The following is a 65599-nucleotide window of genomic DNA, read 5'->3' as shown; positions in this document are numbered from 1 at the left end:
GGTGAGAGGAAGCTGCCTCGGCCCCTAAGAGAGGTTCTTCCACATTCCCCTAATCACTGAGCTATAAAGTCATTCTCACGCTCTCCGACCCAATTCATGTTTATTTAGCTATAGCTACAAAGTGGCACAGCTTCAAGAGGAGAGTTTGAGAAAGGCCTACCCTGAAGTTCCTCTTAACCCACTGGGTAGGGAACTCATCTCAGAGGGAGAGACCTGCATTCAAGTCCCTTCTCTGATGCAGGCGTTAGCCCGCTAGTCTAACCACTGGGCTATGGAGTGTAAGAAGGGCATCTCCTCCTCCCCCTGCGTTTTGTGAGGAGCCTGATCTGCTAGATGTGCTCAATAGTGGCCTCTGAGCATGCCCGTCTCTGTGCCACCATTCCCCATCTGTGCAATGAGGATAATAGCACTTCCCAGGGAGGTTGTGAGGATACAGACATTAAAAGGGTGAGGTGCTTGTCACGATGCCTTTGATAGGTGACCCGAGGCACCATCAAGATGATGGCAAATTTCAGTTTATAAAGTAACTTGTTGATATCCTGCTGTCAGTTAGGTTCCAGGAGAAAATGCCATTGGGAATACCAGGCTGAAGGCATTTAGATCTTTCATGTTCAAATATAATCTCAGCACAAGCCCATGCTATGCCTGGTGCTGGGTTTGTTTCCCAGGTGACTTCACCACTGGTGTATTTTCACTGATGTGTAGTCATCTTGCTTAGCACACTTCTGGAAGGTGCTCAGATGCTACAGTGTGAGCGTGGTATAAGAACCTGTATACAGAACTGATGAAAGGTGCTAGTGACTGTCTCAGTGACTGTGGAGTCCTTTGTTTATCCAGAGAACAGGTCCAGGAAGGGCAGCAGCAGGGCAAGCTTCCCTAATTTCCCCACACCCTGAACCCTCTCTCCCTGTTCTGGAAGGACTGTGAGCGAGAAGTTGCTCATATTACGTGGCCTGCTCAATCCATGTCATCTTTGCTGAATCTACAAAAGAGTGAACTAGGTTGTAAGCTCTTTGAGGCCGTTCTGTGTTTGTACAGCACCTAGCACAACGGGGACCTGATCCATGACTGGCCCCTAGGTGCTATGGCAATGCAGATAATAATATGTCTCCCTTTACTGCAATGTCTGAGCAGTTCACAATCTTTAATATATTTATCTGCATGATATCAGTGTGAGATGGGGTTATTATCCACCTTTCGCAGTTGGACAACTGAGGCACAGAGAGATTAAATGACTGGCCCAAGGTCACACGGAGATTCTTTAGCTGGCCCAGGCTAGCCCCCAAACTCTTAAACTATGTAAGTGTGAGGGGAGCAGTTCTCACCTGCTGGGGTGCTGGTTGTGCAATGTGGACACCTGTCATCCTGGGGATATACAGAGACCCACCAACCTCATTTCACGTATGCCACCAAACCTGTAATTTAAAATTAGTTGAAATTCCCTGATGAGCCGGGAGGTGGCACAGAAGGAAAATGAGCCTGTTCAGTAAAGAGACTGTTAGTGTGAGTCTGAGGCGGCTGTCAAAGTATCACAGAGGAAAACTGGAACTGACTCCCCAAGTCAGCAACCACTGGAACATCCTTTCTCCTCATGCCTCCACATGACCGGCTCTCGGCCTGCCCATAATCAGCCATTTTCATGTGAGCATCATGAAATCAGTGGGCCTTGAAAGATTGGCTTTGTGGATCAGCTCAGGGAGGGTATTTCTGGCATGTGGGCAGAGTAGAGGGAGGTGAGAAGAGGGCTGTGGGAGAAGCGGATGAGTAAGGGATCAAGGTGAGCACAGTTAGGATTAGTGATGTCTTTGCTCCCCTGAAGTGTATCTGATCCCATGGAGAGGGAGAGACACAGGAGCATGACGGGAAGAGACATTGACCCATAACTGGTTAAAGGAGTGTAACAGACTAACCAAATCCTATGGTGATGTTTAGATGTAAGAATATTAGGCCTGATTCGCCCAGGAGCACGTGGGAAGTAGGGTGTTAAGGTGGCTTTAAGACATCATTGCTCTCAGCTTATTCTGGCCCGGCCCAGTCCTGATGTAAGTCAGAGCAGTCCTAGGGTTGCTCTAACATACACGCCACTCCCCTGGAAAGCAGAAATTAGCCACAGTGCATTGAGCTCTGGCTATGCCACAATTCATGCCCTTCCTGGAGGCTAGTGCAGGACCCTTGTGCCGGCTGACACCAGCTGGAGAGGCCCCCTGCGTTGGGGAGGGATTCTTAGGCTTCTGTTTCCATCCTCTTTTAGGCTTCATTATGTTGCTAGAGTGGCGTAAGCACCAGAAAGATTTTTACAGTGGAAATTCTGACGCTTGCAATTACAGCAGTGCTCAGCGTGAACCAGATACAGTTTTGGATGAAGATCTGAGACGTCTCCTTGTTTTTCACCCAGACACACATGCCTCCAGGCACTTTGGATGGCAAAGATTCGGAATTTCCCTGGTTTTTTTGCTCCCTTCAGTTTGGCCACCTTCATTTCATTAGGTACCATTAGTAACGCCTAGCGAGGACATGTCAGATGATGGGCGGGACAGTGGGTCATGGGCCAACTGTGGTTTTTCTGCATTCAGATCATAATTGTGATTTCCAATGTCCAGGCAGCAGTTGGGTGTTTGTGTGCTTTTCTGGTTGTGCCTTTCCACCTCCCCAGCACCCATGAAAGAGTTTGCTTAGCTCCTAATTATTGTGAAAAAATCAAAATCTTTCTCTTTCCAGCAAAACAAAGAACAAGAACAGTAAGACGCAGCTGCTCCTTTGCTAAGGAAATTTGGATTCAGGAGGTGGGTAAGCAGGGCTTAAATTCTCATAGATTAATTCCCAGAGCCCTCTGGTACCGCTGCCCAACATGCTATAAAAACTGCAGAGCCCAGTGGAGGGGACTCGGGGCTCCGGGCTTCAGCTGCTGGGTTTGTGAGAAGTAGAACTCATTCTGCCCTACGGCAGGGTCGTGGCATAGAGGCATCCGCCCTGTGGGGCAGCAGGGCTCTGGTCTTCAGCTGCATGGAGTAGGGTCTTGGGGCTTCAGTCCCATGAGAGGCACCAGGTCTCCCCGCTCGGAACAGTTGCAGCTGAATTTAAGCCCTGAGGGTAAGTAAGTAAGCCACCCACCCCCCAGCTAAGAAAACAACGGCTCAGCTATGCTATCAAGGCGCTAACTGACTTGAAACATCATGGCTGCTTTTGACCTTTGCAACTCACAAGTTGCAGATTATGATATGAATTACTCTGGCAACGCAGACACATAAGGAGAGACAGTTCCTGCCCCAAAGAGCTCACAGTCTGAATAGATGAGCGGCAAAGAGTGGGAGGGGAAATGGAGGCCCAGATCCTCACAGGTGTTGAAAACCCACTGAAATACCTTTGTGGATCTGGGTTCAAGTGGCTCGCCCAAGGTCACAGGACAAGGCAGACCTAAGATCAGAGCCCCTTTTAAACGCCAAGACCAGAGCTTTAGCCATCAGAGCTCCCAGACTGAGATGGCTGAGACTATGAGGACTAATGCCCTGGCATGCCTAGTGAATTTAATTTCAATGAGTTTGCTTCAGCTTGGTTCATCTTGATTTCACACTGTAATGCAGTTGTATGTGCAGGCTGGTTAGGATTTTCAAAAGCTGTCAGAGTTGGCTGCTCCCTGTTCCGAAAGCACCCGACATTGGCCTATCTCGGCTCCTTTGTCTTTAATAAGAACAGTGTTAGGACAATACCGAGGGCATGTCTACACTACAGCAACTCAGCTGTGCCACTGTAGCGTAGATGCTTCCTACATTGCCGGAAGGGGATTTTCCATCAATAGAGGTAATCCACCTCTCCGAGAGGTAGTATCTTCCGTTGACTTCGCACATCTACAGGGGGGGTTAGGTTGACCTAACTACATTGCACAGGGAAATTTTTCACAGCCCTGAGCGATGTAACTAAGCTGCAGTTTTTTGACAATCATCCCGCAATTCAACTAGGGCCTTGACGATCGTGCAGTTCTGTGCTACCAGAATATGTGATGTAACAAGAACATGGCATGAGTTATCTCAGTCTGGCAGCCGCTATGCAAATATAAGAGGTTAATTTTAAAAAAGAGTCACTTTCCATAGCAGAACGATTTTTAACAATTCATCACAGAGCTCTCCACAAAACAGACTGTGAACGTTCACAGCGTAATCTTAGATCCGGTCTGCACTAGAAAGAGTTTGCCAATATAGCTGTAAACTAGTAGAGCTAGCCCATCAAACCCTCTTAGTGGAGATAGTTTGTACAGGCAAGAGAGTTCTTTTGCGGATATATCTTATGCCAGTTCCCTGAACAAAATAAGCTATGCTGCCAAAAGTACTTTTTTGACTGTATAACTGTATACACCAGGGTTTTTGCCAGCACTGCTGTGGCATTTGGACTGTGATTTATTTATTTTTTCCCCACACTCCTGACAAAGCTATGCTGGTAAAACTTTTAAGTGTAGACCAGGCCTCACTTACTTTGACGGCTGATTAAATGTGTTGCTATGGGGCTTTGTGTATCAATTCTGAGTAGTGCTCTACGGGACAGCGTTACAGTTCTGCACTGATCAGCAAGTTGTTTTAGAGACTGTCACTCTGTGGGCCCCCAAATTTGGGCTGAATAAGAAAAACGGAGTCTTCAGTTTGTTTTAAATTCTAGTCTGAACACAGAAGGTTTAATTAATTAATTAATTAATTAATTATTAAACAATTTGGTGAAAACACACACACAAACCAAATCTTCTCCGTTAGTGCTGGAAAAGAAAGCAGCTTCTGGCTAACCAGAAAGTGAAATGGAGTAGAAACAGAAAGTGAAACTAAGCAGCCTCCTTTCATTGTCCAAGGTGAGTAAATGTGCGCAAAAAAAAAAAAAGCGTAAACAAGCAGCATTGATGGTGGAAACTAAATAAGAATTTAAAAATTCTTAACCATCCATCTGTCATTGGAAGATAGATAGATGGGTGTGTGTGGGGACAGACGGCTAGATCTGTGTGTGTGTAAATACATTACATCACGTGCACTAGATCTAATTTGAGCACAGTTATAGACAACATAAGAAATAGCATGTAAAGAAATAGAATCCACAGAAAGTTACACACTGTATAAAGATTTTTCTAAGTGTAATTTAACATTGGCCACCCGTTACCTTCCCACATGTCTGGATTTTATTGACCTCTGGACATTCCTTACCTACCCCAAAGAATCTTTCAACAGCTCCCATCCTCGGGCCGGGGTGCGATGCTTTCGTTACCCTAGGCAGTCTGGCTGGGGCTGGGGCTCTGTAGCTCTCCCCAACTCCTTACTGTGTTTGCTGTTACAGAAGCTTCATAAATACTTCAGAAATGTGGCAGCATCGAGTTTCAGGCACTCCCAGTAATGAGAGCAAAATGATCCCTCACAGATGAAATTATAGCCCAGGTCATCAAGAAAATATTTCCACAACTATCTTTCAACAGCGTAATGAAAACTGTCCTCGGCGCAGAGCACATGGCTCAGCTTGGAGGGGCTACCTTTCAAACCAGCTTCTCACTAGTGGGTGGGTGTCTTTCCAGATTGGCCAGGAGGAGGTGCTGTCATATTGTTATATCCCCCACCGAAGCCTGTAAATACAGCCACAGCCTTGTATCCCGCACAAAGTAAACACAGCCACAACTGTGTGCAGGGAATAACTGTTTGCAGGATTGGGCCTTACGGCCTGGATCCTATGTGGTGCTGAGAGCCCTTGACTGCCACTGATCTCAATGGAGCTGAAGGTGCTCAAGTGCCATGTAGGAGTGGGCCATGGGTGTGTGTGTCAGAATTATTGCATCACTGGATCAGTGAACAGCACAAGGCCTACACACCACTTCAGTCTCACTTAGGCCATCAGAACAAGACTTAAGTGGTACCTGAATCCTCAGTTTACCCTCTGCATGGGGCATATTTCACCCTTAGGGCCCAGTCATGCAGCCACTTACATATGTGCTTAACTTTAAGTTAGCAACCCTAGGTCCCAGATGGGCTGGTCGCCTGAGTACAAGCCCATACCACCATGTCTTTACTACTATTGTTACCCATGCATTAGAGAAAAGTTTATTTTAAAATAACAAACAGCTCACATATTGACTCTCATTTAATTCAGACCTGACAAAAGGAGATACTTTTTCACTCCTGTGATTAGACTGTGGAACTCATTGCCACAGGAAGCCATTGAGGCCCAAACGTTCACACGATTCAACAAGGGATTGGACATTTAGATGGCTAACTAGAATAGCCAGAATTAGAATTTATGCTGACAATAATTTTGGAGGAGATATTACACTATAGACTTCATGGCTTAAGAATGTGGTGTATTGAAAACTAAGTTAAAATTACAAGTTGTCTTTTGACTCATAAGGGTTTCCTGGTTCCGCTGACAGGCTAGCAGGCTCTGTAGGGAAGCGGAGATCAGAGTCTGTCTGCACCCAGCTAGCCTAGAGTAAGGCGGGTTGAGTTGTCTCTCTTGGTTTTTTGGGGATCTTGTGTGTTATCGTTCTGAATTCTAAGTAAAAAATGTTACATTGCAAGTGTCCAGCAAGAGTACTTTATGTGTTTCTTTAACTTCTGTGTGCGTGTGCCATGAACATAACAAAGACAATCTCTAGCAACTAGGGATTAGGAAATTCCTTGCACCTTTCTCTGAAGCAGCCGATTCTGGAGATAGGATACTGTGCTAGATGAGCCTTGAGTCAGATCTCGTCTGGTGACTCTAGTGTGTATAGTGTTTCATTTTCCCCTTTGCCATGTGGTAACTTTATCAACATGGAGGAAGTCTGAACAAGTTACAGGGTGAAAAAAAGAAATAAGAAAAAAAAAAAAAGGAGAGAAGCGTATAGGGAAAACGCTAGACTTCAGTCATGGTGTTGTACTGTGTGGCAAAAAGGAGGAAAAAACAAAAATTCCCAATTTTTGAAGACTTTACAAAAACTGAAATGAAATTTGCCTTAAAAAAACGACATTTTCCAGTGAAAAAATTCATTTTTGATTTAAATCCATTTTTCAATGGGAACTTTTTTTTTCTTTTCTTTTCTTTTTTTTTTGGCAAAACATTTTGACCATTTCTAGTTTATCAGGGGGGAAAAAAGGACGTGGTACTCGTGGGAACGAGAATGGCAACTGCAATGATGACAGCTAGGATGAAAATGACAAGGCAGCCTCATGCTTCAGGGCATTAGCTGATCCCCAGTTGTGCTGCCAGAAAGAAATGCCCTTCATTCCACACACCCCAGTCAGGGGACGTCCGTTTTAAAGTTCTGCAGCAGAAGCCATGGAAAAGGCAGATTTAGCACCAACTTTCAGAACAGGCTCCCATGAGTCTCCCCTTTCCTGGTCCAGATTAAAAAAGGATTTAGGGGCCCAACTCTGAGAGGTGAGGAGCACTTCTGGACAGAGGCTTTGTTGAGAGCACTGAGACCCTTCTCAAGCCAGCTCCCTGACCAGGGATCCCATTGTATGAACTCTGCAGATTACATAAACCTTACTGGATAAGCAGAAGCAAAGGTCACCGTATCAACAGGGACAAACGCCCTCCTGAGGGGCAGGGGAATTGTTACTTGCTCCTTTGAAGCATTCAGAGCATGGGCAATGCCAGTCCCCGGAGAGCTGAGCTCACTGTTCATTGTGCTGGCATGAACCGAACAGCTCCCCATCCTTCTCTGCTCTGACTTGTGTTTCAAGACGTGCCCGTTAGAGAGCAGAGAAAAGCAGCAGCAAGAAAATCACAGGATGGTTCAGAAGCACCTGGAGATCCCAACCAAAATCAGAGCTCCAATGTGCCACGCATTGTACATCCTCATAATGAGAGGCAAGGCGGCCTCTGCCCCAAAGAGCTTACAGCCTGACTAGACAAAGGAGACCCAAAAGCACAGAAAGGGAAGTGACTTGCTCCAGGTCACACACCAGAGCTGGGACTAGAACCCAAATCGGTGCTCTGACCACTGGACCACAGCAGATTAAATCTCCACAGCTGATACTCATGCCCTACATAGGAATTGCCACAACAGATCAAACCAGTTGCCTACCTCAGCCTGTATCCTACCTCCAACAATGGTCAGTACCAGCTGCTTCATAGAAGGGCGCAAGAATCCCCCTAATGGACAATTTCTGGGTCTGATCCAACATCCATTGATGTCCATATAAAGAGGCCCATTGACCTGAATGGGCATTGGATCTGGCCCAGGGAGATTGAGCCCTAAATATCTTGGTCCCAGTCCTGCCTCCCTTGAAGTCAACAGGGGTTTTGCCATGGACTAATGGAAGCAGGGCTGGCTCCATTATGTAGCAAAGTAAGGACGCCACACCAGAATAGATGATCTGATCTGATATGACAATACCCAATGTTTTGGAGGAAGGCAAACAAAACCCGAAGGAGGCACCTAGCCCACTGGGCAAGTCTTTACTCTGCTGAGGGAGAAGTTTTCATGGCCATGACTGGAGATCCGCACAAGCCGGCTTGTCAGCTTGAGAGCACATAGAAAGGACCCTCAATGCATGGATCGCCCCATCCTCTGGGGCAGGGACATCAGCCACCTGCAAGGCACTGTCCCACTGTTCCTGGACCCACACAGCATCTGCACATGGGAAGGGTTGGCGAGAAGGTGGAGAAAGTCTGAGACAAGGTGAAGGGGAGCTGATGCATCAGGCTGCTGGCGGTACATCTGCCATAAAGTAAACGCTGCCTGAATGGGGCATTGGTGTATGCAGGAAGCCTTGAAGCCATGCTGTCTGTGAGCTGGAAAGATCATGAGCTCTGGAGCTGATGTAGCGGCAGAGGGTCACTGCATGGGTCTGGCCTTCTTGGATTTGCAGGGTTTCTGTGTGTGAGTGCATGTGTTTTTACACATCACTGCAAAGAACTGTGTTTGCTGCAAATGTCTCATCCATCTTGCACTTGCCTTCTTTTGTGTCTCAAAGATTTTAATTTTCCAGGGGAGGTGAACATCTAAAAAATGTTCCTGACAAGTATTCCATGCAACGGTTCCCAAATTTCCTCGGCCCCCAGGGCTTTTGATGCTGGCAGCCCTCACTCTGCCCTCAAAGCTTATTCTAGTGCTGTCTTCCTTCAAAGACGTCCCTTGTCTGGGGCTGGCTCTCCCCAGTCAGTCTGCCACTCTTTGAAGACTTGCACCATTCAAGACTTTTCATGCTGAGGGGCAGGGTCATTCTCAGAAAGGACATGAAAACTTTCTCCACTGGCCACTAGCCACATATCTGCATTGCCTCTGGCTCAGTCACAGCAGCTTCACGTTCAAGTGCATGCCGTGCCTCACAGAAGGCCAGAGAAATGAGGCACGTTTCAGGTGGAAAACAGACTATCCCAGGGCATTAAAAGATCTCCCCTCACTTTTCAAAGCAATAGGACCTTTAACCCCCGAGTCCTGGCTAAAGCCCAACATGGGCAATCACATTGCGCTCTTGACAAAATCTCCTTATTTCCCCATGTTGTTGTTTTTCACTTTCTGTCCTTAACTGTTTTGCAGTGTTGCAATCATTTGCCTAGAAGCTGAAACTCCATGGCTTTAAGAGCTGTACACACGGTCCTTGCCCCAATGATCTTACAGTGAGATAGGTGACAACAGGATGATGCAAGGAATAGAAGGAGAGGTAGCACCAGGTAACAATGAGACAATTATGATCAGCATGATAAATACAATTTAATTGTTGTTCAGTTTTTTTTTTTGCAGGCATCCCAGCAGAAGGAAAGGGTAAGGGGAAAGCTGAAGGAAGACAAAGTAGCGGCTTTGTGGATTTTTATGGGGAACTCCTTCCACACAGGTGGGAACTGTGGGAGAAAGCACAAAGAATGTGAAATTGCTGCTACGCTCCACCCCAGAAGTGGCTGCATTTTAGTAGCTGATTAAGTGAATTGCCATTTACATCCATAGGATTCAATCCTGCAAGGTGCTGAGCACTCTAGCCTGATCCAGCAAAGCATTTAAGCACATGCTTCAAGTGAAGTCATTTAGACTATGCTCATACTTGAAGTTAAGCACCTGCTTTAAGTACTTTGCAGGATCAGGCCGGAGGGCTGAGCTCTTTGCAGGGTTGAGGCCATAGCCTGTACAGTGCTGTGGAAGTGCAGAAGATGCTACAGAAACGGAAGGTTTCTTTCTTTCCTACTAACCAAAAGCAGAGTTAAAAATAACCTCATGCACAAAAGCCCTGGGGAAGCCAGTTTCCTCTCCTCCCCCTGAGTCCAGCTCACCTAATGTATGTTAATGATTTATAGGGAGCTTATTGCCAAAGCAGCTAAGGGTTTATTTACAGAATTAAAAACACACCCATCACTGAAGCTGTTCCCCCTTCACCGCCATGCTGCCTCACTCAGAAGCCCATTTCTGCAGCGCCCACCATCTGTATTAGCGGCCTCGCAGGCAAGGGAAAAACCAACAGAATAACCAAGGCAAATCGTTCCAAAGCTAACCCCAAGAAACGTGTCTGGGTGTGCAACGAACTCAGGCCCCAGCAGCTTCACCAAGAGCTGAAATTTCCCATGGGGGAGCCCTCCACTGAGACAGAGCAGCCGCTGCTACCAGGGCTGGTGTGTGCGCAAAGCTCATCCCCAGCCAGGGTTGTCATCAATTGAATCCTTGCCTGGGACAGCCCAGTCCCTGGGGGCAGGAGGGTGCGCATCGGACCCCAGATTGTGGGAAGAGAGGAGAGGAAGCTCGTGATCCCAGGAGGGGGGAGAGGACAGGCTCAGCCCCAGGTGTGGGGGGAACACATGATCCCAGGAGGGGGGGAAGCATGTGATGGGGATAGCAGGACTGAGCCCCACTTGGGGGGAAGCACATGATCCCCAGGTGGGGGGAAGGGCTCAGCTCCAAGCTCGGCCACAGGACCCCCGGGGGGGGGGGGGAGCAAAATCCGGCGCCTGGCCCTTTAAATCCTCCTTTACGCCATCCCGATGACATCATCGCAGCGCACACCCTCACAACAAACTCGCCCTTTAAATCGTTCACAGTAGAACCCCGCCCCCTCTGGCCGCGCCTCACCCTGGCCACGCCCCCGTGCGGGGGAGGGCAGAGCGTGCTGCAGACGGCCCCGCCCCTTCCCTCCCTGCCCAATGGGGAAGAGGCAGGGAGCAGGTCCCCTTCCGCTCCCCCGTGACGTCAAGCGGGCAGGCTCGGTTGCGGCGCCAAGGGGCGGGCTTTCCTGCGCCGCCATCTTGGACGTGTAGGTGGGAGGGACTGAGCGGGGGGGGGGCCCGGCCGGGACCATGGCAGCTACCGCCACCAACCCGGGTGAGTGCAGGGCCCGCGCGGGGCTGGCGTGGGGCGTTAAGGGGGTTGGATGGGGGAGGGGAGGTTTGGGGAAGGCTGGGACGGGAGAGGTGCCGGGGGAGGTGATGAGGGACCTGGAGGACAAGGCTTGGGGGAGGGGTGGCCGGGGGGCAGCGGTGGAAGTGGGGGGGACCAGGGATGTGTGGGCTGAGCTCGTGCTGGTGGAGGTTAGAGATGCTTGGCCTGAGACGTGGGGGTCGGGGGGGGTTTAAGCTCGGGAGGGGGGAGTACGTGAGATGGGGCTGAACCTACCCCCCCAAATTAACCCCCCCCTTCTGCACTTCAGTTTGTGCTCCGTGTTGTGTTGTTGTGTTGTGGGCTAGCATGTGCCTAAGCGCACCCAGCTTCCCTTCAAGGCCCACACGTGCACGCTGCCCGAGCTGTGGCCTGGAGTGTGTCTCGCTTTCCCAAGGGGCGCTCCAGCCAGTGCTTGGTTTTTTTTTTTCCTCCGGGCTGGTTTTTTTTTTTTTTAAACAGCTACTACTGGTGCCTTATTTCCAGACCTTTCCTGTTCTCTGGTGGCCTGAGTTTTTGCCCAAGCACGAAACAAAAATCTCCCTGTCACCGATTGCTCAGAACGTGAGACCTTTGCAAATTGTAATTCAGAGCCATCAAAACAATAGGAGCCCCTTTCCTCATTTCTAAACTGATTGACAGGCGAAACTGACAGCACACAAGGGCATTTGAGCATGTAAGCACCAGGCATAGTCTGCATCTAAACTTTATCTAGCTCTGATTGACAAACAGAAGCTCTTTTTGGCTGGGTGGAGGGGGAAATATGACACTCGTGATGCGTGCTAATTAAAATTGCATCTTTCACACCTTGTTGTAGATGTCTGGTTAAATTGTTTTCTCATTTGTATTGGTGTGTATCTGTTGTAACTTCCTTGAGATCAGTGACGTTATTGTGGCTTTACAGCATTGTAACTGAGATCGGAATTTTGGCCTCTGCTTGTGTTCCTTTGAATTGTGGTGTTTTCTGCATATTCTCAATTTGTGGCTTGAGGCTGATTAGGTCTGTGGCTGTGTGAGTTGTTCAGGTTTATCTAGGACTGTTTAATCGAATTCTTAAGGATGACATTTTCATTGTAATTAAACATACCTTGGTGTAGTATCCTTGTGTGGCTTTCAACATTAAGAAAGCACCTTGGGTCTTTAGTTTGTGGTGACCTTGAGGTGAGGGTGCAGCACTGACGTCTAGAGAGACGTGGTTGTGGTTTCACATATAAAAAACTGAAATTCTGCAACATCCTGAAGCTAGAGTTTTCCATAACTGAGTCATTGAAGCTTGCGTTGCCATTTGGTGAGCATATGACAACTGAGATTGAAATTTAGACCCCAATCCTGCAAACACTTACACATGTGCTTAACTAATCGATGAGACTTCTCAAAGAAGTAAAACGTTGAGCATGTACGTATTTACAGGATTGGGGTCTTATATTAAAGACATTGCTCCTTTCTTGTCTGCCTAGACTATTGTTGTATTTGTTTCTCAGTCCATTCCCATTGAACACTTTTTTTTTTTTTTTTTTTAAGTAATTAATACAAGGAACCTGCAATGGAAGCAAAATTGGGCATGAGATTTTTGTGATACCCAGTCAACCCAAAAAGGATCTTGGAGCTCATTCTCACATTTGTTATTTCTGGCTTAGCCATTTATTTACATGTTTTGTCGTGTACCTTTTAAGTTTATAGAGGCCATGAACTTAGGGAGCCCCCTACCTCTACCAGTTTGTTTTAACACACATCCTCATTTATCTATGCTAAAGGTCACAAACATATATATGCTTTAGCTCACCATCACTTATGTAGGCAAAAGGTCCTGAACATATGTATGCTAACTTGCCTTAGCTCAACATACAGGATGTGGCCTGTAGCTTCCTTGCGTTATGGCCAAAAATACTCTACTACAACTCTATAAACCTATTATAATAAAACAAACAATCAAACCCATAAGAAAAAATATATATACAAGCAGGCTAGCCATATGGGTGACCTATTTTAGTGTTGAATTTTGTTTTCTCTTGCAATTTCATGAGCAAAGAGTATTGTTAAATCCACAGCAAGAATTGCTTGTTGCAGTAAAGCTAGAGAAAAAAAACATTTTGTAAGCCAGACTTTGTAGTACAATAGCATTTCTATGAACTACAAAGTAAATACACAAATAAGTATTTTAAATTGTTCATACATGATAAAATGTTTATGAAACGTAGTTGGTCTATAGTATAGTTTTATAAAACGTAGAAAGAGGACCAGAAAAGTGCCACAGTGGCTAAACAACAAAGTAAAAGAAGCAGTTAGAGGCAAAAAGACATCCTTTAAAAAGTGGAAGTAAAATCCTATTGAGGAAAATAGAATGGAGCATAAACTCTGGCAAGTGAAGTATAAAAATATAATTAGGAAGGCCAAAAAGGAATTGGAAAAACTCAAAGACTCAAAAAGTAACGGCAATTTTTTTATAACTATATCAAAAGCAGGAAGTCTACTAAACACATCGTTGGGCCACTAGATGCTCGAGATTCTAAAAGAACACTCAAGGAAGATAAGGCTATTGCAGAGAAACTAAATGAATTCTTTGCATCAGTCTTCACAGCTGAGGATGTGAGGGAGATTCCCAAACCTGAGCCATTCTTTTTAGGCGACACGTCTGAGGAACTGTCCCAGATTGAGGTGTCATTAGAGGAGGTTTTGGAACAAATTGATAAATTAAACAGTAATAAGTCACCAGGACCAGATGGTATTCACCCGAGACTTCTGAAGGAACTCAGATGTGAAATTGCATAACTACTAACTGTGGTATGTTGCCTATCATTTAAATCAGCTTCTGTACCAGATGACTGGAAGATAGCTAATGTGATGCCAATTCTTTAAAAAAGGCTCCAGAGGTGATCCCAGCAATTACAGGCTGGTAAGCCTAACTTCAGTACCAGGCAAATTGGTTGAAACTATAATAAAGAACAGAATTACTAGACACACAAGATGAATATGATTTATTGGGGAAGAGTCAACATGGTTTTTGTAAAGGGAAATCATGTCTCACCAATCTACTAGAATTCTTTGAGGGGGTCAACAAGCATGTGGACAAGGATGATCCAGTGGATATAGTGTACTTAGATTTTCAAAAAGCCTTTGACAAGGTCCCTCACCAAAGGCTCTTAAGCAAAGTAAGCTGTCATGGGATAAGAAGGAAGGTCCTCTCCTGGATCAATAACTGGTTAAAAGATAGGAAACAAAGGGTAGGAATAAATTATCAGTTTTCAGAATGGAGAGAGGTAAATAGTGGTGTTCCCCAGGGATCTGTACTGGGACCAGTGCTGTTCAACATATTAATAAATGATCTGAAAAAAAGGGTAAACAGTGAGGTGGCAACATTTGCGGATGTTACAAAACTATTCAAGATAGCTAAGTCCAAAGCAGAGTGCGAAGATTTACAAAGGGATCTCACAAAACTGGAACTGGGTGATTGGGCAACAAAATGGCAGATGAAATTCAGAGCTGATAAATGCAAAGAAATGCACATTGGAAAACATAATCCTAACTATACATATAAAATGATGTGTATAAATTAGCTGTTACCACTCAAGAAAGAGATCTTGGAGTCATTGTGGATAGTTCTCTGAAAACATCTACTCAGTGTACAGCGGCAGTCAAAAAGCTAACGGAATGTTGGGAATCATTAGGAAAGAGAGAGAGAATAAGATAGAAAATATTGTATTGCCTCTTTATAAATCCATGTACGCCCACATCTTGAATAATGCACGCAGATCTGGTCTCACCCCATCTCAAAAAAGATATATTGGAACTGGAAATGGTACAGAAAAGGACAATGATTAGGGGTATGGAAAAGCTTCCATATGAGGAGAGATTAATAAGATTGGCACTTTTCAGCTTGAGGGATATGATAGAGGTCTATAAAATCATGAATGGTGTGGAGAAAGTAAATAAGGAAGTATTATTTACTCCTTATCATAACACAAAAACTAGGAGTCACCGAATGAAATTAATAGGCAGCAGGTTTAAAATGAACAAAAGGAATTATTTTTTCACACAATGCACAGTCAACCTGTGGAACTCCCTGCCAGAGGATGTTGTGAAGGCCAACACTACAACTGGGTTCAAAAAAGAACTAGATAAGTTCATGGAGAATAAGTCCATCAATGGCTTTTAGCCAGAATAGGCAATGATTGCTGTTTGCCAGAGGCTGGGAATGGCTGATGGGATGGATCACTTGATGATTACTTGTTCTGTTCATTCCCCCTGAAACACGTGGCATTAGCCACTGTCAGAAGACAGGATACTGGGCTAGATGGACCATTGGTCTGACCCAGTATGGCCGTTCTTATGTTCTTAACTTCATCCTGCTGAGTTGCATGATATTTAGTATTACAGAGGCACTCTTTAAACATTACTAAATTCACATGTCAAGAACAAGTTTCCCATCTGTGTTTAATGTTTATAACTGTGTGGCTACAGTTTGACAAGCAGATCAATAATAGCTTGATTCTCTAAACAGGAAACATTTACTCTGAGTAAGCAGTCATTGTGTATGCTAGGATAATGTTTGTAAGATAAATTATTTGTCAGCCGCTGTCCTTGCATGCTTTGACCCTTTTTTTCCCTTTCCTATTAAAAAGTGGACTGTGAAGTTCAAGTGAATGAGTTAAGCCCAGAAATATGCACTGACTGTCCTCCTATTAAGCAGAGTGAGAGTGTGGTGGTGGGTAAAACTGGTCACAAAACATGTTGCAACTTACAACTTTAAAAAAAAAAAAAAAAAAAAAAGGTGTTAGTTGAAACTTCTGTGCTGTTAGGGCCTGGATCCTTAAGTTCGGCACAGGAAGAACACTGTGCCCTTGTGGACCGTCATTGACTTCATTGGAGTTCTGTAGGTGCAGGACCTGTTTGTGCCCAGCAGCTTGCAGAATCGAGTTCTGAGCCTGTTTAGCGGAAACAGTCAGTGCACTTTTCTGGGTTTAATTCAGTTTTCACATTAGCCTCGCTGTTCATAAGTGCTTATGTTTCAACCTAAGCAGAAAGCAATGACATAGTGCTGAGTGGACTACAAATGAAGCACCTCTTGTCATTTAAAAAAAGTACTTCTTATATTTTAAATGTATCTTTATAAAGCACCGTATCTTTCCACCCGTCAGCCCCCAGCAGTTAGTGGATGGCTCCCCCATAGCAGTGTTTCTCAACCTTGTAAGTAGCAAGTACCCCCAACTTCTGAACATTTTAACAAGTACCTAAACACTCAATTTTTCACTCTGAGAAACACAGTCTTGAGAAACTATACTCCATAGCTTAAGGCTTCATTGCTTAATGGAAGGATTTAAACTCTTGAGGAGGAGCCTTGCATAGTATTTTAAGAATAGTTTTAATGACAGATTTTACCTGTTTGTAAGATTTTTTTATTGGAGTGGGGGAATAACATCCTGAGAACAAAAGGGAATAGTAAAAGGAAAAAATGCCTTTCAGATGGAAGTATACAGTCAGACCTGCTTTATACAAATCAGTCTACAAACTTAATGTTTGTTTGGATTATGGGAACACTGTTAATGCTGATAGGACAAAATTTGACCGACTAGTTTTATTATGAACCTCCATTCCCTGTTGTGCATATCTGCTTTTTTAATATTGGCAGTAAAGTGAAAGGTACAATGTTTATTTGTTCATGGTCTCTTGTTAATGTCGCTTTCTTTTCCTACAAGCCTTGGTGAAGCATCACATAGGTGTGAAAACTGTGCCCTGCCTCATAATAAATGCACAGCACTAAAAAAAATGACTTTTTAAAATATGCTCTTTTTTAAAAAAATACCTGAGATGCTAAAGGTGACCAAGACATTTGGAAAATTTTGTCACTTTTAAGGGCAATACATTTTTTTGGACAATTACTTACATTCAGGTTTGCTGTGATTTCTCTCCCTCCCTCCCTAAACTGGGAGAACCTATTAACAAAGGTTTTATTAAATGAAACAACATCAGTATCCAGTTCCCTTCTTAAGCATAGTTATGCAAACCAATAAAGTTATGCCATTGTCCAAACAGTAAACCTTGCAATTCTGTGAGTGAAATACAAGAATGCAATGATCGTCTTCTAACTACTTACTCAGATGTACCAATCTGTTGTAGCAGCTATCAGATACTAATAAACTTTTTTTGTAAATTTCCTTGCTGTTTCCATACCTAGCCTAAGTTTCAGTCAAATGTCTTGTGCTAAAATATGCAAAACTGATTCTGAGCTGGCTAAACTGGCATGTCTCTTAAAGTATACAATTCAGAATTCAGCTATTGTCTTTCATGTTTTTACTTCTGTGGTATTCCACCATTTTGATGTCATCAAGTGAGACAACCTCCTTCACAACAGAACTGGTGTTGAAATCTGGTTATTCAATTTTAAATGCTAGAAGAGAAAGAAGGAACTAAAGATCATGTTCCATCCGTTATTTTTCAGCCTGTTCCTGTTCTGGACTGAAGCTATCTATGGTGTTTTGTATTTGCAGTCAGTCATATTGGTTAGAAATACAAAAGATCCATAGCTTCTCTGTGTGTGAGGTTTTTTGGGAGTTTTTTGGTACTTTTGTGGTTCTGGTTCTGTAGTGTTCATTTGATATAATGGGTATTAAAGGCAAACATGAATTACTTCTGGATGGAAGAGCTGATATTGAGCTGCTGGAAAGGCTTGGAACAAGGACTTAAAAATTATCATTCTGGCTATGTTTCCATGATGACAATAATGTAAAACATATTCTGTTTGTAGCTTTGTTGAAGATCTGCCATTCCACTTCAGCAGACAAAAGTTTCTCTCAATGACGCATTTGATCTTGAAGAAACCAACTCTCAGCACTTACGAACATGACTCTTTCCTGTCTTGCTGCTTAACTCCTGACAGTGTTTACAGTTTCCTTTTAAAGAATAATGCTATCATTGCTTCAGTGGATATGTTAATTCGGACCATTCAAATGCTTGCTTCCTACCATTTCATCTGGAGGCACCTTTAGTCAAAACTTCATACACTGACTTTTGATAATTATTAATTATTTGTGTACAGTATTGGTCAGTAGCTTCCACGTTTACTACAGTGAGAATAAGAAACTACTTAATGAAGTTAGTGCTGAAGTCTGAAAAAGATGAAGAAGCCAATGGCATGCCCAACCTTCATTTCAGACGTTTCTAGGTTAGCAACATCCTGAACAGTTCATAACACCATTTTCCTCTTGTGACAGTGGATTCCACCCACTAGCCATGTGCTTCTTTTCAATCTCTCCATCTATTTCCCTTCCCCTCTAGGCTTCTAGGCAGTTCTAGAACTTTAATGTTACCTAATAGGCACCACAAGCCTTAATCTCATCACTTCTCTGCTAATTTCAGTATAAAATTTGTCTTCAGGCTAAGATTAGAAAAAAGACTGGAACCTAATGTTTGTTTAACATGTTCATATAAATGTTTCCAAATGACAAAGTCCTCAGATTTTTAAACAGTCTTGAAGGGTTTTTTCTGAGATTTGGGGAAATGCAAATGGATTTTCCACAACCTTTTTTATATTATCCCTTTAACACTTAAATATGGGACTTTGTCCTTCTGTAGCACTTTTCACTCCCAATCTCAAGGCATTCTACAGACTTCATTTTCTTAAGCCTCACAACCTTCCCCTGAGGTAGGCCAGTGTAAGTGTGGTTCCAGTTTTTACAGATGCGGAACAGGCAAGGGGTGAAGAGACTTGCCCACATTCATGTGCTGCATTTGGAAAAGACCCGGAGCCCTGTTCTCTTAGCTCCCAGTGCTGACAGCGGCCTTTGGAAATGCAGTGAACATCCAGACAGATCAGAAAGGAGCTGTCTTAAAAAACATTTTTTTTAAATTGCTGTATTGCTTGTAAATCAGTCTTAAAAATACAAGGTAATTTCCTTCCTCTGTCTTTTAACCAGAAGTTCCTCCCTCCTTAATAGAACAGTGAGATACAGTGTCAGCTTCAGGAATTCCAGAAAAGTCAATACCATGGTTTAAACAGGAAAAAATTACATGCATCATAAAGCCAGCAACTCCTCGAGCAGCCACACATACACAAGTCTAGACAAAAAACAAACTCCTCCTTCTAAACCACTTAACTTACCCTCAAACCGAGGAGTAGGTTTCACTAAACAAATGAAGCATCATCAATACCGTATTGCCAAGTGCTATATGCTTTAGATCCCAAGGTACAGGAGAAGCTATTCATTTAAAAGAAAACAAAAAACTAAGTCAGATTCATAAATATTTGTGTTCCCAAACTTTCAGGCATTCAAAACATTTAAGATCCTTATGTAGCAATAGGTGCTCTAGTGACCAGAAAGGAGGTAGGGAAAGGATGTTTTTTACTAAAACAGGACTGGAAACTCCAGGTCTTTCCAGACATACAAGGAACTCAGCTTCAGGTCTTTCCAGGTACACCATGTGAACTTGGGTACATCACTTTGAGGGAATATTTTTTGAATAGATGTCATTTATTAAATATCCACACAAGTTTGACAGGGAACATAGGTAAGAACCTAACTGCACTTTGCCCTTAATCCCCTTTCCCATATTGAATTCATCTGCAAAATGTGTTTTTCATGCTGCCCAAGATTTGGGGACTTTACTAAGCCATCAATCCTTTTAAAAAAGGTGAAGTAACCTCTTCTGTTGCTATAGTTAGGTGTTTATATCTAGAATTTCCAAGCTATTGGTAAGGCTGAGAATAATGGCTCTGCTTAATGTTTATTCCACAAGGCAGTCACTTTTGGGAAATTCTACAAATTGGCAGGGAAGGTTGCCTTACAGCGATATTATGCAGCGGTCTGAGCCACACTCAGGTTGCAAAAGAGACTAATGCAGGCCAGCAGTGTATTTTGGAGAAATGTTTGGGGAGAACTGCATGTGCTGTTTAAAAATGCTTTGGAGGATTAGGCTGTAATCTGTTTGAAATCAGATCACTTGAATTCTTGCACAGATGCATGGCAAAAAAAATGTTTCCGACTATTAGCATTGACAGTTGTTCACATACATCTTTTTGCTGAGTGGAGAGTGACTTTGGCACAAAATGCCTGTAAAAATCCCCCAAAGCTACTCCAGTCATGAAATACATAATGCATCGTTCACACCCAAAAGATCTAGCATAAGTTTCTTGATTGATTTGTGACTGTGTGCTGTTTATTTTACTCCAAATGGATGGATTTTGTTGTTGTTCATGACAAGACGTCTTGATTACAGTACTCTTGGCTAGCCAATGAAATTATTGTAATGATCTGTAGTGATATGAAAACTTGAATAGTGTGTTGCATGTTGTGTAGTATAATTGCAACACAAAAACATGCTGACTGCACTGTATGTAGTACTGGAAGCTTTGATATGCTTACTTCTTTATTTGTATTGCAGTAGCACTTCGAGGCCTGAAATGAGATCAAGGCTCCATTGTGCTATGCTCTGTACAAGTTCCTTGTAAGAGAGTCCCTGCCCCAAAGAGCCCACAGTCTAAATAGGCAAGACAGATTGGGAAGGAAAATGGAGGCACAGAGAGGAGATGTGGCAGAGCCAGGAATTGATCCTGGGGTAAAATCGTGGCCCCATTGAGTTCAATGACAAAACTCCCATTGATTTCAGCCTGGCTTCTTGTGAGTTCCAGTCCAGTGTCCTATCCATTGGACTGCCCTGCCTCTGTCTCTCCTATCCCAGGTGGTCTGATGAGGCAGACGTGTTTTTTCACCTTCAGGGCATACTGCAAGACTCCGTTTGCCAAGGCTGTAGTCGGAGAGTCAGGTGGGATTCTTTAGTTGGAGAGAACAGCTGTTTTGGTCACTTTGTCTAACATTGGGTTAGCAGTTCAGTGCTCTTGGTTATAAGTGAGCCTAGAGGTTGATGACACAGCCTACATACTGTTTTTTGTTTTTGTTTTTTTTGTTTTTGTTTTTTTTTAAAGCAAGTAATGTAATTAACATATTCATTTGGGGGTTTATTTGGGTAGACACATCTTATTTGGGAAAGAAACATGAATATGTTATATGGGGCAGGAAACATCTCATTGCATTTAATGAACTCAGCTCTATACAAAATGTGATTAATTCAACTGGCTTTGAATTCTAACATGCATATTTTAAATTTGGCTTTTCCCTTGTGCTTACATGTTGCTCCTGGTTAAAATCTTTACTTCAGCTTAGAAGGTTTGCAGCAAAAAAATTTAGTCTTCCCAGGATAAGAACTTACGTCTACTATGTACTTCTTTCAGTAAAAGGAAATAGCTTCTCTTGGGTTAATTGTTGTGGCACCAAAAATGGGGACAATGCTGCAATTTCAAGTACGCTTTCTCAGTTGTTCTGTCATACGATGGAGGCACATGGTTAATATATTTGGGTTCAGATGGAGTCAGTTTGTTTAGCTTTGTGTTTCAGCATAATTACTCAGTGTGAAGTTATACGGGAACTATAGAAGCAAGAAGGGATTAGATAGCTTGGTAAAGGAGATACAAGTCCTTTTGACTTGGTCACCAGTTTGAATCCAGCCCAGATTGCTAGTGTCCATAGCTGCTGCTGTTCTGTGTTTTGGCCTATTTTGGAAATAAGGAGTTATGCTAGGTAATGAACAAGAGTGGTGGCTAATGTTACAGTTGGCAATTCCACTAGAGAGGTTAAGGATTGAATGGTTTCAGGACATCTCCCTGGTCCAATTCAGCACAGCTAGTTACATAATAAAACTCTATTCTCCTAAAATGTTTCATCTGTTGACTACAAAGGGTTCTACAAACATTAAACTGCCCAGCACTCTTGTGAAGTAGCATCCATACCCATAAGAAAAATGCACTTCCTAGTGCCGGCTCTAACATGGGGTTGATTCTTTCCTCATTTGTATTAATCATTTAGTAACTCACAGTTTTCCGTCCCTCTCCCTTCTGTGTACCAGAGCGGGGCCAACAGCTAGTATTTGAGTCAGTCTCAACTTCCACCCACAACCACACCAAGCTCCTCCCCCTTAAAAGGAGCACATCTTTTACTTTGATGATCTGAGCTTTTGATCTTATGAAAACAGCATGTGCTTAGAGTTTGAAATGTACCCTTAATGCAGGCTCTGGAGAGGAGAGCTATATGCGAATCTGACTTGCACATTGTATAGTCTACTCTCTTAAATAGTTAAAAGGCTTAACTGCATGGGAGCTCAGATTGAATCACTTCTGATGGACACCTAGTCTAATGGATAATGTGCTTCAAAATCTGAAAATAGTGGGACTTGGCCTAATTGCTTTTTCTATCCTGCTCAGAAATGGCATCGGATGTACCCTCCTTGGGTGCAGCAGTCGCTTCTGCGAACCCTGGACCTGGTACGCAGGCTGGAGTGGCCATTGTCCAGAGGACAAACAAGAGACGACCAGGGTAAGTTCTAATAACTAAAAACACACTATGCTCCTTGACAGTGTCTGCTCCCTTGCAAAGCAATTTGTGTAATGTACTGAAAATGGTCAGCTTTGTAACAGACAATTCCTTACTTTTGAAAGGGTTTAACTATTCCTCAGTCACTTCAGATACCTTTGACTTCTGTTTAGTCATTTTTATTTTGTTGTATCTTTTATGCAAACCGTATTCCCAAATGCCTCTAAGTTAACATGATTAGAGTTAAAGGGTGCAGTCAAAAGAAGTTGAGTTTCAGGTCAAAGGAGAAAAGATGTTTTCATCCCAGGCTGGGAATGACATGGGAGTCGTTGAAGCACAGATTCAAGAAGTCTGCTTCAGAATATGGTCGCTGCTAAGGAGAAAACACTTCTGCTGGTGCAGAAGCAGAGACTGTGGGAACGGATGAAGGATGCCAGTGAATCAGTAATACTCCTGTAATGCCTTTCTGATGGGACTTTGTAGGGAAGCGATCCCCAAACTTTTTAGTTGCGGCCCTCCCCACCCCTGTCTGCATTCCCCCTGATGCCCCACCGCCCTGCTGGGGCTGGGGGCGGGGCCATGGTCGGGGCTGGGGGCTACGGCAGGGAGTAGGGCCCCAGTGGCCGGGGCCTGAGTCGGGAACAGCAGCCGGGAGCCAAGCCAGGGAACTGCGGCTGGCAGCCAGAGCTGGGAGGTGGGACCAGAAGCCAAGGCGAGAGCAGAGCTTGGGGCAGAATGGGGTGGCACCCCCTCCTGACTCCCCCATGGGGGCTGGCTCGGGCCCTGCCACGCCCTCCTTAATGTTCCTCTGCGTCCCCCTGGGGGGGCGCCCCACAGATTGAAGACCTCTGCTGTAGGGAAAACTTTATTATAGCAGTGGTGCTTGTACTGCAGTTTTATTGTGCTAAATACCTTTACAGGTTGAAGGGGTAGAGAAAGTACATTTTAATAGTTTCTCTTAAAATGCTCATTGCTGGTAAAATCCTCTTATTTTCAAGCCAACTAAAACCTTCCCTCACCGCTCCAGCACAGTCTGCCAGCTACTTGTTCCTTGCATTTTATTTACAGACTCGTATGCAGCTGAGCTGGTTGTGTGTGCTAGGTTCCAACTTGAAATGAAGCAAAGTGGCAACTCTTTTCCCCCACCTATGCATACAAAAGGTGGTCACAATAGAAATGGCAGTCCTTGTCTCTCACACAGTGATGCAGTCTAATATCACTAAGAATACTAACTGTACAGTTTAGAGTTAACTGACTTTTCCTTTTTTTAAAGTAAAGGAAACTTGACAATTTTAAAGTTGCAAAAACCAAATTCTCCAGTTGGAGATAGCCCCCTTAATTCCCCACACCCTGATCTGATCAGAATGGCAATGTGCTTTATAAGATCACTCGCTCTTCTGAGTCACCCATGGTATTGGGCAATCAAGATTACTGCATGGCAAGGGTTTAATCAGAGGGTGATATCATGCCAAATGGACTTCAGCACCATTGCACGCTTCATTTCCGACAAGTGTATGTGGGAATCCCCCCATCTCAGTTTCCTGGCTCTTCTCGGTTTTACTTTAATGTGGGGTGGTTTTTAATGTTGGTTTCAAACAAATTCGGCATCTTTCCAAAGTGTAGGTTGAAGGGCTGACATGCAGCAGAGTGGATAACCGGTCTGAAAGGAGAAATTATTTCTGGTAATGGTTGCTTTCCCCGCTTCTGTTTTTCAGGCTTGATTTTGATGATGAAGATGATGATGATGATGAAGGGAACAATAAATTCCTCAGGTGAGGCAGTTCTCTCCATGCATAGACTCTTTCAAAATATACAAAATTTATGGTAAAACACCAGGTGAAAACTCTCAACACATGACAAAATCATTGTATTTTATTTATGTAGGGTTTTTTTGTAGACTCAATAATAAAAATAACGTACAGTTGTATTTGGTGCCTCTGGCCCCCACTGCTGCACCACCCCCCTGGGCTTCCCATCACCCCCCCTGGACACCACTGCTTCCCCCCCTTTGCCCCGAGCTGCCTTCTACGGCCTCGCACCCCAGGTTCACCCCACTCCTTGCCTCTTGACCGCAGTGCCCAGTAAAGCCAGCCCTGTGTCTGATGAGTCCCGATGTGGGGGCTGAAATCCTCCCTCGGAGCTCCTGGGCAGTGCAGGGAGGGGCTGCTTCTTTGCCTTCTCCCTTATCTCTGCCCAGGAGGTGGTTGTGGCTGCAGGAAAAACCCCTAGTGGCTGCATGCAACCACCGTGGCCACATTTGAGAAATGCTGCTCCAGGTTAGCGTACAGCTGCTCCTCACTGCTGAGCACTCCCAGTAGCTGCAAACTTCCCTGTGTATCATAATCCATACAGAAGATTGGGAAGTAATGAAGAGCTTGTGTAATGAATCTGTGGTCCAGTTAGATGGATTAGTTTTTTGATTTAGGCAATCTAATGCAATCTTAGGATGTCAGGCGAGGTATTTCCGGTAGATATGGGGAAGTGTTATTACAAGACACTGGTGGGACCTCCTCTGGAACATTGTGTGCAATTCTAATCTCCCATGTTTAAGAAACATGAATTCAGACTGGAACATGTAGCCTTTCTCTGCATCAGGATGATCAGAGGAATGGAGAAACTACCTGACACGGAGAATTAAGGAGCCTAACAAAACAAGGATTAGATATGCTTGGTCTCTATAAATACATCAGAGGCGCAATACCAGGGAGGGAGAAGCATTATTTTGGTTAAGGGCAAATGTTGGCACAAAAACCAATGGATATAAACTGACCATCAATAAGTTTAGGCTTGAAATTAGATCAAGGTTTCTAACTATCAGAGGAATGAAATTCTGGAACAGTCTTTCAAGAGGAGACCTGGGGGCAAAAAAACCCTAACTTGTTTTAAGACTGAGCTTGGTAGGTTTATGGGGGGTGTCTATAATGGCATGTGGCCCATCCCATATTGCTGTTAGCAAGTATCTGCAGTGGCCTGAGATGGGACACTAGAAGAGCAGGGCTCTGAGTTACTACAGAGAACTCTTTCCCAGGTGTCTAGCTGGTGGATCTTGCTCAATGCTCAGGGTCTAACTAAGTGCCATGTTTTGGGGTTGGGCAGGAATTCTCCCTTAGGTCAGATTGGCAGAGATCCTGCTGGTTTTTTTACCTTTCTCTGCTGTATGGGGCATGGGTTGCTTGCTGGTTTGAATTAGAGTAAATGGTGGATTCTCTGGAATTTTAAATCTGTAAATTGAGATCTGAGGACTTCAGTAACTCAGCAAGAGGTTATGGGCCTACCATAGGAGTGGATGGGTGAGTTTATGAGGCCTGCAATGTGCAGGAAGTCAGACTAGGTGATTGTGACTGTCCCTTTTGGTCTTAGAGTCTGAGTCTAATGAAGCTCAAAATCCATATCACAATTTGTCAGTTTTTCCCAGTCTGCATGTCATTTTGCTATACTGTTTCATGCCATTCTGGCTTCGGAATGGCTAATGAGCATGACTGTGATTATGGTTTCTTTATTTATTTAATGGTATGTAGGATTTATCTTCTGAATTCTAAGCCATTGAATGGATGAGGCTATGGGAGAAATTATATCTTCAAAGCATAATTTAATCCATCGTTTTACTTATGACTTTCAAGCAATGGGAGGTGGCTGCTCTGGTATGCCATCACTCTTATGCGTCATGTGGAAGAAATGCAACTCATAGGCTTCTTAACCTCTAAGCACTTGGCAGTGGGAAAGAAAGCTATGGCTTCACTATGCCAGGTTGCAACTTGTATCCTACGTAACTGGTGGGGTTTTTTCAGCATACATCTCTCCCCCACGATTTAATATACTTGTTACATGTCATTCCTTTTCAATGATTAAGTATTTTAAAACATTTTTCCCTTTTTTCCTCCTCCTAGATGTGATGATGATCAGATCCCAAATGATAAAGAGAGATTTGCCAGGTAAGAGTTTACAGTACTGTACCTCACAAAACCCACAAAGTCACACTGCTTACATATGGGGAGTCTCACCTACCCATTAGTGTATGTTCACCACTCTTCTGAGGTAATGTTCATTTTTTGGTGTTTTGTATTTTACTCTGAGGAAAGCCTACATCTTGCACCAGTAAAGCTAGAAATCCTGATAAATTGTTTTGGAGCCGTTTGATTGTAAAGGTATCAAACTAATTCAATGTTACTTTTTTGTGATGCTTCTCCTCGTTCAGTTGTTGATTAGAAGCCCCCAAATCTTATAAAAACACAAGTGTGCAGCTTGCTGGTAACAAACTGAACTTGTATATTGTTTCCCAGTGGGATGTTCTCTGCCTGTAGCATGCCTCGTGGTTGCCTACTTGTGTAGTTTGTAAAGGGATTCTGCAAAAGCTGTGTGGATAAATCGGGGATTTTTAGAGACCAGATAGTACAGTAGCACTAGTAGAGAACGCTGCAAACTTGAAATTTGAGGGAAGTGTCGGGTAGTGTTGATGCCGTCAGGGCTTTCCTGCAAGGTGCTGAGCGCACTCAAGTACAGCTGAAGTCATGGTTTTTTAAGTGTCACTCTGTAATGTTGCTAAACATCTGAGTTTTGTGTGTGTTCCGAATGCGATTTCCAATCCATGTCTTCATTGTGAGGGTCTGTTTTGTCTGACTCTGCTAAACTCTTAGCAAAAATAATGCTCTAGAGTATTAGCAATCGTGCATGCAATGACTTGTGTTAAGCAGCTAAATCATTTAGCTAGAGGTGAACCTGAACCACTGAATACCTTACATCTAAACTCTCCTGAACTTGGTGGAGTTAAAATACAAAGCTCAGAGTGTAGGGCTCATCTCTGGGTATGTTTTATGGCCATTACTCAAATGTCAAAACTCCTAGTGTTCCTCAGGAGAGAAAGCAAAGGATGTTACTTGAGTTCATAAAGGACTTCCATTCACTAAATGCGCTGTGGGCAAAGGGCCTTGCAGAGTGTTGGGTCAGGGATCTTGAGGTTCAGGAATGCAGAAGAGGCAGGAATCTTCAGATGAGACCGGAATGGCACTGACCCTCCCACAGGGGGAAGCCCTTCACAGGCAGAAGGACAGTGTGTGGGCCAATGTTGGGCCTCTGAACAGAAAAAAGATAAAAAATAGGGTGGAGGGGCAGGACTTCGGCAGAACTGCCGCCCCTCATCCCTCTTTCGCCTCCTTGGGTAAGCTGCCAAGTTTCTGCATTGGAGTCCTGTTGGTGCAGCAGCTCTGCATTTCAAGGTTTCTATCCTAATTCCTTGTTTCCGTGGGCTTACACTGGAGCTGTGAACCCTCTTAATTACAAACTCTCAGCAAGGAGAGCAAACTCTCAAAGCCAACCTCTTCAGGTTTGTCATGGGCAGTAAATCCATCAATATGATAACTCCAGGGGCTTAACTTCACTAGACTTTTGTACTCCTTTCAGTTAATGTTAACCAACCTCTGTTAGCTAACCTGGGTTAAAAATACCTTTCCCTCTAGTGTAGCATGGCCTTGGTGGCTTTGGAAGAAATGTACATATAATAAAAAAGGCAGATTCTTTAAGCGTTATTGATGCATAGTGTAGCACAAGTTCTCTTGGTATCGTGTTTTTTATATCCTAGGATTGCTCTACAGGGGTCAGACCATTAGCTATCGAGTTGGATCTATCCTGACCCTTCCAAGCAGTTAAAAACTCCATAATTCTCCAAGCCAGTTGTGCAGTGTTGCATGTGGGGTTGTGTGGACATTCATCTCAACCCTCTGCTTGTGATCAGTTTGTGCCCTGAAATATGAGATCAAGTTCTCCTTATCTTGGCATACATAGCTACAAATATTAGCAGCGATGAACCTTATAATTACCCAGGTTAAAACAAACAGCAACAGCAGTGGTTCCCAACCTGTGGTCGTGGGGGCTTTCAAAGTGGCCTGCCACTTCCCTCCCACCGGCTGCAAAAGGGAGCTGCTGCCTAAGGACCCAGGTGGAGCGTGTTGCTGCCACAGGGCTAAAAGACCAGTGCAGGCTCCTTGCTGCAGCCCAGGGGATGGGAGATCAGCACTGCCCTCCGCCTGATTGTAGCAGGGAGCATGGCAAAGTGCTCCTCCTCGGTCCCTAGGCGCTGGTGTCCCTGCTGGAGCCAGAGAGAGGGGAGCAATAATCTCCCGTCCCCCCGGGTGCAGAAGAGACCTAGAGACCCAGGTGGAGCACATGGGGCTACAAAGCACCTGCGGTTTCCCTGCTGCAGCCAGGGGGACAGGAAATCAGTGAGGAGGGAGGCAGCTTCCTCACTGAACTCCTTCTGTCTGGCTGCAGTGGGCAGACTGGAGGTCTGCTGGTGAAGACTGGTGGTCCTTCAGTGTTGTAGCCATTATATCTGTGGCCTTCGAGCCAAAGAGGTTGGGAACCACTGAGTTACAGTATTTAATTTCCACTCTTGTGGTTAAAAAAATTAAACAAATAAAACAGCTGAGACATTGGGGTTAAAAGCCGCTAACTTGTGGGACCACTGTGTCCAACATAATTCTGCATATGTTCAGCACTTAGTGTCTGTTCATTATTGATGTGTTAACGGGTATACTCTCTCTCATACATGTTGACTATAAAGCAACTGGTGGAATGGAGAATGCAAAAAAGATCGGGTTTGGATAAAATAGACATTTATACCACACATTTGATCGTGAGACTCATGGACTGAAGTCCTTTGTATCCGTGGAATTAAACTGCACCTATTTTGTACCTCCTTATTTGCACGTAGCTCATTAATTCATCTCTGCTGGGACCTCTGAGCAGCTTTCATATGACCACCATGTTCCAGTAGAAAGGTTTTTCCTCCCCTTTCCTCAAAAGATGTATTGAATAAACCAGGGCTCAAAAGTCATTTAAGTACAGGACTAACAACAGTTTTAAGGCCCAGTGTATCACAGTTGGCCAGTGCTAGAAACTAGTGCTCTCTTCCCTGAATCTTAGCTATCTTTTGGAGAGCATGCCTTTTTTATACCTGGCAAGTAGTGGGAAATTGAACATAAAATTGTAGCTTCCTGACTTGGTACCTAAGGCAACCTGGTCTTAAGGACAGAGAGCATTGGGGAAAAAATAGTACCTGTAACCTTTTTTTAAAGAAGAAACCTTCATTTCTCTAAAAATGCCATAAGAGCATACATGTTGTTGTGGTATTAAGATTTCTGTAGGCCCTTTGTTTAAATGACTTGCACAATACCTTTGTGGTTTCACCGCTGATGAATAATGTGGTCCTCCCAAATGTATGCCGACTCTATCTCATCATGTGGTGTCTGTGTATGTAACAATGTTATAAAGGGCACTTGTGTCTCTGTCTCTCTTGGCATTTTTAGGTGTCTTTGTATATAAAGTCTGTCTTTTGTCTAGCTAACTAGTATGTTAACACTACAAATCAACACGCTGTGTGTATTGATTAAAAAAAAAAACACCTTTCTCATTACTGGGGGAGATGAGTAGTATAATGTGACTGAGAGTCAGGACTTCTGGGTGCTCTTCTCTGCTCTACTGCTGACCCTCTGTGATGCTGGACAAAATCATTTCTATGTCCCTCAGTTTACCCATCTGTAAAAATGAATCTAATACTTGCCTACCTTACAGGCTTGTTTGTTGTTTTCAGAGTGCTTTGAGACACTCAGATAGAAGGTGCTAGATAAGTGTATAATACAGTAAATTAATGACCACCTTGATTTGTGATTTGTTTCTTTACAAAACAGATGTGTCTCTAGGCTGGGTTTCCTAGTACATCTTCCCATTTTTTCATTTCTTTAAACTTTTTTCCATTTTAGCTTAGTTCACTGATTTTATTTTTAGGTCTGATGATGAGCAGAGTTCAGCGGATAAGGAAAGACTTGCCAGGTAGGAGAATGGAAATTTCAAGCATGGCAAAGCAGAGTACTTCCTCTCCTTGATGTTTCTGCAGGCATCCCCACTTTTTTCTTATTTGCTGCAATAAAGGATTTGAAACTGGACAGACTTATGGAAATCTGTGTGATATTAAAACTTGAAGGGGAGATAAGCTGTATTCTCCTTGTGAGAACATCTCGCGGGAATACCCTCAAAAGAATTTGTTTGCATCCAAGCCTAGACAGCATGAAGACTGCAGGGCAGAGTGGGCCTGGGCCAGTTCTTTCACAGATACTGGAGCTCTACTAACTTCAGCCTTGGCAAGTAAAACCTCTCTTCTGTTGGACTGAGAGATGCTAGGTGCCAAGGAATACCCAGTTTGTAAGCTCTTGCCCTGTTGTCATGGAGCCTTTTACCACTGTATAAATAGATATCATAATTGTATTGACTTGACTTCTTGTAAATGCAGTACCCTGCCAAATACCGGGTTGGTATATGGCAAAACAGAATGGGCACTGTGCTGTATCTGAATAAGATTTAAAAAAACAAAACAAAACTGTATATTCTTGAACAGTCACTCCTCTTATGTAATACACAGAATCATTACATGGGCTTGGGTGTTTAGAATCTGTCAGGGTTGTGGTTGGCTTATTACATACTGCCTAAAAAGCAAAGACGCCTTCTGGAAGTGCAGCATTTCATAGTTTAAATTTTTCTGACCAGATAAGCAAGATGTTAAGAGTTTTCCTTTAATCCACTGAAGTGTGTCTATGGCAAATGAGGGGCTCTTTATCTGCTTGTGTATACAATACACTGCAGTACTTTCAGGAGTCCTCATTCTTCTTTTAATTAAGCAGTGACCCCATAATCTCTTGTTAAAGCGGGCTTGCAAAATCCTCCTTCTTGGGAAGACTTCACAATGGGGCAAGTAAAATATCATTGATTTTGATTTGATTTGATTTTTTTCCCCCCATTCTCCTGACAGAAAGGGTAGGTGAGTAACACTTATGTCTGGGCAGGTAAATTTTCATTGCAACTATGGAAGGCTGAATTAAAGGTGAATGGGATACTCAAAACACTGCCGAAGGCTATTCCCCCTTCAGCAAAAGGCAAGTTCCTATTAAATGACTATGCAAGCCTAATAGGTGACACTCTTCATTATTTTTTTTTTTATTTTCCCCTTTTTTCTTTTTTGTGTTTAGTTCATTTTTACTGTTTCTTCCCTTTGCTGTCATCCATCCAGTTTCATTTCCCATCATGTGATTCCTTGCATCCGATCCACTCTCTCTGCACCTCTAACCAATCTGTCCTATAGGAAACCTGGCATTAAATTCTATTTTGAAAAATCCACCCTCCTACCCCAACTAAATTACACTTGGCCTGTAAATGCAATGTGGTGCAAACACATCTTAGTCTCTACCCCAGGGGTGCCAATAGGGAATGTCCTCAGGAGCAGACTGATTCCTGAGAGAGGCATGTTCAACCCACTAGTTGGGTCAAATCAAGGAACATTCGTTCTAATGCATCTGTAAGAATCTGTACCTCTGCACTGGCAGTAATGTGGTTGGACATGAGGCACAGGTATGTGTCTCTCAGGTAAGGAAGTTGGGCCGCTTATAGAGTTCACTTCGTTTTATACTGTAGAGGAAACGACCTCACCTTTAGAACAAAGAAACTAGCAAGCCATTGGCAATTAGCAAGCCATTAGCAAGCGTAGTCATATACATGAAACTGCAGCAAGGTAAAGTGGCCTTGGAGTGGACAAAAATTACATTTACACCCACTCTGTGGCCTCTCTATGCATCCAACATGGTGTAAAGATGCCTTAGGGTAACTGAGAATCAGGCCTGTAGAGTTAACTTATTTCAAAGGAGCGTCACCACAGGAGCTGGGAGGAAACCTATATTGCCATGGTAGGTTAGTGGCTTTCTGCAGAGCTGTGCTCTATTGCCGTGGAACAGCTGTAGAGAACTTCCTGTGCCACAGTAGCTCAGCCCTAGCTTACTGTCATCACAAGACTTCTTGAATAAGCATAATTTCAAGCAAGATGCTCTTGTGTATGGCAAAGACGTTCTGGCTCCAGCTTCTCTCCCTTGCACTACTTGTTCCCGTGTTCTTTCATGCATGCCCAGTATGGGAGGCTTCTGCAGCCCTTCTAACTTCTGAAGGCATTGGCACATCTCTTTGTTTTGCACTTCAGCCTGGCGGGAACCCAGGAAGGGTTGACCCGATGAAAGAGCTAAGCCATTTGGCTCTTGTAACCTCTCCCCATCTGCTTTCCCAGGGAGAATCACAGCGAGATCGAGCGCAGGCGTAGAAACAAGATGACCGCCTACATCACAGAGCTGTCAGACATGGTGCCCACCTGCAGCGCCCTGGCTCGCAAGCCAGACAAGCTGACTATCTTGCGTATGGCTGTCTCTCACATGAAGTCCTTGCGGGGCACTGGCAACACCTCCACTGATGGCACCTACAAACCCTCCTTTCTCACTGATCAGGTCTCTGCTGATTTTGTAGCTCAGCCAAAGGGTGACTTATGTGGGGGAGACATAAGGGCCTAAATGTAGCTGGCAGGTGTTGACTGTCTAGCCACTGGGTTAAGAATGTGTCTGTTCTGCATGCAGGAACTCAAACACTTGATTCTAGAAGCAGCCGATGGCTTTCTGTTCATAGTGTCTTGTGAGACCGGAAGGGTGGTGTATGTCTCAGACTCGGTGACTCCTGTCCTCAATCAGCCGCAGTCCGAATGGTTTGCCAGCACCCTGTACGACCAGGTGCATCCTGACGATGTGGACAAACTGAGGGAGCAGCTCTCCACTTCGGAGAATGCTCTAACAGGTAAAGCGGCCTGCCGTGGAAACGTCGTCATGCCGACAATTCCCAGAATTTGTAGTGCGAGCCCCCATTGGCCTCGTGTGTGGATGATCCTACAAGGCTAGAATTGGATCGTTAGCATTCCTGTTAAGAGGAACAGACCATGCTGTGCCTCTAACAAAGATCCTAAGGATGCATCAGAAGATTCAAATAGGCTGAATTTCCCTTATTCTCCTTACCAGGAGGGGCATTCTGCTACACCCCTGGGAAAGCATTGAATCCCTCACCCACCCTCAAATATGCATTGACAAATTCCCCCCAATCCTTGAAGTCCAGCTCCCTTGGAGACCCCATGTGACAGACATCACCTTTCTAGCTGAGAAGTGGGTGGGACGCCCAGGAGCCCCTAAGCAATGTGCCTTGATCTGCTCAAGTCATTTGAGCAAGGAAGCCTTTCCTTTTACCCCCCTAGCATCACATAACAGTCATAACACAACGGTCAGCCCCTGGAGCAGGGGACCGGCTTCTGTAACAAATCGAGAGTCCGTCTTTAGTTTCAGTGTCACATGGGGTTGGTCCACTGCTGTGTCCTACTTTAAAGCTGGTTATGTAGTAGCTGCTGTTTAGAAAATTAAGTGGTGCCTGATACGCTGTCTGGTGCATCCTGGTGATACAGAGTGAAGATCCCAGAAGTTGTCCCCATCACTTTGCTTGTCTTTTTTTCCCCCTCCTCAGGTCGTATCCTAGATCTAAAGACTGGGACAGTCAAGAAGGAAGGACAGCAATCCATGAGAATGTGCATGGGCTCAAGAAGGTCTTTCATATGTCGAATGAGGTAATACGAGGAATCCTTTAGGAGATCTGGCTGCATGAGCTCAGAGCTTAACCTGCTAACTGGCTGCTTAACAAATATTAGAGCCGATAAGCTTTTCTCTGGCTCTTTCAGCCTTCTCAAGTTAGATGAGATGGAAGGTGGCTGTGAAAAACCTGATTTTCTGATGGGATTCAGCTCTAAAACACTCTTAATTTTCCCACCCTGTGCTAAGGGGGTTGTATAGCTCTCTAAGATGTCACTTCAGGTTCCGTTCCTGCTCTGCCATTGATTTGCTCTGACCTTGGGCAGGCCACCTAGCCCTCTGCTTCAGTAAAGCAGGGCTAGTTACAGCCTGTTATAGTGGGGAGTAGAGACTTCGGGCGTCTACACTTACAGAGCTTTGAGAGCACAGCTGCACCACTGTAGCACTTAGTGAAGCCACTACCGAGGCTGACGGGAGAGCTTCTCGCATTGGTGTAGGTGCTCTACCTCCCTGAGAGGCGGTAGCTGTGTCGACAGAGAAACCCTCCTGACAACATAGCGCTGTCTACACCAGATATTCAGTCAACATCACCGCGTTGGCTCAGGGGTGTGGATTTTTCACGCTCCTGAGTGACACTGGTATACGGAAGTACGCTTGTAGTGTAGACCAGGGTTCAATTCGTGTTTGGAATAAAAGGGCAACGCATCTTATTTACAGTCTTTATTGATGGGGATTAAACTTTTTTCCCTCTTGACTGGTACAGGTGCGGCAACAGCTCAGTGGATCCGGTTTCCATGAATAGGCTCAGTTTCATGAGGAACCGATGCAGGTAAGTGCAGTGATAACATTTAAAGATGATTCGTGTAAGTCTTGCACCCTGTTGAGCAATGAAGTAAAATCATACCTTAGAGCGGCGTGAGAGGCATTGTACATAAAACCTATGCAAGATGGTATAGCACAGCCAATGAAAGCGCTTAAATACCTATGCTGTCAATGGAGAGAGACTTTAGCAATCCCATTTCCCACAAGATGCTGTTCATATGCAGATTAAAGCTTCAAACCATTATTCTGTGCAGTGTAAAGATTAAAGGTCTAGCCAAACAGCACAGGTTGAGATTCTCTTCCATTGGGCTTCATTAGATTTTATATTTTTAAGTCAAGCAGCGTTACTTTTAAGAGGACAGTAAGGCAGGCTCAGATATCTTCTCTCTCTAGAAATGACAGCACATGTAATAGCTCATTGTGCACATATCTGACCTTAAGAATGGCCATACTGGGTCAGACCAACAGTCCGTCTAGCCCAGAGTCCTGTCTTCTGACAGTGGCCAAAGCCAGATGCTTCAGAGAGAGTGAATAGGACAGGGCAGTTTTTCAGTGGCTCCCTGGCGCAGTCAGTCTTAGGGACACCTAGCACATGGAGTTGATGGATCTCAGTTAGGTGTAACTGAGCATGCAGGCCCTGCATTTCCTACCTGTAGACACTTTATTTCAGTTATTTAAAGAATTCAAAATAAGTTGAGTCTCTTAAAAATGTAAAGAAGAATCTTAATTTTTTTCTCTTCTGTAGGAACGGCTTGGGTGCAGTGAAAGACGGGGAGCCCCATTATGTGGTGGTGCACTGCACAGGGTATATAAAAGCCTGGCCCCCAGCAGGTAAAGAATTACACCGGGTACTTGCAATAGTTAAGTTATCCAGCCTGCTCTGAAGCCAATCTTGGTTATTAGCATGTTCTTGTGTTCATTCCGTACATGCACAGCACTGCAGATTGCCCATGTCTCTAAGCCGGGATGTGTGGAGACACATCTCAAAATTCAGAGAGAACTAAAAAGAGTTCCGGACTCTGCTGAATCAGCTCCTGTCGGTCCGAGGGGTGGGCACTGAACTTGAACATGTTTTTAGCCTGTCAAACCCTCCTGATTAGGAGAAAAGTGATTGGCAACAAAGTAAAAATAAAGCATGAAATACTGAAATCAGAGCTTCTTCTCTTGCTGCTTCCTCTGTGGAATTAGGGGCTTCTGTACTCTTGACACACTGTGATTTCTTAAACATTCTCTCATCTGTTGTCTCAGGTGTCTCATTGCCAGATGATGACCCGGATGCTGGCCAGGGGAGCAAATTTTGCCTTGTGGCCATTGGCAGGCTGCAGGTGAGTAGAAGCTTTGTCATTCAGTGGGTCTCTGGAATATGGTGATGCTGAGAATTAAACCACTTTCCTGCTTTCTCTCCAAGGTCCTTGACCAGTATATTCTCTCCACGCAGCCCATCTGTTTCTTTCCTCCCAGCTGTGCCATCTGTGATTCTAGATAAAACAAACACAATAAATCTGGAAAATAAAACTTCCGCAACTCTGGTTTGCAAAGCCTACAGAAACTTAACGGTGCATTTCCAGCAAGCCCAGCCCAGACCTATGCAGTACAGCGCTCTGAAACCTGCCAGGTGCATTCTGGGGACTGACATGCCAGTGAGTGCACTGAATACCCCATCTGGCTTCACAGTTCCTGCTCTCTATCTCATGCTGGCATCTCAATTCCTGGAGGTGTTCTGAGCATTCCTGCCCTTTGAAAATGTGCAAAGGGCTGTTTAAATGTTGATGAATATTTAATTAGCCTTTGAAATAGGTCTGATTTACCTGGGCTCAGATGCAGCTTTATTCCACCTTTCTGACATACTTTATTAAAATAGGAATGTCTCTATCTGCCACCTGTACCTTTCTAAGCAGCGATGCCTGTTTCATGATTCAGTGGGAGAAAATTCTGTTCAACCAGGTCGAGCACCCATTGGAGATGTTGGCTGGGACTTGCACTTCTGAGTGGCTTTCTTTAAACTTGAAACCAAACGTGATAGTGTGAAATCTGTCTGGCTTTTCAGGTCACTAGCTCACCCAGCTGCACAGACCTGAACAGCATTTGCCAGCCAACTGAGTTCATCTCCCGACACAACACCGAAGGTATTTTCACCTTTGTAGATCACCGCTGCGTGGCTACAGTTGGCTACCAACCTCAGGTGAGAAATGGCAGAAGCTTCCTAGTGAAGAGTTCTGCAGTTCAAACCAGCTTCCCCTCCCCTTTACTCCACGTATCATGGCTTTAGTTATCTGAGAGAACAGAGCTAAGACAAATTAGTACTTCGTTATTGAACCAGCCAACAGTTTCTGCTCCACCAGTTGCTTAGAAATATAAGTGACAAATCTGAAGAACTGTCCCAGACTGTGAAGTGACGTAGTTTTGGAACAAATGGATAAATTAGACAGTAATAAGTCACCAGGACCAGATGGTATTCATCCAAGATTTCTGAAGGAACTCAAATGTGAAATTGGAGAACTACAAACTGTGGTATGTCACCTATCCCTTAAATCAGTTTCTGTACCAGATGACTGGAGGATAGCTAATGTGACTACAATTTTTAAAAAAGGCTTCAGAGGCAATCCTGGCAATTGCAGACTGGTAAGCCTAACTTCAGTATCAGGCAAATTGGTTGAAACTATAGTAAAGAACAGAATTATCAGACATCTAGATAAACACAGTTTGTTGGGGAAGGGTCAACACAGCTCTTGTAAAGGGAAATCATGCCTCACCAGTCTACTAGAATTCTTTGAGCGGGTCAACAAAGATGTGGACAAGAGTGATCCACTGGATATAGTGTACTTGGACTTTCAGAAAGCCTTTGAGAAGGTCCCTTACCAGAGGCTCTTAAGCAAAGTAAGCAGCTATGGGACAAGAGGGAAGGTCCTCTCATGGATCAGTAGCTGGTTAAAAGACCGGAAACAAAGGATAGGAATAAATGGTCAGTTTTCAGAATGGAGAGAGGTAAATAGTGGTGTTCCCCAGGGATCTGTACTGGGACCAGTGCTGTTCAATAAATCCATAAATGATCTGGAAAAAGGAGGTCAACAGTGAGGTGGCAAAGATTGCAGATGATACAAAACTACTCAAGATAGTTAAGACCAAATCTGACTGCAGAGTTACAAAGAGATCTCTCAAAACTGGGTGACAAAATGGCGGATGAAATTCAATGTTGATGAATGCACATTGGAAACCATAATCCCAACTATACATATAAAATGATGGGGTCTAAACTAGCCGGTACCACCCAAGAAAGAGATCTTGGAGTCACTGTGCATAGTTCACTGAAACATCCGCTCTATGTTCAGCGGCAGTCAAAAAAGCTAACAGTGTTAGGAACCATTAGGAATGGGGTAGATAATAAGACAGTAAATATCAAAATGCCACTATATAAATCCACGCCCACACCTTGAATGCTGCATGCAATTCTGGTCACCCCAGCCCAAAAAATATATATTAAAAATGGAAAAGCCACAGAGATGGGCAACAAAAATGTGAGGAGGATGGAACAACTTTCATATGAGGAGAGATTAAAAAGACTCGACTGTTCATCTTGGAAAAGAGGTGACTAAGGGGGATATGATAGAGGTCTATAAAATCATGACTGGTGTGGTGAAAGTGAATAAGGAAGTGTTGTTTTGCCTCTTCTCATAACACAAGAACCGGGGTCACCCATTGAAATTAATAGTCAGTTGGTTTAAAACAAACAAAAGGAAGTACTTCTTCACACAAAGCACAATCAACCTGGGGAACTTGTTGCCAGGGGATGATGTGAAGGCCAAAACTATAACTGAATTCAAAAAAAGAATTAGGTAAGTTCTTGGAGGATAGGGCCATTAATGGCTATTAGCCAAGATGGACAGGGACGCAATCCATGCTCTGGGTGTCCCTAAGCCTCTGACTGTCAGAAGCAGGGACTGAATGATGGGATGGAGCACTTGATGATTGCCCTGTTCTATTCATTCCCTTTGAAGCATCTGGGCCTGGCCACTGTCAGAAGACAAGACCCTGGGCTGTTGGATCTGACCCAATATGGCCCAGACCATTAGTCTGACCCAGTATGGCCGTTCTGATCTTGTGTAACACTGATCAGTGGAGGGAGGTGGCTCTGGGGTATATTTAGAGCAAATGTGATTGAAGCAAGCAAGGTCTTTGCCTCTGCTTCTGAGTTTTAGATTGAACACCAGGGTCAGCTGCTGTGGGGCTGTATTTTGTAGAAGTGCATCATTTCCTAAAATACATGGGTGTCCTGGTGTTTTTGGTCCAGAGCATTGTATTTGGAGCTGTAAGCATGAGTCCAAAGTGGAGCAAATAGAGCAGGCCGGAAGCAGGGAGTCTGCATATTAAATGGAGACTTCATTTTTTTTTTCTTCAAAATTAGGAACTCTTGGGGAAAGACGTTGTGGATTTCTGCCACCCGGAAGACCAGCAGCTTTTGCGGGACAGCTTTCAGCAGGTAATGTATTTAACCACCTTGATTGTTTACAACTTGATCTGCATCAATGCTCATAAACCAATATTCCTATTGGCTGTCTGCTGTGCAATGGAACTAAACTGGTTTACATTTTTATCCGTGCAGGATTCACACCTCACTGGCTTTACATTTCTCAGTTACTGAGCAGCATACATTTTAACAGATTATTAAACATGAGATAACTTGCTAAGATGCAAAATGAAACTGGGTGGGTTTGTGTCTAATTTATTTTTGAATTCCTCCTTTTGCTGCTAGCTGTCTAAGACCAGAGATGTGAGTATAAAGTCTTGACATCAAGGCCATGCTTCATTGGCTGTGTTCAAACACCAGTTCATTTGCATTGCTAAGCATCAGATGTCAGAACTTTAAATGAATGAGGCTTGCTGGCCCTCTTGCTGTTTTTACTTTCTCCTCTGAGGGTGCTTGACTTGACTTGGCAGGGCAGGAAAGACGCCACTACTGATGATTCTGAAAAGCAGCTCCTCATTCGTTTGACCCAATAGTAAGAACCATAAACAGCGGACAATCTTTGGTTACTGGAGAAATTAACTTTTTTATTCTTGTGTTCATATCCTCCCTCGCTGCAAAAGAACACTAATTGAAGGTGTAAGAAAATGCTACATTCCACTCCCATGTCATCATCCCAGGGAGTCAGACATTGGAGGAATATAAAAAGAGTTTAAAAGAATAGAGTAGTTGTACCGTAGCTGGGAAGCATGATACAGTATTGTAGTCTTACAGCAAAGAATGCCCTCATCAGCTCCTAGTAGGGTGGGCGGGGTGTGTGCTTATAAACAGCGCTGCATTCAAACGTCTTCTTTTATCAGGTGTTACTGATGGCGTTACATTTTTCTAGGTGGTGAAGTTAAAAGGCCAGGTTCTGTCAGTCATGTTCCGATTCCGGTCCAAAAACCGTGAATGGCTCTGGATGAGAACCAGCTCCTTTACCTTCCAGAACCCCTACTCAGATGAAATTGAGTACATCATCTGTACCAACACCAACGTTAAGTATGTACATGGCAATGGCTTTCAATCCATGAGCACTTTCAGTGATAGCATGTGCACTTTGCCTGATCCCGGTATGACCAGCTACCCAGACAGAACTGGGGTTCTCCACCATCACCCTTTCTTTCTCCCCCCACCCTCCCAAGCTTCTGTGCTTTCTTGAAAAGTCCCTAACTACACTGGGCAGTATCCTGATAGGAGTGTAGTGCGTGCATTGAAATGCTTTTAAAATCCATAGAATGGAATTCTTTTGGCTGCTCAGTTGAAGTATGCTTTAGGGAGCTGTCAAAGTTCAGTTCCAGAAATACCTTGTTTAACTCCTTAACTGGCTGCTGGTGCTGTTACTGCATTGACTCTTCAGGCTGTATATTTGCATTAGTACTAGTACACCGGACTGTATTTTAATGTAGCTCTGGGCTTTCATGGAAGCAGGACATGGTGTGGATAGGCTGGAGACTGGATATGAAAAGCTGCAATTTGACAGTGAGCTGGAAAATCCCTGGAGCAGACTACAGAGTAAATATTTACTTTGTCATTGTCTGCTTACTTCAGTAGCTCATCCTAGAGTCAGGAAACAATCTCCCCTAATTGTGACATTGCAATAAAAAATAACATGCGCGCTCTGTTACTATCTTCATGAACCCATCGCCCGTTTCCTTCTTGGCAATCTTGGTGGCGTGCTGGCTGTGTCATAGTTGGCTCTCCATCGTGGGTAGTTGAGGGATGCCGACTCTTCCTAGGGGGAGCACAAGACTCTTTGGGCAGGTCTAGCACTTGACATCCTGAGAGGGACTGCTCGTGGCACATCTTGTAATTGCTTAGCTAGTATTAGCCTCGAAGGAAGTCTGCCCAGCTGGACAAGAGGCAAGCGAGACCATCTGTGCTCGTGGACAAAGGGGGCAGAGTTTAGAGGTGGATGTTCAGGGCCCCTTCTGGACCTTTCTCAATCATGCTGTACAGTCAACAGTACACCTTATCCATCCGCCAGTAGACTCCCTTATAAAGATGCAGAGCAATGTTAATCCGGTCCCTCTAGGGGCTTCCCTTTGGTTCTAGACCATCATGGTCTGAGCACCGGACTGGGACCCAGGAGTCTGCATTCTAAATCACGCCTCTGATGTGGGCTTAGTTTTATCCTGGCATTAGAGGCCTCTCTTTGACTTATTCTCTCCTCTTATTCAGCCCACACAAATCCATTCCCATTCCCATATACCATGCGAGTTCAGACTGGAAAAGCACTGCTGTGCATCAGATAGCATATGGTGCACTTTAGCTGCCTGGGTCTTCACTCTATGAAGTGTACTTAGCTTTATTTTTCACAGACCCAAGTACTCTCTGCTGGGCGGAAGCAACAGCATTTAAAACACTTGCTGAGATGTATCAGATTTTTCTGCCTTATGGGAAAGCTTGTTAAAGTTGAGTTACGTTCCCCTATACAGCCATCACGACTAGACAGAAGCAGAGCCTAGAGGATACTTCCAGGGTTTATATTAGGCTTAACACTGGCCCCTTGCTGAGGGGGGTCCTAACTCTGACGCATGATTTATTTACTCACTCAAATGGTAAGTCAAATATTTTAGGCCTGACAACCTTAGAAGCATTGATGATTTGAGATGTATGTAGAACTGGTGAGGCTTCCAGTGTACCTAACTTTAATAGCAGCTCTTCTTCCTATTGAGTATCATTGGGGGGCTAGTAACCTTTGGATCCCAGCTGTGTATCCCACTGAAGTCTGAGGATCGTTCCATTGACGTCGTCAGGCTTTGCAAAGATGAGGCGCTCGGACCCATGACTGAACCAAAAACGGCAAATTTTAAAGGACAGTAACTGACACTTGCATCATTTCATTTCTCTCTCCCTTTTTAAAACAACATTAAGAAACACAAGCCAGGAGTCTCGGCCTGCCCTGTCTAACTCGATGCAGCGGCCCCAGCAGGGACAGAACGTCAGCCTTCCTCTGGAGATGGGCACAGCACAGCTGGTGTCGAGGTGAGAGGATTCTCCCATGGCTCTAACTCTGGTTATCTCTGTCTTCCCCTACCTGCCACCCTGTTTTTAATAGGCCTGTCAGATATCTCCTCTCACCCCGTACTTTGCTCTTTGCCAAAGGAGCAGCCACTCTGGGGTCATATATCTGAGTCACTAGCTCCAAAATATTTATTTCAGCAATCAGCTAACCTAGTTAAGTAGCAGGGCTAACGCTGAACAGGTAATTAATTTTTAAGTGTGCGAAAAGGAAGAATAGCTGATCAGCAGGAGTCCAATAAGCCATGCAGGAGATGGCTTGCTTCCAAGAGAATCGAATGGTTGATGGAGTGAGCCTCTCAGTTGTGGAGACTTTGCTTTGCAGGGTGGGGCCTTAAACTGGTCACCTCAGAAAATCCTGGGGTTTTTTTATTGGGGTTGACTGTCGGCAGAATCTCCAGGAATTCCACAGAAGTCCTGCTTGCTGTTGTAGAGAAACTCAGATTCCTGGCTGCCAGTGAGCCAGGGCTTCGTTAGCTAGGTCGTTTTGAGCAGACCCGGTTCTTCTTACATTCACGTTCTATTTTAGGCAGCAGCCACAACAGGCTGAGCTGGAAGTGGTCCCAGGAAGAGAGAGTCTGTCTGGTTACGACCACTCGCAGGTAAATCAGCTGGGATTTTGATGGCCTCTAGGAGTGTTCTTGTTCTGTGTCTTGTGCTCTGTCCCTGACTGTGGATGAAAACCAGCCACTCTAGGGAGTCTGGGATCAGAGTTGCTGGGATTCACTGGAGCCCGTGCTGTCACTTTCTGTGAGGACAGGGTTGGGCCTGCCACGCCACCTGCCCTGCATCAGTCGTGCCTTCATCTCTGCATCAGATGTGCTGGCACAGCCAGTGCTGCAGGGCAGGGCAAAGTTGCCTCCAGAATTCTGAGAGCGGTACTGCCCAGTCCCTCTGCTTGCGCTGCTCAGATCTCTCCAAGAACTGCCTCTGAGCATCCCCCCCATTCATGAGCTGTCCATACACTCAGCACCGTCAGTCTGGAACAATACAAGTAGGCATTGAGACAGCGCTAAAGCACCTTGCCGACTACGGTGTATGGAAAAAGCCAGGTTACAAATGCCTCAGCTCTTTATCAGAGGCAGTAGGTTGCTAAGTGGCTTCCTCTGTATTCCCCCATAGGCATCTCTGTTTTGCCTACTGTTGCTCGTGCTTATTTCTCCCTCCCCTGATTCCAGGTGGCCGTTCAGTCTGTGACTGCTGCTGGCTCAGAACACAGCAAACCACTGGAAAAAGCGGAGTCTCTGTTTAGTCAGGAGAGGGACCCACGGTTCACTGAAATCTACTCCAGTATCAATACAGGTAGAGAATGTGATGTCTGGATGTTAAGCTGGCTCTGCTCCTCAGTCTTATCCTGGCCTGGTATCATCACTCGTTCTGTCTAAGTGAATCTAGTGCTGGGGACAGTTGCTGATGAGCAGTGGAGAGGACAGTCCCCTCTTTTGCAGAACAGGAATATCTCCGGCATTGAGTGCAGGCTTCCCACTCATCCACCTGCCTGCTTCTAACCGTTTTTGCCTGATTTGCTGCCATCAGTGGTCCTCAGGTGCCTTCCTGACTGCACTCAGTATCTTGGCAATGGCTTGTGGGGTCAGTCTTTTGCCCTACACCTTGGATCAAGAGTCCCAGGCCTGGGACTTCCTCGTAACCCCTTCTGCCTATCCCCAGAGAGCAGATGTGCTTTCTGGGACTCAAAACAGACAACCGTGAATGTCCTAAGCCCCAAAAGGATCTTAAGGCAAAGCTGCTTAGAAAATTAAGAGGAAATCAAATTAAATAAGCTGTTATGAAACCATCTGTGGTCTGGGTAATGTCTGTAACGAGACTGTCCCTTATCTTGCTAAGCTGTTCAAGCCGAAGAATCAAACTCGATGTGGAGAGCTCAGGTGTTTAGCTCCCTTGCTTTGTCTTGGCCTCCCTCCATCAGCACTGCCTTGTCTCAGGCTCTAACCTGTTCGCCTTCCTTTCACAGATCAGAGCAAAGCCATTCCTGCCAGCACAGTGCCAGCCAATCCGCCTCTCTTTCCCCAGGGAAACGCTTTCACTCCGTCACGACCCACCGAAAGTTTCAGGTGAAATTGGCTTGCTGGACTGGGTTCGGGTTTCTCTTCATGCTCTGTCTGTCCAGGCAACAGAAGAAATGAAGGGGGACAGTGCTTTATAGGATCTTCAACAGTGGCCAGGCAGTGTCCCTAGTACTCTGATAACTATGGTCCTTCCATGCATTGGAGCCATTTGGTTTTTCGTGTTTGCTTATATGAATTGCTTGCCAGACAGTAGCTAAACACTGGTGCAAAAATTAATACAAATGGACAGACAACATGGGTACCCCTGTGCATGCTCCATCACAACACGTTCGAGCGAGGCTAGCATCCCAGCCCAGCACACGCTGTTGTTTTGTAATTGAGGTATGTAAGTTGTGTGGACACACTGTAGATTACCCCCAGATGCATGGTATGGTATTGACTCCAAATGCCACCTAAGGCACATCTACTGGTAACGGTTAAATCCGGGATGATGCTTTAAAGCATTCTGTCTTCTATTCCAGGAGCAGCAGCATGGTACCCCCTGTCAATATCATCCAGCAGCAGCCTTCTTCAGCAGGCCAGATTTTAGCCCAGATTTCTCGCCATTCCAATGCCACCACTCCGGTCACTGCAACCAACTGGGCATCAGCCACACGCCCACCGTTCACGGCACAGGTAATGCTTCTCAGAATTCCCAGGGGGCCTTTTCCCAAGTGATACAGGTTGGCACCAAGCGCACACGTTACTGACATGAGAATTGCTCTTTCGCAAGCTGTGTGTAACATTAGAGTACTCTGACTTGGTTGACTTCTGAATTGCAGAGTGATGGAGAAATTTCCCTGGCACATGTGGTAGGTGGTGTTGGATGCATTCAACTTCAGTTTGACAGTGATTGATGTCTCTTAATAGTTGAAATCCCAGCAGCTGCTTGTGTGAATTAGTCCCGATCCCGTTCCAAGGAGATAAGTGTTCATCCTCCACCCTGAAAACAATTGCGCCATCACTGCTCCTAGTAACTTTCAGCAATAAGAGTAGAGTTCAACTGGGCAGGTGACAGAACTTCCTCGGGGGGGCCGGTCCCAGACTGGAATGAACTCCCCCAGGAATGGAGGCCCATCTTAAACCACCCCATCTTCCACTCCTTAAGCAAGTCGCATTTCTCTGCCCTTGCCTCTCTTGTTAGAAAAACACACAGCAACAGGTATATTTATAAAAACCAAAAAGAAACCCCCTACTAAACCAAGGCACCTGCCCATCCTTCTCCCTCTGGGGACAGGATGAGAGAACAAATATGTGACAGATACTTAGTCATGTTACTTAATGCCTGGCTGGAAAGGCGCTCAGGTACTACAGTAATGAGAATAGTGTAAAAACCTGTCTAGATTGGAGTTATTCTCAGCCTAAGGCTATGTCTAGATGCTGCCATCAGATCGATTTATCCGGATCAATTGCGCGAAAGTGGAGATCCGCTCAGTCAACCCAGAAATTGACGCTATTAATCCACCTCTGTCAGGTGGAATAATGCTGTGTCAACAGGAGCGCATTTCCCCCCAGTGCAGTGAACTGAAGACAGCGAAGTAGGAGTTAGGAAGTCTGCCGTTGGCTGCCGCCGAATTTGGTAGCAAGTGTAGAGAGAGCCTCAGAGAGGCCAAGGAGTGAATAGGTCACAAGCTGAATGCTCCTGTCATTAGTTCATATTTCTATTACTACCGCACCTGCTCACCCCAACCAAAATACGCCCCTTGTGCACTGGATGCAGGCCACAGCATCTACAGAGATGCAGCCTTTGCCCTGAATAGCTTTCCTCCCTAGAGGGGATCCCTCCAGGTGCAGAGCTGGGGCAGATCTGCAGGGAGAAGCTTGCACTGCACAGGCTGTGCCTTCTGTATAGGTAGAGAACTTCAGTCTCCACAGCTGGGTCAGTCCAGCGCCATTTTCAGGTTAGGAGCAGAATAAACACAGCGTTTACTTCTCTCTCATTACTAGCACGTGGCTTCCCAGACAGCCAAGACTCGGTCCCCTTCATTTGGAATGGGGAGTTTCCAAGGCATGCCTTCCTCTTTCAGCCCAATGTCAACGCCTGGTTCCACAGCTTCCTCGGGTGGGACTCCTTATCCACCCCATGCTAACCGCAGCACCGGCTTTGGTAAGTGGCATTCGCGTTGCACAAGGAATATTCGTAGGATCTTGCTGTGGGTGGTGGGACCCAGGTAAAAATCTCCTTTAAAAAGATGCTTATTTGGATTTGCGCTTAAAGGTAGGGGTTAGGTTACATTTGGGCCTCACCTAGTCCTTCAGTGTCTGGTTTCAATAAAAATGTCATGGATGCTGTACTAGCATTACTTCTAAAACTGAATTCCTGCCTCTCCTCTCCCCAGCTGCCCTTATTGAACAAGTGGGGGACTCAGTCCAAAAGCTCTCCATGCAGCTACAGCAGGTGTTTCTGTGCAGGAGGTGTAGAATGGACACAGGCTGGCTAGGGTTGAAAGGCAGCTCTCCAGTCCCATTGTCCTGACCATGCCAGAAACCCAGTCCAGAGCTGGTTAGACAGTGAGCGATCGGATCAGATTACCCTCGCTGCGACGTAGCTGGGCACTGGAAGCCCCCTTCCCCCACATGATTGGAATACTAAGTTGGCCCCCTGACACAATAACATTGACCAGCCAGTTCTTATGTTTTCTGACCCTTTAACGGCTCTTGGGAAACAACAGCTCTTGCTCCCCTTTGCTTAGAGAGATTTCTGTGGGCACAGCCTGCTGACCTTGTTACTCTGTTGAACAGCCACTGAAACAGGGCAGACCCCCGCCCAGTTCCAGACCCGGACAGCAGAAGGCGTTGGCATGTGGCCTCAGTGGCCAGGGCAACACCACGGGCAGAGCTCTGGAGAGCAGAACGTCCAGCAGCAGCCGAACCAGCCTGAGGTCTTCCCAGTAAGATGTCACTTTTGTAACCCACGGAGGGAGAGCAGGGCTGTACTGCATGCGCTTGGTTTACAAAAGTGCAGGGGGTTGGCTATAGTGCGGTGACTTTGCACTGCAAGCTCCATGGAGTGCCTTGGCCGGTGGGATGTGACAGCCATAATGATCCCAAGTGGGCTTGGATCACCAGGGGAGGAAGTGTCCAAGTGATCTGGAGCTGTTCACCTCTGTTAGGTAGCTGGTTTGAATCTGGCTCAGTTTGGGATCCCAGTGGGGCCTGTCTTGTTCCAGTGGACAGGAACTGGGCTAAAGTCTTCTGGCAGGGCGTTGTGCAGAGCTTGTGCTGCTGTCTGAGCTATGCCTGCTCTGTAGAGAGAGGGAATGCTTCAGTCTTCAAAACAAAATACAGCTTTCTAATGAATATTCCATAAGATTCCTCTGCATTGTGTACTCCATGGGGTACTGGTTGTTCGCTTCAGCCCCCTGTTTATCCTGGGGTGGAAGGGAGAGGGAGTGTAGCTACAGTTATTCACTGGTGGTATGAGAAATACAGCTTGTAGCTAGACTGTGAAAGGCAGTTGGAATGTGTCTGCAGGAATCTTGAGACTGTAAGCTCTTTGGAGAAGGGAGTATCTTCTTGTTCTGTTTTTGTACAACACCTAGCACAGTGGGATCCTAATGCATGACTGGGGTTCCTGCTCCTATGTGCTACGCTACCGTAGTACAGATATAATACTTATTTTGTGCTTACAGGACATGCTGTCAATGCTCGGAGACCAGGGAACCAACTACAACAATGAAGAATTCCCAGAGTTAAATATGTTCCCTTCCTTTTCAGAATAAAAAAAACATACGAGACCTCCCCCACCCCACAAATGTTATATAAATACTTATGTGTAAAGGAAAAAGCATCTAAGTCTTTTTTCAAGGACTCCTGAACTTTCTAAACACTTCCTACTTTCTGGAGGCAGAAACTTCCAACCAAGAGTCCAGAATGGACAGCTCATCCCAAGGGAGGAGGCTGGGTTTCTGGAGTGCTGCCAGCCCTGTGTGGAAGGCACGTGGATTGTTCGTCAGGAGGCTTCTGGACTTGTGAAGCATTGGAGAGTCCGGGCTGGAAATTCACTCAGTTTGCAGGATGCATGCAAGACGCTTGCTCTGCGCACTGGGTTGGGAGAAGAGGCTCTCTGCTCGTTCAGCAAGCACCACCCAACGCTCACGAGGTGCTTTTTAAAATTGTTTTTTCAGTCTTCTATGCCGAGACTTTTTAAAGATTTATTGTAACTGTGCTTAAATGTTGGGAGAACCTTTTCCCAAATGTTAACCCTTTATAACTCGATCCTAGGTAACGCACGCTGGAGATTACAAATCCTTCTGGTCTTATCCAGCCTTTCTCGTTGGGACTGCACATCACCTTCTCAAGGAAGCTTTTGCGTAATCTCTCTGAAGAGGAAAGAGTAGGGTTGTTAACTGGTTCCCCAGCTTGTGATGAAGGTGTATGTGGTGAGAAGCTTCCATGTGTACGGGAGCTTGGCTTTTGGAAGAACGTGTTTGTTTGAAATCCCATCTCTCTTCCATAAACAGTGGAATTACGGGTTTTTTAGTTAGCATGACCTATAAACTTGGGGATGTTTCATTCACTTAAAGATGGGAAAATAATGAGCCATAAAGTGTTAAATAATTATATGTAGCTTTGCTTTCTAGATGCACCAGTCCACAACTGATGGTTTCAGTGGTGCCATAAACCAGTGTTAAACGGGTTTTCAGTGAGTGTATCTATTAAGAATAACATAGCACTTTCAGTGCAACTTTACCATTTTTGTCTCCTTTCCCATCACCTACATTTCTTAGTTTGTAGTCCCAGCTCCTGTTGGAAAACAGACTCTTCTGCCTTTCTAGATTCTGGGTAAGGGATCTAGGAATAGCAGAGAGTTGCATTCTTCACTCAGCTCTGAGTCGCAGTCTCCAATCTGATGTTCACTGATCCCTTAAAGAAATTCTTATTGGCAGGTGCTGATTTATTGCCAAAATACAAAATGGAGGAGAGTGAAACAGGTATTTAACTTAAACATTAAAGCTTCATGTTTGAATTTGCAGGCACCTTCCCTGGAAAAATTTCTGGCAAACTTCATGCTCCCTCCTGGCCTTGTTTTTTAAAAAAAAAAAAAAAAAAAAAAAAAGATTCAGTAGGTGGATCTGTCTGTCGTTGGGTTTAGCCCTTGGAAACAAACTCCGCATCGCTGTGGTGGAAAAACAGAATCTTTCCTGAAAAAGGAAAGCTTCTCTTGTTCGTTTAAAGCATGGATGCTGTTCCACATTAAGTGAGATTTTGGATACTGACCTCCTGAAATGCCTTGGGGTGACCATCCTTCAGTCAATAAGATCCGAGCTGGACAAATAATGGATTTTTCCATTCGTTGGAAATTTTGCAAAAGTAAAAAAGAAATTTGGCTGGATCAAATTTAACATTTCGTTTTGATTCTGAGCATTTTCAAGCTTCTGAGGTTTTAAAATTAAAAAAAATCAGGAAATTTTGAAGCAAGTTGCTTCAAACAAATATTGCAACCTTTTAAAAAAGGAAAAAACACTTTTTGACTATTTTTTATAAACAATTCAGTGTTTCATTGTTGCAGAATCTGCATTTTTCATGGAAGAGTTTTGTGCAAAAAACTTTGCTTGGTTTTAACAGCAGGATTGTCAAAAGGAAGGGTGTGGTCTTTATCTGGACTAGTAAATCTTGAGGTGGGTAGGGGTGGAGAAGGTTGAGGGGGAACCTTTGCCAATTCATGTGTACCCTCCAAAGAGCGGATTTCCTAGATTTGTAGGGCAGGTAATATCTATCTGGAAGTAATGGCGCAAAACACTTTTGGGTGAATATCTCTGTTGTAAAGTGAGATGAAAAGTTTCAATATTTTCTGTATCCTGCCAGAGATTTTATTGACACTAGATAAGAAGAACCAAACCTATACTGTATTCTCATGCCTTCATTGTTAAAACGAGTGTTCAGACACTAGTGACTTTGGGTAACATTTTAAAAAGCTCTGAAGTCCTGTTTCAAAAGTGATTCAAACAATAGTTTTGAAAAATGGGACTTAAGCTCCTATATCACTTATGAGCTTTTGTAAATTTTACCCATATTCTTAGTCCGTTCTCTGCTGGACGGATTAGAAGGATGTTCAGTTGAGCTAACAGCAATAATTGCATTCTCTTCAGCTGTGGCAGTTCACCACGTTCCAAATAACTTTTATCACTAGCTCTTTGGCTGTTGAACCATGGGGTTTTCTCAGGCTTAGAGCAAATCTGTTTTGTAAAGTTGTAATGTGTTAATTATCCCAGGTATTTGTACGCAGTATGGCAATATCTGCTCGTGAGTTAAGTTGTATGGACAGGACGGCAGAAGCATGTGTGTGAGAGTGACTAGAACTGCTCTGCGGCATCTCCCGAAGGGTGTAGCTTTATTAAGTTTACCAGTCTCATAAAAGAGAAGGCACCTTTAGCCTTGAAAATCAGAGTGAACCTGTTGTGACAAACGCTCTGAAACTATATGGCCATAAGGGGAAAACCTGTTTCTACAGAAACCATGTACTGTATGCACACTATTGTAACGATATTGAAGAGAAACTCAACCTTTTTTCAGTACACAGCTAGAATCTTTCCTGGGATTTGGGGGTGAGGGGAACCGCTTAATAAGGTCAGCGGCTTGGCTTTGTTTTTGTATTGTTGTCTGCAATCAGTTCTCTCCAGTGGTGCTTTGAATTTCCCATCTCTACAGCCGAGAGCTGGGCATGTGCATGGCCGGACAAGCTCCTTCTAGCTGGGTAACGCCCTTCTCCACCATCCCATTTGTAACTCATGGGTGACCACGTTTGTTTGTTTCTTTCTTTCTTAGCTGGGCTGATACTAGCACGGCAGAGAACTTGATGCTTAAGCCAAAATGATGGGCCTTGCCAAGGGAAGCTTGCCACCACGATGGCTTCATCCACCTGACCTAGGGGGCCATTTGCCCTCATAGGTAGCGTTGCCACCCCTCTTGTGTGCTCAGTCATGGGCCCTTTTGTGCGATGTGCATTATCTGCAGGGACAAAAGGACAGACCTCCCTGACTCAGCACTGTCACATGGGACAAGAGTCTCAGAAGCTTTTCCTGGCTCCTAGCTCACCACACCTGAGTACAGTGGGATTCAGACAACTCGGGGGGGGGGTGCATCACCATCCACTAGACAAACGTTGGTGGTGCTGGGCGTGGTTGGGCGCTCTGATACTGCAGTAGCGGGGTCATCTAAGTATTTTATAGTTTGCAAAGCCCAGATTTAAAAGACCCAGTAGGGAGGATTCAGCAGTTCTGGAGGGGCAGCCAGCTATAATAGTTGGGCAGTCCCTCTCTGAGAGCTCAGACTTCCTGAGGTTTGACCCTGCATTCCTTGGGATGAAATCATTGCCGGGATGAGGCTTTAAGAGCTTGATCCTGTGTAATGCTTCGTATCTCCTTACATCCCATGGGACTGGATGGTTGTGCTCACTCTTCTGTGGAGTGACTCCTCGACCCTACCCATATACTTACCCCGACGCACCTGCAGATTACACAACAACCTAATTTAAGTATCACCTGGCAGCCCAGCTGAGAAGCCAGAAAACTCTTTTTTTTGCCATGCAGGTAAAAAGGGCGTGCGTGAAATTTGTGCTCTGTAGAGACAATGGTGGTTTTCTTCCTTCCCTGCTCTGGATGCAAAGGGGGTTAGATACAAGGAGGAGCAAAGTTTTATTTTAAAAGAAAAATATGGAAATCTAATTGAAAAAAGGTTGAGTTTCATTTGACTCCTGTTTTTGATAATCAGATATTTTTAAATGTGAGTATTTTATTGTACAGTTGGGTGGGGAGGCGTGGGGGAAGGGAGAAGTTCAACATTTGTTCTTTAAATGTTCTGTATTGAAGGCTTTGTGTTGTGACAGAGGTTGCAAATAATTATATGTAGCAGAGATTTTACAAGAAGATATTTTTTCCTTTTAAAAAGGGCAGTCTGTTTCTTCACTGCTGGGTGTCTTTTTACAAGCATTGCGCTGGCGCGACTAAACTCGTTAGGCCTGTAGGACCTCCATTGGGTGTGCAAAGGGCCCTGGATCTAAACCTGCCATGCTTCCCCTGACAAGCCTCCAAACTGACTTTTTTTTTTTTAGTCCACAGACCTCCCCCTACCTTTGCTCTGCTGCGTGGGGAGATCTCCCGAAACCAGCAGTGCAGTTCTCTTGAGTGGCCTAAAAGAGAGATTTTGAAAGGTTCAAATGGGGCAGCTACATGCCCAGCTGTGTTGAAAGTGAATGGGAGTTTGTCCCGGGTTCCTGTAAGTTAGAATTGTTGCCGAGACCTAGGCTGGGTGTGCACATACCTTCACATTCAGCGGCAGTCCTGTTGACTATGCAGAGCAGCTTGCGTGACTCCTCTTCTACGCAGCGTCTTCAATGCACTGCACCGACGGGAATGGACGCAGCGCTACGCCACTTGAGGGGGGCGGTTTTAACGTGTTGACTTCCGGATCGATTAAGTGGGTCTTCACTGACCGCTCCATCGATCCGGATAGATCGATCTGATAATGGTGAATTTGCTGCTGTCAGTGAAGACGTACCCCTGGGGTAAAATTTTCAAGAGTGCCTCAGTCCCATTGCCTCAGGTTCCCGAGTGCCTAAATCAATGCAGAAAAAGGGATGTTAGGCTCCGAAGTCATTTGGATGCTTTTGAAAATTTCACCCTAAATCCCTACCCCCGTCGTCTTGTTCAGGAGATTCAGCTCCCCCCATAAGTTAAAGCCCTCCAGATCCCAGTGCTGACCAGCTGTCTGCTGTCCTGAACTGGTTTGGGGAGTACAGTGGGCCTCTGTCAAAACCCAAACGGTGGCTGTTTGAACAAGAGCTACTTTTGCTTGTGTCAGCCTCATAGTATGTTTCCTAGACACCTTGTCGGGCACCTGGCGGGGGACGCACTGTGCCGTGTTCTAGAGATGTTCAGAAACGACCTGACCAATGCGCTGGTGTAACGGCTTCACGCAGGGCCCCCCTCTGCTCACGTCCTCTGCTCCCAAAAACCACTCGCAGACTTCGGCTTCGTGCTCTTTATTAATAGGTTGTTACCCACCACCGTCTATCATACACAGTCCGGCCGGACAGCCCCAGGGGCCTCATGGCTGCAGCCACTGAGCAAGGGAAGCTCGCCCTCCTACAGTGGTTTCTCCCTTTTCTGTGCGTGTGTCCATCTCCCCTCTCCCCCTCGATAGTGCCTGGCTAACACGCCGGGCAGCTGCTCCTCATCAACTCACTCTGTGCAGGTTTCCTCAGCTTGGTCCAGTTCCCCTCAAGCAGGGCTCCAGTGGTGGGGGGCTGACTCAGCCTGCTTTCTCCCAGCCCCGTCACAGCTTGGTATGAGGAGAGGAGTTCCCTGCTGTCCAGAAACTTGATATTCCTTAATCTCTAGCTTCAACCATCACTTGAACATCTCGGTTCTCTTTCCAAGGTGCACCCTCCTTTCTTCTCCCTGCAGTCATAGCTTGGCTCAAGGCCAGGTTTATATCAATAACCAGCAAGTTCATTCCAAGCCGTCCTGACCTCCTGACCGCCTAGCGAACTCCATCTCTTCCTCCTGGGACGGATTAAGAAGCAGGGTGGGCCCATTACTAAAGCACAGGTTACCCACAAAAGCTCTGCCTGTCACCGGAGCTGTAACTAACACAGAGCTGACCTCTCTCCTGCCGTCTTGATCAACCCCACCAGCGCCTCCTGACCTACCTTGTTCTGTAACAGGGATGCCATGGAAGCTTAGACCCACTTTGTGGGAGGAGGAAGATGCTTTCTGTAGAACACTGCTCGGCTGGAACAACTTGGCACCATCCAGGGCAATCAAAGCAAATGTGGGGTGTTGGAGGGATGGCTTTAATAAAAAATCTGATTAAATGCAGGCCAGGGCGTCCTTCCTTTGCTCAGCAGCTGGCTCAAGGACTGGCTCCCTGCAGTGCTAATGTTAGCTCAGTTTCTTGGAGTGGGAGTAGGAAGGTTTCTTTAGGCTGTTTTAGCAGCCCTAACGTAAGGAAGGAAGAAGAGGTCATGTCCCTAATATCTTCCCTGCTAGAGTGGGGGAAAAAGGTTCTTGGAGGTGTCAAAGCCCTGAGCTCACGTGGGCCCCCCCCAGATCTGGGAAGATGAGTCGAGCATGGGTAGCAACAGGGAAATTGCTGTTCAGAAGTCAACCCCCCATCCCAGCAGACCAACTCTTCTGAGCCCTATTCCTTGTGATGTGGTTGGATGGAGATTGTCGTGGCGTTCTCTGCTACGTGCAGGCAACCAGGTGACGTGCCAAGGTGCGGAAGAAGGCTCCGACTGGAAAACCTGAGCTGCCTGGGAAAAGCGGCTCAGCCCGCTGGCTCAGTAGCGTGACTAAGCAGGTGGACGTGTTGCTTTCAGAAGCGGAGCTGCATTGGCATGTTTTGCAGAACTTCTTAGGAGCTGCTCCAGTTTTCAGCTGTTCCTAGCAACTGAAATTGTGGTGACTGGACGGCTTACGGGTCTGCTGATGAGCATGAAACAGGAGCCTTTCACCTCTAGCCAAGCTGGATTCAACACCTGTTTAGCCTCTGTCTGTGGCCCTCGGTCCGTGCTCTGGTGGCCAGCTGCCCATCACAAATGGTGCCTCTTCTCCCCATCTCTCTGGCAGTGTCATCAGAGAAGCCTGAACTCCACGCTGACCTATGAAGGGTGGGGGAGGAGGGACCCTTCCAGGGCATGCTTTGGGAGAGGGTCGCTTGCAAAGCCACCGTGTGCACAATTTTTAGAACCCCTCTCGTCCTAAAACTCACTCCATTGCTCTGAACGTCCTACTGAAATGCCTCCATCAGAGATCTGCTCTGGGGAGGAAGGTCCTGGAGGCTCCGACTTGGGGTAAGCGCAGGCCACCCTGAGGAAATAGCCCTGGAAGCCACAGCAGTGGAAACCTTTTACCCTGACACAAGAATAGTGCTGAGACGTCCACTCTGGAGGCGTGGACCACAAATGGCTCTCCTGGGAGCTGAGCACGCACACAACGCTCAATCCATAGAACCACAGGGTTAGAAGGGACCACAACGGCTGTCTAGTCTAACCCCCTGCCAAGAGGCAGGATTTGTTGGGTCTAACCTATCCGAGCCAGCTGGCTATCCAGCCTCCTTCTGAAAACCTCCCGTGAAGAAGCTGCCACGACCTCCCTAGGCCATCTGTACCATTGTCCGACTGTTCTTACAGGGAGGAAGTTTTTCCTGAGATTTAATCTGAGTCTGCTGTGCTGCAGTTTGAGCGCCTCGCCTCTTGTCCTGCCCGCTGTGACAAGAGAACAACTTCTCTCCATCTTTTTTATGGCAGCCTTTCAAATATCTCAGGCCTGCTATCATATCCCCCTTCAATCTCCTCTTTTCCAGACTGAACACAGCCAGTTCTTTCAGCCTTTGCTCACATGGCCGCATTCCAGCCCTTTGATCAGCTTTGTCGCTCGCCTCTGGATCTTTTCCAGTTTCTCTTCATCCTTTTACACTGGTGACCAAAATTGAACACAGCACTCCAGCAGAGGCCTAAGGAGCGCCGAGTAGAGCGGTACCGTCCCCTCCCGTCACTTGCATGTTATGCTTGTTAATGCAACCTAAAACTGCATTTGCTTTTTTTGCAACGGCATCGCATTGTTGGCTTATGTTGAGGTTGTGATCCACCACAACTCCCAGTTCCTTCTCAGCAATGCTGCTGCCAAGCCAGTTTCCCCCCATTCTGTGTTTGTGCATTGGGTTTTTCTTCCTTAAGTGTAGGATCTTACATTTGTCTTTGTTGAATTTCATTTTGTTGTCTGTAGTCCAGTTCTCCAATTTATCAAGATCCCTCTGGATTTTAGCTCTATCCTCCAAAGGGTTTGCAATCCCCACCCCCCCCAGCTGTGTGGCCCTCTGCAAACTTGATCAGTCTGCTCTCTAATCCTACCTCCTGGTCATAAATAACGATGTTAAACACCAGACCCAGAACAGGATCCCTGTGGAACCCCACTTGACTTCCCTCCAGTCCGACATCACTCCATGAACAGTGACTCTGTGTAACTATCTGGTGTTGGGGGCATGATTTCCTCCCAGTGTTTCTGGCCACTGCTTAGAGACAGGGGGAGGCCCAGCCCGCCCTTCCCCTCTTGCTCTCTCAAGCAGCAGAGCTGATCCAGCAAAGCAGCTGCGCGGGGCCATGCCAGTAACCCCGTCTGGCCCAGCATGGCAGGAGTTGAAGTGCCCTCAGGAAAGATGCTTTCATAAGAGGAGGGTTCCAAGCTGGAAAGCATGTGTCTGGCCAGCTAATGAATCCCCAGGCCCTTTCATCTCCTGTTCTGAGCGGTTTTGAAGTGGTTTGAAAGCCAGGGTCAGAAATAAAATGGGAGCAGGAACTAGCTGCACTTAACTCATTCTTTCCCTTTGAAGTCTCCTTCTCCGTGACGAGAGGTGGCAGCTTCTGCAGCCTAGAAAAGACATCTGTCATCATCCCCATCACACCTCGCCTGCATCCCATAGCTTCCTTCCCCCTTACGTGCCCTGCTCAGCTGTCTCTAAAGTCTTAATCCTGCTCAGTTCTTGAGAGGTGGGGTAGTCCAGTGGCTGGCGTGCAAAGCTGGCACTCAGGAAACCTGGCTTTTATTCCACTGAGCTGCTGGCTGACCTTGGGAAAGTCCCTTCCCCTCCATGCCTCAGTTTCCCCTTCCAGATTATAAACTGGGGGTTAGAGACAGTTTCTCACTGTTTGTACAGGACCTACCCACAATGGGGTGCTGATTCCTTACTACAATGCCAAATGGTTACTGTCCTTTCATCTGGGTCAGCTGTTGTGTATCCACCGACCAATCAAAACAACTCCTGGGCCCTGAGGGGACTGCCAGATGTTACCAGTTGTCGGTGGTATCTCCCCCAGCTGCCCCCGCAGCCGACATCCCAGCTCGTGATCTTCACAAGTGGTTTTCAACTGCCTGACTGAGGAGCCAGCTGCCCCGATGAGTGGAAGAACGGGACCAAGCGGGAGCTGCCACAGCAGCTTGCTGAGTTAAGTAACAGGCTATTACAATGGACTCTTAAAGGAGCCAAATGAGCAAAGAGGAAGCCTCCAACTCTTCCACGGGCAATGGGGGAAGGTGGCACTTTGGGCTTATTGAAAAAGGCGACAGCATGAAATTCTTTATAAAGAATGGCGAGCTCTTTCCAGCTGAAGATCTCGGAGGGCTTGGTGAAAGCGCACGCCTCTCACTCTATTTGCAGATGGGGAAACTGAGTCACACAGCAGCCGAGACTTGGCTCTAGTCACAGTGAGGCAGGCAGCGTCTGTGATGAAAGGCAGGCCTCCTGCAGCTCAGCCTCCTGCTCAATTCACTCAACCACATTCCTGCCCCGATTTGGCGAATCAAACTCAGGAGTCCTGACTTGATGTCTCTAGCCACTAGACCATGCTTCCTCTTCAACGGCGCGGGATTGAATAAACGAGCCGATCTTAAAGAGCTGAAATGCCCCCTCTTGCCGCCCAGCTTCAGGAACCAAATCCACCCACCCACACATTGCTTTCCGGCTGCAGCCACTGATCAAAAAGACCATTCACTCTGCTCCGCTCTCTCATGGGTGACGTCCCAGTGCCCTGACTCATGCACCGAATGGCCATCGTTATGCTGCGTTGTGTCTGTACGAGCGGACGGGCAGCTGTCAAAGTGATCAGACGAAACCACCTACTGCGGAGGCTAAGCTGATTTCTAGCTAGCAGAGATCTAATGCTGGGGAGCAGGTTATGCCCCGTCTGCCCACGGTGGGCTTCTCTAGCTCCTTCCTCTGCAGCACCTGGTGCTGGCCACAGCCAGAGACAGGGCGTGGGGCGAGATGGGCATTAGGTCAGATCCAGTCCAGCAATTTCTCTGTTCCCCGTGCACTCCTGTATCTATTCTCCAGGCCGCCACCTCAACCGTCCGCTTTGCTCCCGGCGTAGCTGAGCATGCCTGGAACCCGGCTACTAGGCTCCGGCAGGATCTCCAGCTCGCGCGCCGTTGGCTGGGTCGCCTCCGGCGGGAGTTACAGAGAGTTGGCCTCTCGGCTCCCAGCACCGCAAAGGAGTGGGGGCTGCACTGGGTGCTGAGACGCCATCTCTGTATAGCTCAGCCCAGCCCCCTCGCTGAAGGAAGAGAGCAGAGCTAGTCAGTCGCACGGACTGGCTGGCATGGCTGCATGCTGCGAATGGTGCAGAATTAATGGGCATTAACAGCTGGGCAGCCCGTTAGTAACAGGCGTGAGCTCACGTCCGCTCCTAAGCCGCTGGCTCCTGGACCATTATTTCCCCCCTTCCTTCATGTATCCATCAAGGCCAAATGCTCCCCAAGGCCCTGCTGTCCGAGGGGGTGAGAGGTGGGGTCACCACCTGAACAAACGGAAGAGTGCAGGTGGCTGGAGTTGGGGATCAGGAAGATATTATTTATCGACGGGCAGCACGGGCCACGATCTACAGTCCGGACGCAGTCCCTGCCCCAAACCGCTCCCAGGCTGAATAGACACAGGGTTGGGGGAGGAGGATTGTTCTCTCCTTATTACAGAGGGAAAAACCAAGGCTCAGAGGTGAAGTGACTTGACCAAGGTCACCCAGCAGAGCCAGGAGCAAAATCCAGAGTTCTAGGCCAGAGCTGTCACCACAAGCCTGTTCTGCCTTGATGTGATGCCAGCTCCCAGCACTAGTGCTTCGGGGTAAGGCTGCTGGCAGAAGGAGTCCTGTGTGGTTGGCTGACATCTGTGCCTTGCTCCAGGATGGAGTGTCGTCACACGCGCTGGATGTGGGGGGGTGTCAGCATTCCTGTAAATCAGGATTTCTTCCTGGCTGCCTGCTCCCTCCTCTCCTGCTCCTTCATTGTTTGCAGAATCCTTAGAGCTGGGTCTGGCTGTGATTAAGCTGGGAACGTTGTGGGGGCAAGTTATTTCTGGATTCTGTTTATGTCCCTTTTTAAAATATCACATCCTCACCCTGACGGGATGAGAACTCCAAAGGGAGGAGTTGGGGGAAAGGAGCGGTGGGGGTGGACAGACAGAAACAGACTTTCTGGAGCTGAGGATAGGAAAGGCTAAAATCCATCCCAATTGCAGGGGATGCATTAATTCCTTACAGCAGTAGTTCTCAGCCTTTCCAGACGGCTGGACCCCCTTTCAGGAATCTGATTTGTCTCCCATACCCCAAGTTTCACCTCACTTAAAAACTACTTGCTCACAAAACCAGACATTAAAAATACAAAAGTGTCACAGCGCGCTATTACTGAGAAATCGCTGCCTTTCTCATTTTTACCATATAATTATAAAATAAATTGATTGGAATATAAATATTGTACTGTCATTTCAGTGTTATACTTAAGCCTGATTTTTATTTGTGAACTATGGCTGAAACCTGAGCCTCCGGCAGCGGGGCTGAAGCATGCAACATAGCTTTGTGGGGCCGCCTGTGGCGTAGGGCCCCCGGGAGGTTGCCCTGCCTGCCATCTCCTAATACTGGCTCTGCACTTACGCCTAAATCCATCCTGTGACCCCAGGTTGAGTGGGCTGCAACCCCCAGGTTGAGAAACACTGACCTAGATGAGTTGATGTCCTCCCAAAAGACCTCTGAGTACCCTCGGGTACATGTACCCCTGGTTGAGAACCACTGACTTACAGCACTGACAATAAAATACAGGCCTTCTGACTCTGCCTGGCCCTTTTGCTTTGTTCATCGTGGGGATCGTCCCGTATCACATCAGAGGCTCTGTGGGTGCTGGACTGCTTTGGCGGAGAGATGCCCAGGTTCTATGATGAAGGCCGCAGAGGCGTCCTGCAAACCTTGTGGCTCAGAACTGACCTCTAGTGACCACGGGTACACACTGCAGCTTGTTCTTTCTCATTCCGGCTCCTGGGTCTTTGTTGCGTGATATTATTAATTAACTGCAATCCTGTAGCACTTTTAGGAGCCTCAGTCCTGGACCAAAATCCCCAGTGCAAGGCGCTGTACAAACACAGAATAACAAGTGATCCCTGCCCCAAAGACCTTGCGATGGAAGCGCAGAACAAGAGACAGACGGAGACAAACGAAAACAATGGGGCGCTTTGCCTGAGAGGCAGCCGTCTTTCTGTCACCAGCGGCCGAACCACTGTCAAGATATTTTTGTCGCTATCGGGGCGAAGTCGGGTTTTAAAGAGGATCACGAGGCAGCCTTGGGGATGTTTGCAGGGAGACGCAGCAGGGGAGAAAGAACAAAGGCCTTTGAAAATGTAACAGGTGGGTGACAGTGTATGAGGTCGCAAGCCGACTGGCGGCAGAAGTCAGCCTGTTGATCCTGAATGAGGGGTGATAGTTTTTGGCAGGGGACAGGCATAAGAACGGCTGTAGTGGGTCGGAGCAATGGTCCATCCAGCCCATTATCTTGTCTTCCGACTGGCCAATGCCAGGTGCTTCAGAGGGAATGAACAGAACAGGAAATCATCACGTCTCCATCCTGTCATCAGCCATTCCCAGCCTCTGGCAAACAGCCACCCCTTGATGAGCCTTGCACGTGAAGGCCAGGAACTGATGTGTGATGCAATAGAGAAGAGGGAGCCAGTGGTGGGGTGTGACGAGCAGGGTGATGGGGTCTAAGCCATGGGCTAGGAAAACTTTGCTGCAGCCTTCTGAAGGGATCTGGGCAGGGCAGGGCTGCGTTTTTTTCAAGGCCAGGGAGGGATGTTCCAGCAATTGTGGTGCGAGACGCCAGCCTGGACAAGAGCTTTACCTGTGTGGGGTCTAGGAAAGGTGTATCTTAGAGCTGTTACATGGAAAGAAGCAGTAAGGTTTAAACACAGCCTGGATCTGAGGACCTAGAGAGAGGTGGGAGTCAAAGACGATGCCCAGTGACTGAGAGGAGGTAGCGAAGAGGGGATTAAGAGCTCTGCTTTTAGCCATGCTGAGCTGACAGCTAAATGTCCACGAGGCGATGTCAGCGGGACAGGCTGCACTTTTAGTTTGGACAGAAGGAGACTGGTTCAGGGCGGGCGTTGGAGGGCTGAATTTTGTTTGCAGATGTGATTACCCAGAGAGAAATTGCTGAGGGAGACGACAAGGGACCCAAGGCCAAAGGAAACCCAGCTGGGGTGGGGGAGGATCCTCCAAAGGACAGGATAAAGGAGTGATCGTAGACACAGGAGGAAAACCAGGAGAGACCAGAGTCTCAGAAGCCAAGGGAGGGAAGGTTTCTAGAAGATGAGCATGGTCTACGGTGCCAAAGGCAGCGGACAGGCCAAGGCAGATGCGGGCAGAGAAGCAGTGCTGAGCTCTGGCTAGGAAAAGCAGCAGAGACTTCTCCCCTAGGAACTCCAGACAGCCATTGTAAAGGGCGCGATCAATGGCCCAGAGATGAAAGGGAGAAGGGGCAGGGGATAGATAAGCCCTGGAGGCCAAGGGTGGGTTTTATTACTAGCAGCCAAAGATCCTGCAGGCCGACACCACGCCCCATTTCACTCGCAAAGGCCAGCCAGCGTAGTGAGGGTCAGGGCTGGAGCCCTGCCGCCCTAGGGTGCTGGTGTAACAGGCAGCCCAGCAGCACCCTCCGTGCTTTTGGCTTCTGGGTGACGTCTCAGGTCCAGCCCTGAGTTGGATAAACATCCCTGTTCCTGAAGGAGTCAGAGCCTGTGACTCGGTCACAAGCTGCTTGCTCACCCGCGCTGGCTCTCTGGGGTCGTGCGGGTTGGGCTGCGGCTCTTGGCAGAGATGACTCTGTATCTGTGGTGGCTCCTCTGCTCCGGCTGATTCATGCTGGCTCCATGCCGGCATGTGTGAGTGCCAGGAATCTTCCTCCTGGCAGCTAGAAGCGAAGGGCCCCATCCAGCAGCAGGGGGGGAAGAAGCAGTCACGGGGTCGGCCGTCACATGAGTCTCGGCTCACTTTGGGGCCCACAGGTACGGCCGTGACCTACCAGCGGGAGATCGGTGCAAATGATCCCCGCTTCCCCTCCCACCCAGGCTTAATAACCAGCGAAAACTTCTTATATAGATTAGTGTAAAGCCTAAAGGCCCCAGCTGAGATCGGGGCCCCTGTGCTGGGAGCTGCCCAGACACAGCAAGAGACAGTACCTGCCCCCAAAGAACACCTGGTGTGAAAAGACAGGATTATTCTCCCCATTGGGTGCACTCAGACTCCAAGGCCAGATCTACTCTGATCTCCTGGATAAGCCAGGCTGGCCAATTCTCCCCAGTCACCCCTGTACTGAGCCCAGTAATTTGTGTTCGACAAAACCATCGCTTTGATGCAGAGCTGAGGGCCACGAAGAGGAAGTGACTTGTCTCCCCTCTCCCTTTTTTATTTTAACTTCCTTCCACACAGTCCCCGTATCAAAGCGAGCCTCTGTCCACTGGAGAAGGGCTGATCGCTGCTCTCTCCTGCCCCGCTGAATGTCGCTGCGTTGCTGGCCAGACAGGTTTGCTAGAGACCTGGTCGCAGAGCCACTTAGTCTGGGGAACAAGACGAAGGCCCGGCCGTGGTTTTGTATCCCTGAGGGGATGGCACATTCAGCTGCCCCTAGTTAATGGGGCAGGAGGACATTAAATGGGTCTTTATACTTTGTTCTTTACCCACTCTGGGCTGTAAGAGCTGCTTTCTCAAATCGCCACGTGGTGAAGCGAGGGAGACTGTCAGAGCTGAGAATTGAACTCCGGCATCCCAAGCCCCAGCCTTACGGCTGCTCCAGAGGTGAAAGGTGCATGGCAAAGCCGAGCCCTGACCTGCAGGCCTCCGGGGATTCACCCTGTGATCCAGGCGGTTGGTGTCCTTTAACTTTATTTCGTTTGATTGAGATGATACTTTCCAAATTCACCATTGCTTTTTAGTGCTAGCGGCAAGACGTTGTATTGCATGCTATCGGAGAAGTGGGCCTTCCCTGCAGCGGGAAGCACAAAATGTGGCCTGCCCTTGTAACGGTAAAGCTTGCATCCCAAGCACGTGCAGAAGTGCAGCGTCAAGAAGAGGGTAGGTACTCGGAAATTTGGGCACCTTTTTAGTGTACACAGAGGAGGGCTCCCCAGCCAGCAAACCAGACTCCTGAGCCAGATTCTCCGACTAGTAACTGGAGCCTGAATCCATACGAAGTAAAGCCAGAGGCAGGGTGCTCATGTTTTAGTGCAACTTTGCCTTACAGAAAAAGGTTTTCTTTAAAAAACACCTATACAAAGCTCTGGGTGCCCCGACTCCTGCAACCCCCAGAACTGCTCAGCAGCAGTAAAATATTGATTTGAATATTATTGCTAAAGGTGGAGTTTAAGTGAAACACAAAAAGCCGGGACAAGCGGCCTGAGACAAGACAGCGCCGCTTCCTCTGCTGGGCTGGCGCTGGGCTGGGAGGTTGTTGTACTGACACTTATTGGTGCTATGGTCAGTGCACTTAGATGGGAGCAGGAATGGGCCTCTTCTCCCTCTCCACCATGGGGAGGAGGCTTGCTTTAGAGGGCTGCCGTGTGGTTGGATTAACTACTGTCTCAGGGCTGTGCAGCTCCCCCCAATAGTATCAACGCTCCCAGCCTGCAGTGGTGGTGTAGCAGTACAGGGCTGGGAGGCTGGATGCCGCTACCAGGAGGGGGCGACTGCTGCTGGGTGTGAGGAGCCGTGAGGGAGAGGATTGGATGCGACTGCTGTCTGTGAACAGCCTCCCCAGGGAGGCACTAGGGGAGTGTCAGGTGCAGAGCGGAGAATCAAACTAACGGAAGTGTGCAATACGTTTACTTGTAATGTGGTGTTCAGCCACTAGATGTCTCCATCTGTGGCACAGAGTGTCAGGCAAGTTGTAGGTCCCTGGCAGACAAGGGAGGTTGGAACGCAAGCTGGGTGGAAGTTTGTTTGATTGTGTATGTGGTCATGTTCCTTTAAACAATGCCTCCCGTTGAAAGGGATTGAAACTCCCTATCTCAGGGAAGGGCGAGGAAAACTGGTAGGGGGAGAATTTAAACCAAAATACCCTCCCAGCATGTTCCTGTGAAGAGTCCCAGCTGGCCCTATTTTAACTGGAATAGCTAATGCATGACTCTTCTTGAATTGTCTCCAAAACATGCCCAGATCACCTGGAACTATTTCACTGCTCGGTTGTTACAGTGTATGTCCTCTGGGGCAGTGTCCCAGATCTCCCTGGGTCTCAATGCAGCATCTAGTTTAATTGAGGCCTCTAAGCAATCAGAATAAATAATAATGTAACCAGATTTGTGGGGTTATTTCCCCCCGTCCCTGCCCAGTCATGCGGGACTGGCAGACTTGGTCCCTGGATCCTGATGGTGTGTTGGACAGGAAGGATAAAGTTGAGAGCAAATCTCAATGAGGTTTTCAAGACCCCAGAGCCCTCTAGCCCAGATGGGGCTCATTCGGCAGAACCTGCAATGGCCTTGTGTGAAAAATGGGGCTTTGACGGTGGCCATGGAAGGGGAGAGCTCTGAGACAGGGAGAGGAGACGGACCTGGGGACAGACTTGCTTTTCCCTTTGATTAGTAGATCAAGCACAGCACCCCCTAATGGGGGTGCAGTAGGTAGCTGTTTTGGATGCTGTCCCCCCAGCCTGTTTTTGCCTGTAAAGAGCCAAGGCTGTGTCCTTGTTGCAGTTATCTTTCCTCCAGGGAAAGGGCTGCTTCGTGAACCGCTGACCCTGGAGCGCTTTGTGCGCATCCAGCCGGAAAGCACCTTTTCCCAGAGAGCGGGAGTCAGCCTTTCCGGTCTGCTGAGCACCGTCCTCTGTCCTGAGCCATCACTACAAACTCACTGGAAAAAGACAGCTGTTCCCTCAGGCTTATTCATAGAGCAGTAGATTGTAAGGCTAGAAGGGACTCTCAGATCATCTCGTCTGACCTCCTGTATAACATGGGCCAGAGAAATTCTCCCAGTTACCCCTGGTAGAGCCAAAAACCTGGGTTTGTCTAAACTCTCTCTTCCAGAAAGGCAGCCAGCCTGGATTTAGAAGATAAGGCATCGGGAAGCCATTTATCCCACTGGTTACTCACCCTCGCTGTTAAAAGCTTGGGCCTTATTCTTAATGTGAATTTGTGGGGCTTTGTTCTGCCTTTCTCCCCTAGAAGTTGTCGTAACACTCATTGCAGCAGTACGCGGCTGGGCTTCTCAACCAGACGGGCCCCCCAGCCCTGGCGGCCCTTCCCATCCTGCAATATGAGAGTGGAGGCCCCTGGCACCTTGTCGTCACCCCCAGGTTAAA

At 46.4% G+C, this 65599-nt stretch overlaps 1 protein-coding gene across 2 annotated transcripts; it reads left to right on the top strand.

Annotated features, from left to right (window-relative positions):
- Positions 1-11154: 11154 nt before the first annotated feature.
- Positions 11155-52379, top strand: ARNT (aryl hydrocarbon receptor nuclear translocator). Of its 2 annotated transcripts, XM_067569731.1 has the most exons (22): positions 11155-11248; positions 22551-22662; positions 24375-24431; positions 26547-26591; positions 30439-30483; positions 32756-32969; positions 33096-33309; positions 34021-34120; positions 34846-34911; positions 35650-35735; positions 36153-36229; positions 36952-37086; positions 39307-39381; positions 40256-40407; positions 42283-42393; positions 42959-43031; positions 43608-43731; positions 44402-44501; positions 44978-45131; positions 46443-46602; positions 47238-47386; positions 48128-52379. In XM_067569731.1, exons 1-22 carry the CDS (start codon positions 11224-11226, stop codon positions 48215-48217), a joined length of 2364 nt encoding a protein of 787 aa, XP_067425832.1. In that variant the 5' UTR covers positions 11155-11223; the 3' UTR covers positions 48218-52379. The 2 variants fall into 2 exon arrangements, with proteins under 2 accessions (XP_067425832.1, XP_067425831.1); XM_067569730.1 differs by lacking the exon at positions 30439-30483.
- The last annotated feature ends 13220 nt before the right edge of the window (positions 52380-65599 follow it).

This window comes from Emydura macquarii, unplaced genomic scaffold, assembly GCF_026122565.2.
Source record: "Emydura macquarii macquarii isolate MOO-44397 ecotype Brisbane River unplaced genomic scaffold, CSIRO-AGI_Emac_v2 contig_2924, whole genome shotgun sequence".
In the NCBI taxonomy this organism is placed as follows: Eukaryota; Metazoa; Chordata; order Testudines; family Chelidae; genus Emydura; species Emydura macquarii.
Note: the sequence above shows the minus strand (reverse complement) of the source record. Positions and strands in the feature narration are given on the sequence as shown.

Bases quoted from the DNA above. Each gene is read 5' to 3' on its own strand.
- ARNT (XM_067569731.1), top strand. From the start codon at position 11,224: ATGGCAGCTACCGCCACCAACCCGG. The intron at 30,484-32,755 runs GTAGGAGAATGG...CTGCTTTCCCAG, and splicing joins GATAAGGAAAGACTTGCCAG to GGAGAATCACAGCGAGATCG. The intron at 32,970-33,095 runs GTCTCTGCTGAT...TTCTGCATGCAG, and splicing joins CCTCCTTTCTCACTGATCAG to GAACTCAAACACTTGATTCT.